We start from the raw sequence: 72,089 nt of genomic DNA on the forward strand, positions 1-72,089 counted from the left end.
TGGTAACTATTTATGTCATTATTTCAAATCAGAATGATAGCACATCAGGGAAGCATGGCACTTTAATATACGTATCTTGTTAGCCCAATAGTGTTTTAAGTAAGAGCAACATGTATATCGAGAGTAAAGGTTTGGTGCGTGACTTATCACACATTACTGTCAGAAAGTGTGCATATTCTGTTTATCGGCAATAAATGACATAAGGCGATTCATGCGGGTAAATACGATTTACTTCAGAACTAGTATAGAATACTTTAGGTGAAACTTTGTATGTAATTAACAGAACTTTGGATTCCGGCAAGCTTCGTGCTCAGGGGGTTGTTTGGGCGGGTTCAAAGGATTCAGGTCCTGGCTTAGGCTTTGTGTTGGACGTGTAGACGGCATTTCCAGGTTTGACGTATCAATGACCAAAATGATGTCTGATGCAATTCTCTATTTTGACTTGTACCGTGTGTTTCCGTGCCTTTTCGGGTGATCAATTGGCTTGCATTTGCATGTGTTTGTGGCGCGTGCCACCAGTGGATCGGGATGAGCTCGCCTTTTTGCGAGCACCAAGTGTCATCATTTTTTATGGTGAATAATGAAACATGCTCCTGGTGTTGTCGGAATCGTGCAGTTGGCGCTACTTTTGGCAAGGGTTTCTTGTGATGATGGAATGGCTTATGTCGTTTTTGTCAACTGATAAACATGTGATATAATGTCAGTGTATATGGTCATGTAATTAAGAAACAAACCGCGAACGGGAGTTGTTTATTGTACGATAAACAACGACCACGACTCGTTTATTTCTTATATGAGATATCAACATTACGTACAGCCTCTTTAAGGGTGTTAAATTAGGAACAAGTACACGCTTTAAAAATATTTACTTATGATGACTCCCTGAACAGAATGCGACCGCGTCATTGCCAGATAAATCCATTTTATGAACAGGAGGGGTTGAATTTGGTCTTTTTCGCATATTCTCACAATTTTCTCGTCGATTATATGTACCTTTTCTCCCAATACCGATTGTCATTTCGCTCTCACTTTCGGATGCGATTGTTCCGGCAATTATCTACCTTCCCCAGCTACACTTCCCTCTCACAAATAACGTCAAATTTACAACGTCCTCGAGCTGCGAGTGCATGTTCGAATCTCAATAATTGCGTCATGATAGAACAATGTTTTATCGTGAAATATATATATCGGTTCCTTCTTCTTTGCGATTTATCGCGTAGCTGTCTTTGTTTATGGACAAGCATAGTAGCCTATAACGTGTGTGTGTGTGTGTGTGTGTGTGTGTGTGTGTGTGTGTGTGTGTCTGTGTCTGTGTGTGTGTGTGTGTGTGTGTGTGTGTGTGTGTGTGTGTGTGTGTGTGTGTGTGTGGAAGTATTGTACAGCATAAAAATGACTACGTAGTTCGGGTAGATATGTAGAATGCCCGGCCAGTATGACCTTTGAGACACCATATTTTCAGTCATTAAAATGCGCAAAAGAAAACATTATAAGTGAATGAAACAAAGGATATCAGTACAGGCACATCAAGACCCCCAACACCAAGTCTGCATGTATCAATACTCATACCTGCCACATCCCCAACCACTTAACTTACTTACACAACCATCTCACTTCATGTTCGCCAACCCTCGTATCACAACGCACGCACGCGCACACACATCGCATTCATCTTTCCATTTATCCCTACAACCATCTCATTATGTCTACGTCAGCCATCATGGATACATGCGCATGCTTACACCCTCCTACCATTAAAATGCGTAAAACAGTATTTGATTGAAAGAAAACACTATAAGTGAGTGAAACAAAAGACCTCAGTACAGGCACACCAGTCCCCCAACCCAAAGTCTGCATGTATCAATACTCATACCTGCCACATCCTCAACCACTTAACTTACTCACACAATCATCTGACAACATGTTCGCCAACCCTCGTATCACAACGCATGCACGCATGCACGCATGCACGCACGCACACACACACACACACACACACACACACACACACACACACACACACACACACACACACACATTCTTCTTCCCCCACCATTATGTCTACGTCAGCCATCATGGATCCATGCGCATGCTTTCATACATAATCCATCCTCCCACCGTTCCCCAACATCCATCGAACTATAACTATATCCGCCCTCATGTATCGGTATTCGTGCTTTCATACATACATACACCCCCCTACCATTCCCCTACATCCATCGCACTATAAATATAACTATAACCGCCTTCTTGCATCCGCACTCATGTTCACATTGCATTGCATGCATCGAATTACACGTTTAAAATATCGTAAATATTTTACAATATGTACATAACTCTTCAAAACTTAGAAACATTACGACTGTGGAAGAAAATAATATCTCTTGAATCTGATCGAAAGATTACTGTGATAGTGAACTGGTCTAAACGCTCCGGAAATCATGGGTAAATTCTGCTGTGTCTTTGTTGAAAAGGTTTGATTCAAGTAATCTGGACATGTATAATATTGCTGAAAATGATTTCAAAGTTCTTAAGGACCGTATCATTGCCGCCGACGCTGACTCTTGGTGGGTGGATCTATGGAATGACAGGGGATTAACCAATGGGAACAAACTGCGGACCTACAGGCTATTCAAGGCATCCGCACACGTCGAGTCTTATGTCCGGAATATTCTGAACAGACAACAGCGTAGTGTTCTTGCAAAATTGAGATGTGCGACTTTACCTTTAGAAATTGAGCTCGGCAGATTCCGGCGACCGATTACCCCACTTAATGACCGTATATGTCAGTTCTGTGATGAACATCAAGTTGAAGACGAGACCCATTTCCTGATCAACTGTACCCTTTTCTCTGATATCCGCTACGACCTATGGAGGAAAGCCTGCATTGCCAATTCACAGTTTCTGAGTTTCCACCCTTGTGATCAACTTCGCTTCCTTATGCAGTGTGTCAGCTTGTGTAAACCTCTGGCCGCAACAGTGACGTCAATGTTTCTCCGGCGACAACGTGCCGGGCAGTGATGTATATAATGTGTGTTTTTGTGAGTGATAGATGAGTATGTGGGTAATGTTTGTATGTGATGTATGCGCACGTGATATTGAGTGGATATGGTGAACTGCATGTGTGATTGAAAATGAAATGCGTGTAATATTTATGTGTGTGTGTGTGTGCGTGCGTGGGTGCGTGCGTGCGTGCGTGTGTGTGTACTTTCGATTATGTTTGTGTATTATTCTTGCCAATTTATATAATGGATAATTTAATGATGTTAAGTGCCTCATAGATCCTTCATGGGTCGGCTGATGTTTTTATAAATCATACGTATGTATACGTGTAATGTTTTTTACTGTTTTTAAACACCAGGTGGCACTATAATAAAATAATTTTTTTCTTCTTCTTCTTCATATTAAATATCAGCAAACAGAGAGTATTATAACGCAATAGATTTCATCCGTCAAAACATCACAGAAAGAAGGGCAGCCTGGAAATTTACAATGGCATCAGAATGCACTAAGACGTTCAGCTGGTCAGGAGGTGAGAAAATTATGATAAACTTCAGATCTCCATTACGAATATCTAAAGTGTGAATAAAGATCACAGCTTGCTATAAAGTGTACTTCATCCCTGCAGATTTAGCAATTTCCTTAGCTATAAAAGTTATGTCTAAATGCTCATGTAGACTAAGAGCCAAATGTTGATAGGCATGACCATATTATATTCCTCGCAAATATCTCCACATTTAAAAACAAAGCTAGATTGAGGCTTTGGAGGCATTAAGAAGTGATACACACAAGGAAGAAAAAATGTATGGATGTCAACGCCTTTATTATGAGGAACCCAACGTTTCGGAATAAAAACTTACTCCTTCACCAGTTGAATTAACGCTATGAGGCAGAGAACATATATATGTACCTGTAAGAACAACAAAAGTAAAAAGATAGCAAAGGAGGAAACGTAACAAGGGAAGCCAACAAGTAATTGGCGCTAATTACCCCGGCCTCCCGTTTGCCCATTGTCCATTGCCCATTACCAATCATTCATAAGATAAGTTTTGGCTTTAATTTGTCCATTGATAATCAACTATCAACGTCTATTATCTCAACCCTAAAAAGTACGAGAATCTGTACTTTACTGAGAAAGTGTTATCCAAATATAACATTTGCTACATTTGACCACGTTCTTAATGGCATTGTGTGTTCGAAGCTTTCGGCTATGGGAGCCGTGCCATTTTTCACTTGTCAGAGCAGTACACAATGTGCGTGGTCTGGAGTACAATGTGTCTGACTTTTATTTTTGGTGGAAGCATCGGTGGCTGGGTTAGATCGTTGACTTTGTGTGCTGGTGATTGGGTGCCTCACTCACAGTGTAGGTTCAAATCCCGGACGGGACTCAACCCAAAAACGTACGAGCATCTGTACTTTACTAAGAAGGTGTTATCCCAATTATAACATTTGTTGTCAAGAAAGCACAATAAATGTATATTCGGCTTTGGATGGGTAATAATATCACAGACATTTATGGATATTGATAACGACTTGAAGGAGCTTCGTAACGGAAGTCTTCTCAATTCAGGGATTGGTAACTGCGGTCTGTAAATATCGTGTCTGGACAGACAATCTTGTGATTGATGTCATGAGCATCGATCCACGCAATTGGGATACGATGACATTCATCAACCAAGTCAGCGAGCCTGATCACCCGATCCCGTTAGTCGCCTTTTACGACAAGCATTGTCGCCTTCTATGGCAAGCATGGGTTCCTGAAAACCTATTATGCAATGCCATATTTCTTATCGCCAGGGATCACAGGTGTGATACCAGTCTCCCTCAAGGAGAAGTCTGATTAAACTCTTTGCTTCGTCTTGCCCAAACTGGTAACTGGTACCACTAGCAACGATACAATGGCGTACAAAGACTTACAATGAGTCTAGCATCCGTCACAAGTTCTCGCTACCGCTAAACAAAGATCTGAGGACATCCCATTAGTCGCTTACGAGATTATGAAAGTGACAGTCGGAATGTGATTTCTAATCATGCAATCTCTAAAACTTTAACACGGGGTATTCCGAACGATAGTAACGGGTTTAACGACTGAATCCTTACAATCTAGACCATATATTAGCCAGTCAAGAATGTTTTTTTTGTGCAGGTTTCAAATTTGTAGTCGAGAATTTGTCAAAATATGTTTCGAAGCGTAGTCGCCAATTTGAAATTTGTGCTAAAAGCTGCCTTCTGATTGGTAATTCCTTTTGTCGGTCAAAGGCTGGGTCCGGTTTGGCCCGGGCAGTATCCAATTTTAAACACACAAATGTTTCATCAAATGTGTTACATCTATGGACTAGCATTATACCTACCTGTAAACCACTTTATAGTGTCTCAGTTCGCTGTATTTAAAGAAAACAAGGTGCTCAAAGTGAAGCCCTTTTCCTTCTACATTCTCAACATAGTCTCTATCAGAAGTGTTTTGTCTGTGTTGGGTCCGACTTGGCCCGGGCTGTCAAAATCAACTTTAAACACACAAATCTTTATCAAATGTGTTTACATCTATAGATTAGTATTATATCTACCAGGTATACCACGTTATAATGTCTCAGTACATCGTATTTAAAGAAAACAAGGTGCTCAAAGTGAAGCCCCTTTCCCTCTACATTCTCAACATAGTCTCTATCAAAAGTGTTTGTCTTGTGTTGGAATTCGACATGGCCCGGGATGTCACAATCAACTTTAAACAGACAGATGCATCATCAAATGTGTTAACATCTTTAGATTAGTATTATATCTACCTATATACCGCTTTATAATGTTTCAGTACATCGTATTTAAAGGAAACTGGTCCGTTAAAGTCAAACACTTTTCCTGTATTTTCTTAAGAAAATCTCTGTCAGAAGTGCTGGGTCCGACTTCGCCCGGGCTGTCAAATTAACTTAAACCTCACAGATGTATATTCAAATGTATTCACGTCTATAAACGAGTATAATATCAACCTATATACCACTTTAAAGTGTCTCGGTTCGCTGTATTTAAAGAAAAGAAGGTGCTCAAACTGAAGCCCTTTTCCCACTACATTCTCAACATAGTCTCTATCAAAAGTGTTTGGCTTGTGTTGGGTCCGACTTGGTCCGGGCTGTCAAAATAAACTTTAAACACATAGATGTATCATCAAATGTGTTTACATCTATAGATTTGTATTTTATCTACCTATATACCACTTTATAATGTCACAGTACATCGTATGTAAAGAAAACTGGTCCGTTAAAGTCAAACACTTTTACTGTATTTTCTTAAGAAAATCTCTGTCAGAAGTGTTGGGTCCGGTTTGGCCCGGGCTGTCAAAATCAACTTAAACCTCACAGGTGTATATTCAAATGTATTCACATCTATAAACGAGTTTAATATCTACCTATATACCACTTTATAGTGTCTCAGTACATCTTATGTAAAAAAACTGGTCCGTTAAAGTCAAACACTTTTACTGTATTTTCTTAAGAAAATCTCTGTCAGAAGTGTTGGGTCCGGTTTGGCCCGGGCTGTCAAAATCAACTTTAAACTCACGGATGTATCATCAAATGAGTTTATATCTATACCTTGTTTTCTTTAAATACAATAAAATTCTTTAAATATGTACTGTGACGGGAACCTTGCCTAGATGGTAGAGAACTCTGTCAGCAACTGTGAAAGAGGCTGCCTTCTCACGTAGTCGTCTCTTTTGATCTTTGGTGAAGTCTTCTGGGTACGTAGTAGAGGCGATGTAGTCTACAAGGCGAGATACTTCGCTGGCATCCATCACGAGAAGATTTGGTAACACTGAAGAACTGTATGGCAATGTGTTGACGAACGATACAAGCAAATGATAGCAATTGTTCTAACCCTTTAGGTATTTGTACACGTATTATGTGTGATGGGCAGCAACTTGACATGCCCGTTGCCCACAACCGCCCTCCCTACATGAAAACACCTCGGCGTGACACGCCAGCCCCATTTTCTCAGGATGACACCAGCAGTGACACCCACATGAACTGACGGCTAGTCATCTACGGACACGTTGGAATAGTTCGTTTGAAAATGATTTTGTTGGTTTGTACTACATTCATAAATTAATATTACGTTTATAAGCTTACTTTTCAATAATGCAAGCAACAATAGCTTTATTAAAAATCATAAAATTCAGTATTCAATTAAGAATATATCTTTCTGGCGTGTTTCTTTTGAATGAAAAACACTTTCATTCAGTCAGTTCGCCACGCGGTTTGGGGCCCGTTTTGGGAGGCGGTTGAAATGTAATACAAAACTCTGTATATATTCAAACGGCGCACCTCAAGTCAAACCGCTATGCAAGGTTTTTTTCCAAGATATTAGGCCTTATTCTGTAAAATTACCCTTGGCTCGGGTAGAACCTCTGGGCTAACCACGCGGTTCAAGATAATCGAGCACTGTTCGATTTTTTTTTTAGCCGAACGGTCCTAACCGCGCCAATGGATACTACATCGTCATCATAAATGAACTGTTTCGATTTGTCGCGGTTTTACCAAACGCTAGCCCCTAGCGGTTTGCAGTTGGTGAAACCGCGCCAAACCGCGCACTATGGAAACAAAGTCGCCGAACTTTTGAGCATACTTTTTGTATAGCATTTCAAAAGCCTGGGTTGTTTGCATTAAAATCAAAACAAAGGAATCTGTAATTAAAATGTGTAAGGTGAAAAAGCTTTTACATAAAAGAGCAAAATACATGGGGGAGAGTAAATATATAATTCTATATAACTTTTCTTGAATGGAGCACATTTGAAAAAAAAAAAAATCCAAGAATATTCGATATTACCGTGTATAAAGAATTTATATCAGTCATATATTTCTAACTTAGATCACCCGTATGTAGCCCAGGTAAAGCATGCACATCGGGGAACATTGTAATGTTGGTACAGTTTATCGTGTCTTCTTGCTTTAGTATTACACATTGGCTTTTCATATTCCTCAAGGTTTGAATGTTTATTTGTTTAATAAAAAAATGTATTTTTTATTTATTTTTTTCTCTCCTTTATTTGTTCTGGGTTATATATTTATCTAAATAAACATTTAGTTACTTGTGTGTGTGTGGTTGATTCCTTTTATTTGTTGATTTTGATTTTGATTGATTTTGCGGGGTATTTTTCTTTCTTTTCTTTTCTTTTTTTTTTTTTTGGGGGGGGGGGGGGCACTTTTCCTTTCGTTTTTCATAATATTATTTTTTTAAGTTGTATATAACGTATGAATCCCTTCTCAGATTACTTTATCTCATTTCTATATGACGTGCTATTTTACTTCTCTGTGTTTTTCTTGTTTTCTCTTCAGTGTGAGGTTATACTGTATCATTTTTACTATTTTGATGGTTGTGGTCAATCAGTTTCGGTGTGTCTTTTTAACAAGTTGTTCTTCATTAAGATTCACGGCCAGCCCGATTGTAACAATTACATGTACACTTTGCTTTGACGATGCCGGTTGATGTTATTCAATACAGGCTGGGGTGGGTTTTTTTAAAAATCTATTCTACATGCTTATCATTTCGGGAAGATGATACACATTTCTCTATATTTTGGGTTACTTTGCTTATCTAATTTCCGATTATCATTCTTAGTTTTACTTTTTCTCTTCGGCTGCGGTGATATCCATCCGAATCCAGGACCTTTGCATAGTCCAGATTTAAAGATTATATATCTAAACGTACGCAGTCTTAAAGACAAAGTAGATTTTATCAGTGCTGAATTAGATAGTTATGATGTTGTATGTTTAACAGAAACCTGCTTGCACCATGATATTCTAGCCACTGATATTACACTGATACCATTTTCAAATCGTAGCCTGTATTAAGGAATATATTTTAGATCTTAAATCAGAGTATAACGGACAGCCTGAGCTGGAGGCGCGCGTGGATATGTTGACAGTTTTTACGTAGTTAGTGGTAAAACCGAATGTTTGCGAGGATTAATAAGATTTCTGAATTCTGTTACAACAGTAACCGTACATGTATTTGTTACATTAAGTCATTTCATTCAAATTTGTTTGGTATGATTATGTCTTATAATTATTTGAGGATGGAAGGTACAGTTACCAAATAAAATATGCTGAAATATCAATTCATTATGACCATATTTCATAATCTATTTTTTAAAGTAACCCTCCTTACATTAAAGATAACTATTTAAAGAATATAGTACTGAAAGACATTGCAACAAACCGAATAATCAGGGGGGAGACTTTATACTGAGGGGGGCGCGAAACATATCCGCCCGGGGGAGATTTTATTTCAGAACAGATTCTCCGGGGGAGAATCTGTACCGGTATAAACTCTCCGGGGGGGGAATTTGTACGGGGGAGAGTTTATACCGGGACACCGGCCATGTTACACAAGGGAACTTGCAGAATCCTTTGACCAAACTGGATAGTTTTGCTATGTCTAATTGTTAAGAGCACTTCATCACTACCCCATGTGACGTCACGAATACACAACTGCTTGTCAGGGCTTTGGTTTTTCAAATTGGAGGGCAGCCGAGTCGATTTCCTTAAAAATGTGAAGAAGCCCACCACACAGGCTGCCCAGAAAGCTATGTTGAACGGTGAGGTCAGGTCTAATTGTTGACGTATCTTCAAGAGAATAGCAGGCGTGATCGGTAACTTCTGTGCTGGTGGTTTACCTTTTAAATCTGTGAATACCTTTCTTGATCATCCCCAGGGACCAATCTGTGACAGGGTTCTCTAGTCCTGCATCGACGTGCACCAGGCGAATGATATTCAGATAATTAGGAATACTGGCAGCGTTGAGGGATCTCGCCAGAAACGCAGTATATCTCAACACAGTCAGTGTAGATGCAGGCATGGGAGATAATCCGTAATACAAACAAAATCGCATGTAGGATTTTAACATTGATGTATACGTCTTCTTGGTGCCCGCTGCGTAGGTGGATTGTTTGTAAAGTTTAATCTCAGAATCTAAATATTTGAGGTCTGCTGCCACTGGTCCTGTAAGAACAACAATGATTTAACTGTCATGTGGCGTAATAGCGAATCACTGGTATAGTTGTCAAGCCACACTCCGTTATGTCGATCATGTAATCTAGATAACCTGTCACACACGACATTTCTAACAACTGCAGCTTTTTAACTTTCTTCACTTTTACAAATTGATATAAACAGTCTTTCAGAGCTACAAGTTTTTCTTCGGGGAGACTTAAAGTTCCTGCAACACTATTTGTATAACCCAAAATATCATTTTTTGGGTTGGTGCTACGAATTTATTATAGTTAATCGTAAAACCTAGCTCTTCAATAAGCCGGCGCAAGCATTCCAATACCTCATCGCAGTGGCCTTTATTGGCAGTAATGATAGCAAAGTCGTCCAGGTAAACGATAGTCACATCATACCCCTTACGTTTCATCATACGGGTAATACTAGACGAAATGCGTTGGAAGATCTCGGGGCTCCGAGAAGAGCCGAACGATAGTTTGGTGTCGAACATATCGCTTACATGATCATCCCCGGAGAATTGCCACTGAAGCCCTAGCGCGGGATAGCAAATCTGGATGGACGGGTACGCTTCTGGTGGTAACATGGCTGTCGCCTTATCTATGGTGTCGTACACAACAGAGTTCTTAGTGACGTAATCGTTCACTGATGACCCGTCCGGCCTACTACAGTCATGTATAACGCGCACATCGGAGTTGCCTTTTGGGATAGCTGCCAGACTGCTGACGATCGTTGGCTTTTTATGAGTAATGATATAGTTTCCTTGTGAGATTTCGCACTTCAATCGACTTTCAACTTTATCGCGAGTTTCAGGAGTCAGCGCCGATTTCGAATTTTTACAATACACGTCTTTAAGCTGAACGTTTCTATCTATAACCCTAAAGCCATGTTTAATCCCATCTAAAATGAATTTTCTATCTAAGTCTCCCTGAAGTTCCCTGTCCCACACATGAATACGCTCACTAAGGGGGTTGGGCTGTAGACCTAGGGGACTCTGTTCTGGAGATGGCTCTGATAGTTTCCCGATCGCTGATGGGAATCGTTATGCTGAAACTGGGGGTGAGGGCCGTGGCACTGAATACATACGTGCATATATTTGCAGTTCTGAAATTTACACCCTCCTGGATTTTGGAAATTTAAACAAACTGTATCCTTTCCCTGTGAGCTCTGTTTGCCTGATTATATATTTTTCCGTCCCATGTCCCGCTTTTCCAAGTAGTAGAATACTCTATGGAAATCTATATCACACCAACGTTTTCCTTGTTCTGCCTGTGTTTTCCTGTGAATATGATCAAATGTCATTACAGATGATACGGTGTGGGACTGTAAATAGTCGCCCATACAAGCGAAGTGCCATATCAAATCGACCCAGAACCAGTCACTTGCTACTCGAAAACGTCAATGTGTGATTTTGTGTCAAAGTTGATGTCCAGCTTGACACAAACACAGTATCTTTGGCATGGTTCGATCCTATAAAATTCTTTGGAATACGCCCACATACAGAGTCTAAACGCCCTTCTCCAAGTAGTCGAGATAATATTCTTGCGTTCGCAGAGATCCACTGTGACATTGAAATTTCTTCTGGCTTTAGTTTACTATTTCCTCTCTTTATGACAAGTTGGCTACTACCATCTGATAAACCAAAAGTCTCTTCGTTATCTTGGACTACACATTTAGGCCGGGTAATAAAGTCATGTATAAAGTATGGTTTCTCACCTAATTTAACCGTAGTTGTGGTGGTAACACCATTGCTCGCTTTATCGTCTGTATGTAAAATGTCGTTCAATGACGCCGACCTGATAGATTCTAGTAGTTGGTTCAGTTCGGAATTTGCCGGTAGGTCTTAAGTGGTAGCATGGTTATCTTGCTGCTGTTGTTGCTGGCCATGACAAGGGGATTTCATGTCTTCAACCACTTTCTCAAGACGTTTTCGCTGTGCCATCTTGAGTGAGTGAGTGAGTGAGTTGGGTTTAACGCCGCTTTTAACAGTATTCCAGTTATATCGCGGCGTGTCAGCTCAATGTGGGAGGAAAGCCCGAAGTGATGCAGGTCTCAGACGTTTACCACTTCGGTGAAACCCACGAGCACGGGTATGGTGCTGACAAACCTAGAAACATAATCGGGGCGAACCGGGATTCGAACCCACGATCATAGGTTTCTGGCGTGCTCAAGGGACGCAACTCTGCACAGCGTCTTACTTTCTCGCCTGCATGGAGAAGACTGAGTGTCATGGGTGAGGCGCGGTGCCCTCGCGGTAGCAGAAGCACGTGCGGATCGTGACCTGAGCAGAGGATCGGCTGCGTTATGCTTACCGAGTTATTTACCACGGAATACGCCCACATACAGAGTCAGACGTATCCAAGCGAACAAACCTGATATGGTCCTTTTTGATAAATCCAATGAAAGCATTGTATGGCCGATTTATCTGTTTCTTTTGAAACTAATGAGATTCAGGAGAAACAAGGCAAAGACAGTGTGAGGACCGTACACGTGAGATTATACTCAGGTTAGGGAGATGTTAAACGTTTAATCTATATAACGTGTTATTATTCTACCTAACAATGTATTTAATGAAATGAATACAAAACAAACTCAACGGTTAAAAGGTTTCATTGAAAATACTACCCCTGGTCTTGCCTAATAAAACACCCCCCACCTCGACACAGATTAAACGCAACTTGCAAATACAATCATAATCTGGGTAATCTGTATCACTCAACTAATTGGAATAGCTTACTCTGCCCACAGTATGACAGTATTGGGCAGCTCAGTAATTAGTAGGTAAGACCAGGCAGGTAAACTGGACACACTTGACTGGTCTGTCTGATGATTAGGTCGTCTGACAATTGGGAGTAAACCATAGCAGGTACAGCGGGATATCTGAGAAACAAGTTGATCCTTTTATTGGACCGATTAGTTTTATGACCACGGGCCTCGGCACAAGCGTGGTGTTGGAAGACAAGTCATACATGTACATCCTATATGGTGACTGTTTTTCGTTATTCATATTCTAAATCCATTCACAATACCACAACATTTTAGTACTCCTTGACTTCAAAATGTACAATAGATTGAACGAGACCAAATGAAATATTGCAGATTAGTCAATCGTTGCCTCTATTATCAGCCGCTACGTTTGTATCGTTTGCATTGTACAAAGAAATATTTTGTCTGTCCTATTGCAGATTTAGCCTCAGAATGGGCTCATTCGAATTAGGAACGAAAATAATTGCTTATCATGAATATATATGATACAGTTAAAATTACTTGTACACTGTAGATGTATTCACTTTAAAGTCTTATACGACTTTCGACCTTCGCAAGCGAGTTGAATGATCCAGGTTAATTGGAACGAAGTCTAGAACGGGTTATAAAGTTTTGTATTTGGTAATGTGTAGGTTTGTTAAATACGATTTTTTTAATTCCTTTTATTCAAAATGTAAAAACATTAATTATGCGCTGAAAAATAGAGCTGACTTGATGCCTTAGCCACCTGAGATTGTCTGGTGGACACGGTTTAACCTTACCGTGCCCTCACCCTGGTTGTTGTTGTCGTTGTTATAAGGGATTAAGAGCTACCGCTCATTGCATTTTTTGGTTACAGTCTGTCTGACTAAAGTGGACATGTGCAGGTGAACTCAGGTGTTCACAGTTTCATACCGGATGTATATCTGAATTTGTATATGGAACCATGCGTACAGCATGACCATTACTTGCTAGTCGTCAGTCTACAACACACATAACACGGTCAAACAATTTTGGGCACCGCTTTTGCAAGTTGTTTAGTACAATAATGTTTTATTAAAATCTCTTTCAATTTGTTTTCACAATTTTCCCTATTCCACCCCATGCCTGTTAATGTAGCTACATCCTATTGATCATGTTCCCAAGTATTATATAACACCTTAATGTTTCTCCTTCCTAATCTAACGTTATAACATTTCAGGTCATCACCATCGTCTAATACACAAGCGATGATACATATTTTATTCGGTTTTATGGTCTGTGCGGTCATACAATTGATTTTATTGGTCTCTAAATCTTATGTCTAGTACATATTTTCACAAACAGGGCTGTTAGCTGATATAAGGAATGTAACATCCAGTTGAATTCCCAGTTGACGTACTTACTTTTTTTATCAAATAAGAGGACTCTATTCGACATATGTTAGTCTCTTAACGAACTTTCTACAATTAATATTTTGAAAAAGCCGTTAATACGCCAGGTGTGACAGGGATGATGGTATGGTAGCTGTAGCAGACAGATCGACAGTCGTTGTTAGGTGGGTCACTAGGTTATTAGTACGGCATTGACCTTGACATGTGTCCTTTGGCAAACATCGTCCTCACCAGAAGTGCTGAATTCTAAAGATGCACCTGGGTGTAAATTGACTGGGGGAAAAAAATAGGAACCACATTATTGATATATTGATGACACGAAGTTCGCAGATGTCACTGCATACAGCAGCTGTTCAATTTGTTCATTTGTTCATGTTCACAATTCATGTCAAGGCTTTTAGATGACGTTTCAGAATCAGTGAGGTGAATTGGGGTGTAACGTTGCACTTCTATAACGACTTTCCTTCCTTCCCTTGCTTTCCTGATGTGCTATCATTTTAATTTGAAATAATGACATAAATAGTTATCACACATCTTTCAATATTTTTCAAGGTTGGCTTAATCACAAACATATTTGAATAAACACAACAGCTATACTTACTTATCTTTATACTTAAAGGCATCAGGTTTGTCTGTCATGCAGCGATTCGCTGTTCAGACTCACACGAACAGATTAAAATAATTTGTTCTTACTATCATATTTTAGTTTTATATTCATAATACGAAAATAATCATTCATTTATCACAGTATAGATCATATTCGTTTATATCACTTCCTGATGTAAAGGTTTTATTGCAGAAATTATAATGAATTCAAAATAAAGTAAGATACACAATTTGCCATATTTAACTTTTAAACTATACAAAGTATAATATAATGATTAGAATGCCTGTAACGGACAGTATTTAGTCGATTAGTCCCATTTTTCAGATATGCCCTTCAGTAGTATTATTGAATATCTCCAGAGAGAGGTTTACATTGTAGTTCTCATTATTTGTGGATAATTAAAAAAGGCAACATAGAAAATACATATTCTACCACGACGAAAGAATACAGAGTATACAATAACTCGCAAGAGATTTCAAATCACAATAACATATCTGATATAAACAGAGGCGGTAATGATTTAATCTCTACATTGTGCCCTTATTCGTTAGCCCTTGTTCTATTCAGCAAACAGCCCAAACCCGAAACTCAACAACATATCCGATTACACTGACCCAGTTCTCCATGCGATAATGACGCCCTTGTACGCCCCCCGGACCATAGAGAATAAATTTAAAAGGAATCCCGCTCAAGTCTAGAACGATTTGTCAAGCCTAGATTGCCTATTAATAAATTCATGGAAGTAAGCATTAATAAAAAGTATTGTTCTTGGCTGCTTCAGATCATGCCCTCATAATCAAATACCGTAATATCAAATACTAATATATTATTGTGTGATGAATTTAACTGGATCAGTGGTAACATGTGATATTAATTAAGAATTGACCTTCACTTTGTGTGAGTTCATTGGAGTATGAACCTGCATAGAGTGAGGGCCAAACTGTATGAACGTCAGAGCTTGGTGATTAAAGATGCGTCAAACAGACACCAACGTAAATTCGTAGATTGCTGGAGACGGTCACTGTCAGCCTAGACACAGATCGAGTCGATACTGACGATAGTTTGGATGTGCATTTTTTCGTTTGTTCATTAGGATGGGCCGTAGCGAGGAAATTCGTGAACAATCATGCAGTCAAGCTCTCTAACGTTTCTCAATGTACACTGAAATGCTGAGACCAAGGTAAAAGGTTCTAAATGATCAGAAATAAAATGTATGTTTTCGTGGTAGGGAATTCCCAGGGTTTCCCCAGGAATGTGGAAGTAGTCCGTCAGTGTTTACGTCATTTCAAGAACACGGTCTCGTGAAAAACGTATGAACGTCAAATTATGTCGTTCATACACTTATGAACGTCAACTTCGCGGTCGTGTGACCGACCTCTCGTCCAATGGAAAAGCCGTATATCGTGTAAACGTCAAATTAAAAAATTATTATTCCATCAACTTCTTTCCTGATTGGTCTATCCATGTCTACAAAATGAAAATAATACAATTAAGAACGAGCACAGAACAATTCTTAATTTCAAGCAAGAGCTGTGGAAATCTAGACTTTCCCAATCATTATAGACTTGAGCTGAGTTGAGTTTTTGCATTATTCTCTTGGGTCTACGTCACAGCTCATGCCACACAATAACATGACCAGTTTGCCCCCCACCGGAGCTCCTGGATTTTGGTTATATCATCTAACATGGCCAACTCTGCTCTTAAGTAAAAAAGAACCTAATCAGTGAGGGGTCTGATCTGCTATCTCTCCCATGGACCTGGTTAATAATATATTTCCTGCTGAATATTCGAAACAGAGTGAGTGAGTTGGTACTACATATGTATACGGTTCTATTTTAAATGACTGCAGCGTTCCATTATGAAAACAAATTGTTTTAACGCCGCTCTCAGCAGTATTCCAGTGATATATGACGGCGGTCTGTTGTATAAGAAATAAATGCAAATTGAATCTTGAATCTTGAAAGTTGTAACTTTTCCGCAAATAAGTATCACATGCAGTATGCAGTATATCAATTGCAATATACTGTATACAACATGCAGTATACAGTGTGTCGCGAGCTCTGCCCTAGGCTTGAGCACACATTTCCTACCCCTCTCCCTTCGGCAAACACCTCATGGGGGTTGTAACGAGGTCACAGGTCAGGCGTGCACCCGTCAGTTGTCTGATACGGTCAAGAGTAAGATCTTCCGGACGATCACTGCACTAGAGGTACGTGGATTGTTGATGAGGCACTACGTGTTTGGAACTGGGAGTTGAACACTAAGCACTTGTAGAGAAGAGCTCACAATAAAACGTTATTGACTCGCGGACGGACTTGTGTTTTCATTTCAAGACTTACATGTATCAGGTTGAACTTCTACGACAGATATAACTTGGTTACCGCTTCCTAACTGTAACATTAACTGAACTTTTCGCCTTTTATACGCATTTGTGATGGGGCGACAATACGACGAGACATATTTTGACCTTGAAAATGTCGCGTTACGGCATCGTCGCCCTTTTGTAAAATAAAGAAAACGATTATTCAAAGAGCGACATTGCGACCACGTGACAATGCGACAAATGGCCAAAATGTCGCGTTGTCGAATTGTCGCGCTTTTGTTAATTTTGACACGTTTTGCTTGTTTTTGTAAGGGCGTCAATGCGACAATACGACAACTGAAATAAATAAAACTGAGTCTAAGTCTGAAGTCTAACATGCCAATTAAAAGATAAAGTGTAAAAACGCGCTATTGCAGCTTCTGATTTCATAGATCTTCAAGAAGGATTATCAATAATGGGATGGGTGATGAGTTCAACTGCATGCCGAGTCTATACGCTGTGATTAACAATTATGCTCTGAGTTAATACATTTTGTCAAATGTATGACATGTATTACCTCGTCCATGTTTTTGACGGACAATATAATTTACATGGTCGGTAAAAGTGAGGACGGGCATCATTTACGTGTTTCCGTGCTTTGTTCAGGTGAACAATCGACTTGTGCTTGCATGTGTTTGTGACGGGTGCCACTTACGTGGCAGGATACGCTCACCTTTTACCGAACACCCATTGGATGGCCTGAACGACTTCGGATTTTTATCCCACATCAGTTTGATACACCGTGATATAACTGAAATACTGTTCAAAGTGGTGTTTAATGCGATCACCTTAGTGTGTTACTGCACCTTTGTGTAGTGATGTTATGTAATATGTAAAAGAAAGCATATTCAATAAACCAATTGATTTGATTAGAATATACTTGCGTCAGTGTATTTTATTAACGCCCCAAACCGTAATTTAAACACATATAACAACAGATCATATACATGCATGGTGCCTTGACTTACTACCAGCTTTAATAGGTCATCCCGGATAAAATAGTTCCCCCAAAAGCGAGGAACATCTGTATCAAATGTATCATCTGAACAAATGTATTCCAAACAATATCCTCATTAGATGAGAAGATCTGTTAAAGAATTACCTCAGTTAGTCAATTTCAATGACAGAGCGTCGTAATACATTTACATCAAGTACAAAACGTCAAAATGGCCGACACGATAAACGTGACGGGAGATGGTTCCGAAGTTGTTAATTAACCTGTGGCTGTTTCAAGCCTTTGTCATCACTGATCAATTGGCCGACCATTGAAAGGTGATTGTAAAAATGTGTCAAATAGATTCTAAGGTAAATTAATAGATTGCTGTAGATTGTCACTACGATAGTTTGGATTTTTTTCCGTTTTTTTTCGTGTTATTTTCATCTAAGATGGGTTGCAGCGAGGGTATCCTTGAACGGGCATGCAACCGAACTCTCTGACTTATCCCAGAGTAAGCTAAGACGCTAAGTTCAAAATTAAAGGGTCTTATTGATGAGTAACAACGCTTCTGTATGAATTCGTACCAGGGAATTCCCAGGGTTTTCCCCAGGAATGTGGGAGTAGTCAGACTGAGTGTTTACGTCATTTCAAGAATACAGTCACGTGAAAAACGTCATGTGACCGACCTCTCGTCCAATGGAAAAGCCGTATATCTTGTAAACTTCACATTAAAAAATTAGTTACTGTTGTGAAACACAACCCATAGAGGTAACTTTGCACAGCGGAGGGCTATGTTATCCCAATAAACTTGGTAACATGGTTTGGTTTGACTTCTTGGCACGTGTCTGAAATTCCATTAACATGCTAAATATCCTAAAACTGACTAATCAGCAAATATCGCTGCACTGCGCGCAACAGATACTAGAGCAAGGCATGCCAGAAATATGAAACCTAATGCTTCCGAAAGGAAGCCTTAGGCATCACGTGCGTCGGGGGACCAGCGCCATCTCATTGGCCGTTAACAGTTGTACAAGGCGGAGCAAAAAGCATCGTTTTTCCGTCCATTTTACGCTTGAAAAACTCGACCCTTTTCCGGACACTTTCTAGACCCTCACAAATTAATCAATTTTAATGAATTTTTAGTCGTTTTTCCGTCCAATGACCATATACGGAAAAAAACGACGTTTTCGTGTTTCCAGTGCTACTTTCCTTAAAAGGCTTGTGAAAGTTATGAGATATATTAGCTACTTTGGAAATGGACCCCTCTTCAAACCAATTCTAGAGAAAGTGAGGACTCAGCTGGATCCTGACACAGGAACGGGTGACGTCACGACTCTCTGCGTTGATATAGTTCGCTTTAAATAATTAAAGTTTGATGTTTAATGGATTGCTTTGTTGTGATTTATGTATCTGTCAATACCATGACTGAAGCTGTATTTGGTGACGTTCATCAGCTGATGAAGACAGTGCCTCACTTAAGCAAATTCCATGATGCGTGAGGCACTGTCTTCATCAGCTGATGAACGTCAACAAATACAACTTCAATCCTTAATTAAATACGGGTAAATGATTTTAAAGCCTCAACATGTTATTGACATCCTTAAAAAGGCTGCACAAAATTTTGATATTTTATATAAGAAATAAACGACGAGTGGGAATTGTTCATCGTTCAATCAAACACAGCAGGAAGAATAAACCATGTGGGGCGAAGCAGACGCAGATGTGTTGGTTTAGCTGGATATAGATGTGTCAAAAAATATGTCGATCACATCAGCTTTGCACGGGATCGTACAGGACAACTCGCCTGTCGTCAGTATATAGGGAGGTATATATAGTCGTGTATTTAACTTTGTTAAAGGATCTACAAAATGGCATTTCAACATTACAAGGTGAGTGTTGGTGTGGACGTAGATGCAAGTGCGTGTACATGTCAACCCCTCTATTTATACTGATGGTAATGAAAAAGGGGAATACTCAGTTTCAGACACAGTTAAATGAGATGCGATCATGGCTTCCCATCCAAATGGAAACAATGCACACAAACACTTCTCAACATTTAGTTCTGACATGTTGAATTTGCATGCGCGTTATTTCAAATGTACTGACAGTAGTTAGTGAGTATGGTTTTACACCGCTTTTAGCATTATTCGGGCAATATCACACGGCGGGGGTGGAGGGGGGGGGGGGGGGGGGGGGACACAAGAAATGGGCTTCACACATTGTACCCACGTGGGGAATCGAACCCGTGTCTTCGGCGTGACGAGCGAACGCCTTAACCACCATGCTACCCCGCCGCCCCCGTTAGTCAGAAAACGCTTTTAGTCTGGACCCGCCAGCCCGGGAAACCCCTTAGTCTGGACGTGTTTGTCCGGAACCCACTTTGCCTGGACGTGTTATTCCGACATCCCCCTTTCTCTGGACCTGTTTGTCCGGTACCCCCTTTAGTTCGGAACTGTTGTTTCCTGAAAAACTCTTAGTCTATACCTGTTAAACTGGAAATCCCTCTAGCTTGGACCTGCTAGTCCTGAAAAACCCTCAGTGGGCCTGTTGGTCCGAAACCCATTAGTCTGGGCCTGTTAGTCCTGAAACCCCCTCAGTTTTGGACCTCTTAGTCCGGAACTCCCTTTGGGGTTAGAATTGGACCCAGCATACCTATCCTAATCGTAAGTGGCGACTACGTTGATTGTAACTTCGTTTAGTGGCATTTAGAAGTTGGTGTGATGAAGTAAGACAAGTTCTGTGGTTTTGCTGTTTGCTTTGCATGCGGGTGTTGATGTTGTAGAAGTGTGTGGTATGGGGGAGTTAGTAGGTAGCTGTGTGAGGTGATGTGTGGATGTGGTGGGTGCGGTTTCTATGTGGTTGCCCCAGACAGAATCCGGGAGTTTGTGTGTGGTGTTTGAGTGTGGTGTGGGAGGAGAGGTTTGGATGTAGGTGGTGCATATTTTCTTGTTTGGATTTTGGCCGAATCTATGTTTATGTGTTTGTTGGCCTGTTGTGTTAGGGCATGTCTGTGCGGGCACTGGTTTGAGAGTGATGTATGTTTTATGCATTTGCAATGGGTGCACCAGGGAGAGTATGTGCCTGGGCAATCGGTTTGGGCGCATTTTTTACATTTAGTTTTTTTTAACCGTGTGGTTATATCTAAGGCAGTTAGAACATTGTTTGACCTGTTTGATGTATGGTTTAACTTCTAGTTTAGTGTGGGCACCGAAAGAGATGTGTTTAGGGGCTTCAGGAAATTTAGGACGTTTTTTTTAAGTTTACAATAACAATTGAGGTAGGGACCTCACTGGCCACCTTCATGCAGCTTCAATACTGCTGAGTGTAGAGTTAAACATCACACACACTCACACATTCTCACACTCACATATACATACACAAACACTCAAACATACACTCACTTACACACACACACACACACACACACACACATACACGCACACACACACACACACACACACACACACACACAAACACATTCTCACTCACATACTCAAATATACACTGACACACATATACATACACATTCTCATACACATACACTCAAACATACACACATACACTCATATTGCCAATTTCTCTGCATACTGTTCGTGTAAATATGCTGTGTTAACATGATTCCAAATGTATATCACTCTCCGAAATTAATGGAGGAAATAAAGATCATTCATTTATTCATTCATACTCATTTACACACACACACACTCACACACACACACATTCTCACACTCACATACACTCACACACGCAAATATACACTCACACACATACACACATTCTCACACTCACGCACTCAAATATACACTGACTCACACATACATACACATTCTCACACTCAGACACATACACAATCACTCAAACATACACTCACACTTACACACACATTCCCACACTCACATACACACTCAAACATACACTGACACTCACATACATACACACACACATTCAAACATGCACTCAAACATACACACACCCACATACACTTTTTCAAAGCATTGAACTCATCTTACTTTTCCATAACCTTTCATGTTACAGCTTCATGCACAGCCGCGATACTTGATGTATTGCATGGCCGTTCTCATCTTCGCAGTGATCTTTGGTATTGGTGTGTTCTACATCTATGAGGATCAACAAACGTCTTTGTGGTCTGCCCTGCCAAGGGCGGATGTCTTCAACTTCACAGGAATTAATCCTAAGCATCCACAAATGTTTTACCCTCGTAATGTATCAACACGAAATCCTGAAGCAGATGTGCAAACGACTTTCAAACTTGTTTTTCCCGCCTCAAAGACCATTCCATACTTCCATAGACCAGTTTCGTCCACACCGAACGGTAGATTCAGAAAACGCTTCACGTATGACAATTATTCCCTCGATGATATCGACACGAGCGGTAACGAATCAAAACTAATTTTGTTTTACAATCGTCCATTTTGGTTCGGTGTGAATCAGTGTATACAGGGTATCCAAGACTGTCCACAGAAAGCCTGCACATGTTCGAATGATCCTGAAGACATTGCTAAAGCAGATGCTGTCATCATCGACGCTGTTGACCTCAAGGATGCTACACCACCAACAAGTATACGGCGAGCTGATCAAATGTGGATTATGTTTGGCCTAGAGTCTCCTGTTCACTATCACAATGAGAACTACCTACGACCCCAATGGCGTCAGGCATTTAACTGGACCATGACGTACCGTCTGGACTCTGACATCGTGCTGCCGTGTAACATACTACAGCGGAGGAAGAAGGCATCACAAACTAATTTCACAAAGGTTGCGTTGAATAAAACTAAATCGGTTCTTTGGTTTGTGAGCAACTGTAAAACCCCTTCAAAACGTGAATCTTACGTACGGGAACTTGCCAAGTACATCACGGTTGACATTTATGGACAATGTGGGCCCTTCAACTGTTCTAGAAATTGTGGCGATTTATATGACAATCAATATAAGTTTTATTTGTCTTTTGAAAATTCTCTTTGTATCGACTATATTACAGAAAAACTTTTCAAAACATATAACTACAATATCGTTCCTGTTGTTCGAGGGGGGGCTGACTATGGTTCTCTTGTACCGAACGGAACATACATCAATGCTGCAGACTTTTCAAGTCCAGGAAAACTTGCAAACTATCTGAAATATCTGGAACAGAATATCACGGCTTATACCGAGATATTGAGGGAAAAGGCCAGATATTCACCGAACGGAGAAAATGTTCACTCTTCATTTTGCGATATGTGTACAAAACTTCATAATTTGGATAAATATTCAAATTATTACCATGATCATGTGAAATGGCTAAAGAAAGATATTTGTGGGACGGGTGGCCCAGTCCTCTAAGCGGGGCGATTCGCTGTGCAGAGTTGCGTCCCTTGGGCATGCCAGAAACCTATGATTGCCGGTTCGAATCCAGGTTCGCCCCGATTGTTTCTAGGTTTGTCAGCACCATACCCGTGTTCGTGGGTTTCACCGAAGTGAAAACGTGTGAGACCTGCATCACTTTCCTCCCACATTAAGCTGACACGCCGTGATATAACTGGAATAATGTTAAAAGCGGCGTTAAACCCAACTCACTCACTCACTCAGATGTTAGGAATGATTATTTACAATTAACACTTTATGAAACCAGGAGAACCAGCTGTATTAAAAACACCTAGCTGATCTATTATCATAATGTATAAAAAGAAAACAAAATATGAATCTCATATCTTAATTACGTCTGTGTAATTGACTTTTAGAATCTTTCGGTTTTTAGCTGCCATATGTTATAGTCCGTCAACCATCATTTTGCAGGCGGTTGTTCACAACTATTTTACATTAAACACAAACTCAATCGACGAAAGGTGGTTATTATAATAATAATCATTGACCTAACTAGAAATACCAGTTTTGTAATATTTCATGTCCGTATAAAAACATTTTCTTCACTCTTATTTTGGACTGAAAAACTGTTCAAGGATTGTCTGGTGCGTGGTTCAAATACAAGAACATTGTGATCTACTTGGCGGATTGAACTTCATGGTTCCAGACTTGATTATTTACAGACCGCCGTCATTTTTGCTGGAATATTGCTGAGTGCGGCGTTAAACAACCAACCAACCAACCAATCATAGTTTGTCCTGTTTACAGGCAATCAAAAAGCGAAAATCGGATCATCCATTTTTAAAAGAAATTTTATGGTGTTGTCTCAATTTGTCTTTAGCTGAAAAAGATTTTGTTGGTTACCCAGTCATGTTGGCACCGGGATTCGAACACGCAATCATAGGTTTCTGGTACACTTATTCAAAACCTTGGTCACTGTGCAGAGTTGCTGCCCTTGGGCATGCCAGAAACCTATGATTGCCGGTTCGAATCCCGGTTCGCCCCGATTATGTTTCTAGGTTTGTCAGCACCATACCCGTGCTCGTGGGTTTCACCGAAGTGGTAAACGTCTGATACATGCATCACTTCGGGTTTCCTGCTATATTCAGCTGACATGAGACAGCCTTGAACCAACTCACTCAAAAATGTAACTACAATATATCAACATACCAAGATACATGTAATATATTTATTACCACAATGAGAATATATCATATACAACTAAAGGTGTGCAGTATTACCGGTATATCGGTAAAATGAGGTTTTTTTCTCCATGATACGTATCACAATATCAAATTTTAATGTTTGGTATATTGGGTGATTCCAAATAGCGATTTTTATAATGTGTTTCATGTTAAACAGTTGCCAAATACATGTACCTTTGAAATGTTTACATAATTCCAAAATGCAAGTTCGGATTCTGGAGTTCTTCTGTGGCAGTGGTGTACACAAAGTCATCACTGTCCCGGAGCATCCATCCTTGATTATTTATTGAATGAGTAAACATTAGGTTGTTCCAGCATTTTGTTTTGTTCCATTTATGAACTTCAATTCCTACATTGATGTTACAAATTGTTTCGGAATTCAAAACTTTGAATTATGCATTATATGGTTATACGTATAGCAATACAGCCTTGTGCATTGTAAAATATTGTGATACTCTTTAAACATTCAATACTGATTCCTATATAAAGTCAAGTAGGTTTTTTAAGTATATAAACAGTGTTTATGATCAAGGTATCATCACCAGCCCTTCTGTTAAAACATGTAAATCCATTTGTTGTAATACACATAAGGGCTGGAACGAGTCCAAATATATTAACCGGTACCCAACCCCCTATTACCTGACCCAACCCAGGTACCCACTGCAAGTCTCAAGAGTTGGGAACAAAATGTCTGATTGGTAATTGTTTTATCGCAGCCTGGGCTAAAACTATTTAGATACATTGTACATGTATCAAACAATCAGATCATGTGTTCACTGAAGTTGACTGAAGCTTGGGCTGAAACTATTTAGATACATTGTACATGTATCAAACAATCAGATCATGTGTTCACTGAAGTTGTCTGAAGCTTTATCTTTACTTTAACATATACAAGTAAAATAGAATGTGTGCATCGTCAGAAAGAAATACCCGGGTCCTACTCAGTACCCACCCGACCCGAGTACCTGAGTCACCCGTCCCTGCCCTAATACACATGTTATTACAGAACACACACCATACCCAAATGTGACCAAAACTAAATGCATACAGATTTTAGCCAACAGTTGTTGTGTTTAGTGTTGTTTTTTTAATATCTATCAACACAAGTGGATACTGAAATCATCTGGCAATATCCATCTTCATTATGCAACTCGGAGTTGCATCCCTTGGGCACGCCAGAAACCTATGATTGTGGGTTCCCCATTTGCCCAAACTATATTTCTAGGTTCACAAACACCATACCCATGATGCTCTGGGGTTTTACCGAAGTTAGTTGTTTCACCGAAGTTTCTCAGACCTGCCTCACTTCGGGTTTTCCTCTCACATAAAGCTGTGAGATTACTGTTCAAAACGGCGCTAAACCCAATTCACTCACCGAAATTTTGCAGCCTTTCTATTGTATGGATCAGCAGGACATAAAATGGGAAATCTCCAGCTAAATATTTTACATAATTATGTTCATTTACGTGTTACGCCTATGTCAATCAACCAATGTGTGATCTGCAAATTAATATCTCCTCAACTATATTGTTTGATATCAGACAAGCTAATTCTCCTGCCAGTAATGAATAATTTTGATACATGTGAACATTATTTCAGTACTGGAGGACAGATGTATTTAGATTAATTGAAAAAATTCGAAGATGATCAAAAGGTCCAAATGACCAAGCAACCACAGTTTTTCTAAATCATATTTTGTCTTTATGAAATGCAGTACCAGGGGGTACATCCAAATTTCCACATTCCATTACTTTGCACTCTGATGGGAGCTTGTGAAGGCTGGTCAAAATCAGCAGCAGACTTTAGTTGCATGTTATGAAGGTGTAAATCGTAGCTTATATCAGCTTTATATTCATAGCTATGTTTGTACAAGTCCAGACTTAAGCCAGTTTTATTGTGTTACCCTACTGAGATACAATGCTGCAGTTCAACATGGATACCCTACTCAGACACAGTATACCAACTCCTTGTTTTATCCCCTTAATGCAGTGTGCCATAGAGTTTGCTAACCCCACACAAAGATCTGGGGACATCCCATTACAGGTCTCGCCAGAACAGCCTGTCATGAGCTTTGACGACCAATGAAATGACTAAACATGCTAAGATGAAGTCGACAGTAGCCAAATCAGAAAGTACCTTGTTTAACGTTAAGGCACTAGTTTCAAAATGGCGACTTCCATTCCATACTAATATATTTTCATAGAGTTCTAGATTCCATATTTGAAAACTGAATATCTAAGAAAATTCTGAAATGTCTAATAGATGGTTTAGATGGTATGACTTTACTTCCAACGGGCAATGAAAAGTCTCTTTGATTGTCCTACTGTCGTTCGGAATGACCAAAACCCTTTCGAGGTTGCATGATTAGAAAACACATTAGGACTTTCGTTGTCCTGATCTCAAAAGCGACGCTCTTGGCCAGATGAAAGGTTGCTCTGTCATCACCTGTAATGGGATGTACTCAGATCTTTGGGTTGCAGTAGTGAGCACTAATTAATATCTGATTCTAATGAGATTCTTTTCTATTTGGAAGATTTTAAAAAAAGAAAATAAAAACACTCAACCTTCCCCCAAAGGATATGAATTAGTTTGTCCCAATGGTTCCTGAGTGCCCAATCACTGCTGGGTGAACAACAGGTACACCAAATCTTGTACAAGCTGTGATTCAGTGATTTTTACACACTCAGAGGAATCTGTGTGTATAGTCCCTGATTAATACAACAATAGAAAAGGACCTTCAGCCTGAGGATAAAAACATATCCTTCACAGCAGTTTGATTTTTACCCAATTCCTAAAATGTTCCATCTGGATTTATGGTCACAATACAGTTTTCTTTACGAGCTTTCTCTGCAGCGAAGACAAGAAGATGACTGTTAAGTGTATCGTCCGCTCCCGTCTCTATCAAGTCAAGGCGATTCTCCTGTAACCGAGAACATGTTGTAAGATGTTTGCCCACAATGAATTCTGCTGCCTAAGTGTCTTAAGTCAAGGTCAATTAAAAAGTTACATACCATGACGTGATGGACAAAAGAATTGAGATAGTGGATGGACAGATGCACAGTTGATGGAGAGAGTATGACAGATGGATGGATGGATAATAGATGATAGAGAGGGTATGACAGACAGACAGATGGATGGATGGATGACAGATGGAGAGAGTTTGACAGACGGATGACAGATGATGGAGAGAGTATGACAGATGGCATCTTCCCGAGGCAAGAGAGTTAACTGACTTTAAAAGTCCAGTTTCCACCCTTGCCGAACTAGGCTGGAATTCCTGGGCTCGATCGTAGCACCACCAGTGGCTATTACGAGTTATGTCCTTTCTATGCCTCTCCTATTGACCAATCAGATTCAACCTCTCGTATCACATGCATTTGTTTCAAACAAAACGGTGGCGCCCAGTCAAGACGATCTGATCGATAATCAAGATCTATATTGTGATAAAACGAGTCTTACATCGCGAAGTGCATCAAATCACGTGAGCACCTTGATTAAAAACATGAAAAGATTTAGAAAATATATGTTGACAACGAGTTAGCGGTGCACATGCTTTACAAATCCTGCAGTCGACCAAAATCTGCATGACACTCTACGAACCGGATTTCGATTTTGGTGCACGATTTTGATTGGACTATGCATAGACTCGTTAGCCCAGCCAAAATCTAACTCCATAATGCCAGCCTCGTTCGGCAAGGGTGGAACCTGCTCTTTTATAGTCAGTTAACTCACTTGCCTCGGGAAGATGGACAGATGGATGGATGACATGATAGAGAGAGTATGACAGACTGATGGATGACAGATGGAGAGAGTATGACAGATGGATGAATGACAGATGATTGAGAGAGTAAGACAGACAGACAGATGGATGGATGACAGATGATAGTATGACAGACGGATGGATGGATGACAGATGGAGAGAGTATGACAGACGGACGGATGACAGATGGAGAGATTATGACAGATGGATGGATGACAGATGATGGAGAGAGTATGACAGACGGATGAGAGATGGAGAGAGTATGACAGATGGATGACAGATGATGGAGAGAGTATGACAGATGGATGGATGACAGATGGAGAGAGTATGACAGACGGATGACATGATGGAGAGAGTATGACAGATGGATGGATGACATGATAGAGAGGGTATGACAGACGGATGACAGATGATGGAGAGAGTATGACAGACGGATGACAGATGATGGAGAGAGTATGACAGACTGATGGATGACAGATGGAGAGAGGATGACAGATGATGGAGAGAGTATGACAGATGGATGACAGATGATGGAGAGAGTATGACAGACTGATGGATGACAGATGGAGAGAGTATGACAGATGGATGATAGATGGAGAGAGTATGACAGACAAATGGATGGATGACAGATGATGGAGAGAGTATGACAGACGGATGACAGATGGAGAGTATGACAGACGAATGGACGGATGACAGATGGAGAGAGTATGACAGATGGATGGATGGATGACAGATGATGGAGAGTATGACAGACAGATGACAGATGGAGAGAGTATGACAGATGGATGGATGGATGACAGATGGAGAGAGTATGATTGACGGATGACAGATGGAGAGAGTATGACAGACGGATGACAGATGGAGAGAGTATGACACACGGACGACAGATGGAGAGAGTATGATGGACGGATGACAGATGGAGAGAGTATGACAGATGGAGAGAGTATGACAGACGGATGACAGATGGAGAGAGTAGGACACACGGATGACAGATGGAGAGAGTATGACAGATGGAGAGAGTATGACAGACAGATGGAGAGAGTATGACACACGGATGACAGATGGAGAGAGTATGACAGATGGATGGACGGATGACAGATGGAGAGAGTATGACACACGGATGACAGATGGAGAGAGTATGACAGATGGAGAGAGTATGACAGACAGATGGAGAGAGTATGACACACGGATGACAGATGGAGAGAGTATGACAGATGGATGGACGAATGACAGATGGAGAGAGTATGACAGACGGATGACAGATGGAGAGAGTATGACAGACGGATGACAGATGGAGAGTGTATGATGGCCGGATGACATTGAGAGAGTATGACAGATGGATGTATGGATGAGCGATGGACAGACAAATGAGATGATGAACGACAGAAGGATGGATAGATGATAATAATAATAATAATAATAATATAACTGCAAGAATAAACAAAATTATTCTCATGCATGTATATCATCAATGATTCAGTGTTGTCATAGTTGTCCTTTGAATCATCCCAAATGAAGGCTTGAATCAACTGTAAATCATGTATGGTGGGACTGATATCGGGCCTATTCAAAACATTAAAACTGCCCCCTCACTCCAGCTTGATAACGGTGTAAGAATCTACATCAAAACATCGCTATAGGAAGTAAACCAGAAGTTGTTATCCATAAAGCTGTACATTTTGTAATATGATATCTCACCTTCCCGCATTTATGTATGATTGATGGTAACATTAGCTTGAACTTGAACCCATGTCCCAGACAAACCCTATAAACATAATACTATGAATGTCAAAATTCATCAAATGGAATTTGTTTTGGTGATAATCTGGACTGGTTATTCTCTTGCATTGACATTTTACCTGCCATTTAAAAATGTCATCAGCTTGAACTTGTCACAGATATACACGGATTCTAACTGGTCATCTTTGACATAGAAGCCATGAACTTGTTAAGCGACTTCCCACAGAGAAAGAAAGGAAAAAAATCCTACAGACATCCTACCTGAATGGTGTTCACAAGTATTTACTGCCAATTTTCTCTGATAAAAAACTGTTACCTTTGGTATCCCCAAGCACCAATACTCAGTATGGTTAGTAGGCAACTGTCAAACTCACAAACCCTAGTGAGATCCTGTCCACTTAGTCCCACCCGTCCTTGACAGACAGAAGGGCAGTCTATATTCATTTAATATCCTTTAATAATTAGTGGTATATGTAAAAAAAACACACCTGAGCGACCCCCTCTCTCCCCCCCCCCCCCCCCTCCCCCCCCGAATTTTTATATTTTTTTTTAAATTACTCCAATTAATTACTCCAAAATCAAAGCAAAAAAGTAAAAGTGGGGTGTGGGTAAACTACCCATCCTGGGATGTCACACCCATTTGTACCTCAACATGAGACCCTGTGAAGATCCGGGGTAGAATAGGTCTTCAGTAACCCATGCTTGCCGTAAAAGGCCACTAACGGGATCGGGTGGTCAAGCTTGCTGACTTGGTTGATGCATGTCATCGATCGAAACTTGCATGGATGGATGTTCATGATATCAATCACTGGATTGTCTGGTCCAGACTTTATTATTTACAGACCACTGTCATTTAGCTGGAATATTGCTGAGTGCAGCTTTACCAAACCAACCAACCAACCCTCAACATGATAATAATTTCTTCATCTTGGTTATGATTGAAACATATTTATTTTAACAAAAATGTGAAAATGGATTGTTAAACAAGTGAAGCGCTTACGTTAATACCGCTCCATTACACAAAACATGATACATCAATGAAGATTAGATGTAACAAATGAATTGCACATGCCAAGCTAGATGTGTATATAATAAATATATTTGCAGTTCATATCAAACAATTCATTTACTTAATTGAAAATATGCCAGTTTTTAATATGAAGTTTTGAATAGAGTCTAATGTTTGGATTTTCTCTTCCTTTCTCAAATGTGAATTTTGGTTATTATTGGTAAGCCAGGATAAGTTGAGTTGTGGCCTGGCGATTAACCCCAAGTCATGATGTTTGAGGTCCGCCCACTGGCATGTACCATTGTAATGAAAATACTGGTGAAAAGATCCAAGTTGGAAGGTCTTCAACAATCCATGCATGCCGTGGTGAAAGGCAACTACGACTGGCGTAAAAGGTGACTTATGGGTCAGATTCGTTGACTTAGTTGATGCATGTCATCGTATCCCAATTGCGTGGATCGATGCTCATGACATCAATCACTGGATTGTCTGGTCCAGACTCAATTATTTACAGTTCGCCGTTATTAAGCTGGAATATTGCTGAGTGCGGCGTTAAACAACAAAGAAATGATCAAGCAAGCACTGCAATGAAGGAAGGGTTCTTGTCCCATTGTGAAGAGAAGAGTAGCAGGTGGTCAGCTACAAGTGGTATGATGGATATGTGTGTTTCCTGTCTAGACTAACAACAATTTCGAGTGGCGATTTCAATTGCACATAATAGTACATGATGATGTGAGGTACCCAATGACAGTGACAACGGTGACAGCAAATTTGCATTGGTAACAACAATTGAGAAGTAACATGATAATGAAGGGAATTCAGTTGCTGTAAAAATGGAATACTTTGTTCCCCAGAGAGCAGTCATGAATAGTGCCATGTCATTCATCCAATGATTGTGAGTGAGTGAGTTGGGTTTAACGCCGCTATTAACAGTATTCCAGTTATATCACGGCGTGTCAGCTTAATGTGGGAGGAAAGCCCGAAGTGATGCTGGTCTCAGACGTTTACCACTTCGGTGAAACCCACGAAAGGTATGGTGTTGACAAACCTAGAAACATAATCGGGGCGAACCGGGATTCGAACCGACAATCATAGGTTTCTTGTGTGCCCAAGGGACGCAACTCTGCACAGCGAATCGCAGCGCCTTAGATGACTGGGCCACCCATGCCCCCCCAATGATTGTGAAGGTTGAGACCTTAACGTAGTGATAGTTGACTCAATGACATACTCCTTAATTAATTCCAAGTGATTGTTGATGTGGCTTCTGCATACTGTGAACGTAATATTGCTAGCTGGATCTGTATTGAGATAACTGGATAATCATGGCACTCCTCTTCACATTCTGATGCGTTTAGTGTACATACAGGCAGACCAGTGGCAATGTTAGTTTTTGACAGTCAGGGCTCGGTTAAAGGAACGTGATTTTAACATGCACCAGGTGCATGTTGCAGCGTTAGAAACTAACAGTTTTCGTCCACTAGTCCTTACAATGATAACATATAGCAAAACCCTTAAAAATGACAATTTTCTACTAGCCCTTATGATACCTTTACCATTGGACAGTTTGGCAAGGACTATAGGACTAGTGCCAATTTCCAACCCTGATGTTGACATTAAAGCCTAGTTGCACCAGACAAAACCGTACCATCATTGATTTTACACAAATTAATCTTGACAAATTACACAGGATTAGGGAACCACGCAGTTGGGATCGATTACATGTATCAACCAAGTCGGTGAGTCTCTCACTCGCTCGCTCGCTCACTCACTCACTCACTCTTTATCACCTCACCTTATAGTGTAACCATAGAGTTCTAAATAATTTTTGCCATTAAACAATATAATCATGTGACTAACCAGTGGTCAGCAGTGTCCTGGGGATACCAGTGTCCTACCCGGTACCCGAGTACCCGAGTACCCAAGATACCTGTCCCAGCCCTAATAAAGATCTTTTGACATTAGAGTGAGTGGGTTTGGTTTAACACCTATTGAACAGCATTGCAGTTAAATCAGGGCGTGTCAGCTTGATGTGGGAGAAAAGCCCAAACCCACCCAGGTCAAAGACGTTTACCATTTGTTGAAACTCGTAAGCCCTGGTTTGGGTGCTTATACATAAAAGATCTTAGTCAGGGTAAATCTTGCACTCAAACCAATGACCAGAGATCCTTGGATAGCTAAGGGCAGTAACTCTTATCCTCAAATTGCAGCTTTTAGACCAATTTACCTTGCTCGTCTCCCAGGTGAGACACTAAGAGAATGATGAGAATTCATGGAGAAGTTACCTTGATGGCCGTGATGAAGGCGTGAATGAGGTGATAGTCACCACCCCCGTGGCCCCACTGCCGGGCAAAGTCATCCTGCTCTAGATCCTCTCTGGCTGGAAAATTGAACAAAAGTATTAGTTAAACCTTAGAGTAATCTCCCCTTGCTAGAGCTCTCTGCAATTATTGACTGGTGAACTTTAATATTGTAAAATTAAATCAATTATATCATAGGACAAAGGAAGCGCATTTGGGAATAGCATCTTGGATGAGGCCACTTTAATATGGGAATAACATCTGGGATGAGACCACTTCAATATGGGAACAGCATGTAGGATGAGGCCGCTTCAATATGGGAACAGCATGTAGGATGAGGCCGCTTCAACATAACAATTTGACAATAAATGTACAAGCCTCACTTGTTTGTCCTGTTATGAAGTCAAACACTTTGATGCCATCATCAACACAGGAGATTTCTCCCTGTCAAACAAAGACAAACATATCTGACACTTCAGTCTGCAATAGAACTGGGAGTTAAGAAGCTTTTTTTCTTATTTTACATTGGTCATTGCTTTTCAGCTTTTCAGTAAGTAGGCTTACATTCTTAAAAGCATTGTGATTTATCAGCGCCTCTGTAGCCTAGTGGTACACTCACTGGGCTACAGAAACAAAGGATGTGTGTTCGATCCACAGGAATTTAACGAAAACATTTCTCAATTGATTTTACATTTCATCACATTAAAATGCTAAATAAATTTCTGGCGAGAAACATTCATATTTTACGGTGTAAGCGGAAGTTGTATTAATAAGATCCCTGGCTTATCATATAATAATTCCAGGGATTATATATATAATCCGGGGATTATATATATAATCCGGGCATTATATATATAATCCGGGCATTATATATATAATCCGGGGATTATATATATAATCCTGGGGATATTATAACATCCCTGTTTGAGATGTGCTACTTGAGGGTGATTGATGATTCTAAACCAAGTGCCTTCGTCAGGCAAACTGGGATAAACACATCATTTTTTCTAAAATTGGGATTTTTGTTAAACTTAAATAATATAATTGAATAATTCAATATTTATTTTCTCAGTGATTGAGGGTACTATGCTTGTGGTGAGAGGGGACTATTGAGACTATTGAGATCGGGTGGTCAGGCTCGCTGACTTGGTTGATGCATGTCACTGTATCCCAATTGCGTGGGTCGATGCTCATGATGTCAGTAACTGGATTGTCTGGTCCAGACTCAGTTATTTATAGACTGCCGTCATATACCTGGAATATTGCTGAGTGTGGTGTTAAACAACAAACAAATATTTGTCGTATTTGACCTTGTCAGAAGTCCGAAATTAGAAAGTGTACAAAAAGATAGTTGTCAGCCATTTGAACATGTCTGTTAATTATCGTACCAATATTTCAAAGTTGTCCGATTTGACGTTACACTCAGTAGTGATGTGAAATGTACTCACCTTTGTTCCATAGACCTTGACCTCACGCTGACACACTTTTTTCGTAAAGGCCATCATTGTCAGGCTTGCTGTTGCACCTCCTTCAAACTGGAAATTTACAACCTGCAAACAAATCCCTGATACAGTCTTTCCAAGTATGATAGGGATCATGTCTGGTCAGCTTGATCTGTATGACTTTAGAAATGAAAACAGATTGTGCATCTTCTCGAAATTATTATGAAAGCTATCAGATGTGTTCCTTTAAAACACAAATGTACATTTTTCTTTTCAACACTTGCATATTTGGTCACAGACTTGGTCAGCATTAGAATTTCCAAAAAAAGGTCAGCTCGTTCACTCATTTTAGCTATACTTATATATTTTTTCATGCCATAAATGCAAGACAAGCAGGTCCAAACTATGGTGAATATGAAGAAAGTACAGTGAAAACAGTCTAGGAAAAATGTTTCATATGTTTCTGAAACTTTACCATTTCACATGTTCCCAAATGCCATAAAATATGTTCTTTTACATTGATACAATGAACTTATTGTTACATATGGACTAGCATGACAGTTCCACAGATTTTATTGTAGTGACCTTGACCTCATTTTAGGTTGACCTTTACCTCGACCTCATTTTAAGTTGACCTTGACCCACCTGGTGTGACATAACATCATTATCACACTCGTATACACATCTGCCATACGGTCCTGTCTTGAGGGCCTCGGTGACACTTTCAATGTCAGGGACATCTGTGATGACAGACACCGGCCAGCCTCTGTTCCCCTGGCAACCAAATAATACAGAATATCACCCAGGCTACAAGAACATGAATGTTATATTTGTCTCATGAAATGAATATCCTAATCTTAATATTTCTAAGGAAATGAGCCTGGTCTGGTGCAAGTCGGAAATGGAGCTTGTCTTCTGGTATTCCCCACTTTTGGTTCCTTGCCTTTTGATACCCTCAGTTCAGTGAAGAAAAAATAATGCTGTCCAGTATACAGACAAGTCTCGTTAATCCGACAATCGGCTTTATCCAACACTAATGATGGGAACTGATTAAGTCAGTGCTATTTAGACCCGTTAATCTGACAGTCTTGCACTCCGACACCGACACATCCAATTTGCAACGAATTACAGAAATCACTCATTAATCAGTCTCGTTAATCTGACACAGTGATCAGCGTACTCTGTGGTCATCTGCCTGCGAGTACAGAGCCAGTGTTTTGATGCGAGAAGAATCGGCTGGTAGCTACATATTACAAAGATGCAGAGATAAACTTTGCTTAACAATGAACAATTAATGCTTTAAATAAAGAAAACAGGATTAATCACATGCTTAGATTACCTCAAACTCATAAAAATCAGATACAAGTTCTCTATCGCCGAGGACATCCCATTACAGGTCACGTCGGAAGAACCTTTCGTGAACCGTGACCAACGAACGTTGGTACTACTTAATTTCATTTATCTGACATACTCGTCAATATGACATAATTATATGCAACCAGCCATGTCGGATTAACGGGACTTGACTGTATTTCAGTATCCCAAATCATCAAAAGGCACCAGTTCAACACAAGACTGATCTGTACAGCATGTTTCATGAAGAAATATTCAATGTTTTATTAGTTCTGCTCCCGAAATAAGCACCACCCTCATTTCCAGTGAAGTCCAACTGTCGTCATGAAAACATAAAAAAATATTGATCACAAATCATCAAAAGGCACCAGTTCACCATTAGACTGATCTGTATAGCAAGTTTCAACAAAAACTATACTACAGTTTCGGAGCTCTGCTCTGGAAACAGAAACAGACGGACGGACATACTGATCGGTATATATACCACCATTATACTGGAGGACAAAACTGTTCAATCATAATTTCTTAATTTTTTTAGTTGAAGTGAAAAAGTAATATTTCAGTTATGTCACAATGTTGGCTTAATGTAGGATAAAAGTGGGGCAGGTCTGGGTCTGGGTCTCCAAGTAAGGGACATAACTCTGCACACTGCCTTGCAGTGCCTCAGACTGCGCCACCCATGCTACTTCTAGCAACCAATATTCAAGTTTCTCGTTGCCAATTGGAAAGATTAAGTGATATGTCACATTGTTCATAGTTGAGGAAAGTATGGTATGACATCATCTATTCTTCACATATCATGAACAATAGGCTGACTCCAGGGAAGTTTCTCTGTAGAGTTGACATTTCATATGATTTCTTGATTTAATATGATGATTGATATAAAGAATAACAGATATACAATTTGAAAATAATGGAGCAACGATAAACAAACATAATCAAGCCCATATGTTACTAAAAACAAAAATAACAAAGGATTCGCATTGGAGGAAAAATCATAATGTGTCATTTTCCTGTAGGTTATATTAAAATGTCCAACGAATACAGTTTGTTATATTTATTTATTTTCCGGAAAAAAATAATTGAGCACCGTTTTGGTTGGAAAAGTAATTGATCTCCTACATGTCGCAGCCATAAAAGTTCCGAGTCCTGTGATGGGATTCAAACCACGGACGTTCTGATCAGAGGTCGGACAAATTGTCCACATTACCAAAGAGGTTGACACTGTCAGCAAGCTGAAAAGGTAAGGATGTCATCTGTGGGATGACTCCACGCCATGCTTCATACACATTAAAAAGAAACTGATCTTAAACCAAAATACTGCCCCCTCCTCAACCTGAAGATCAAATGGTCTCTCCCTTAGGATTACCAGCCCATCATTAGTGCCACTCCTTCTGCAAAGGCTTACACCATGCATTCATTCAGGGCAGATAATCCATAATTCCATGGTATCTCATTTGGCCGTCATATAGCTGGAATGTTGCTGTGTGCAGCGTTAAACAACAAACAAAACAAACAATCGTATCTCATTGGTTATTATCCAAATGTTCATACAAATAGCCTCAGAAAACTCACAGATTTGACCTGATCAAGGTAGTATCTTTTGGCCGAGTACGGACAGGAGGTCTCGATCTCCTGGGGACAGTCAGTGCAACGAGACGCTGCCCCCACAGGCTGAAAACATGGATGTTTGATTGATATTATCCGTTAAAGATTGATTCATGAACCACTGCATGATTGGAAGAAAGAATATCCTAAATACAGTTTTCTAGGGCTGGGACGGATAACTCGGGTACTCGGGTACTCGGGTCGGGTGGGTACTGAGTAGGACCCGGGTACCCACAGGACTACCCGGACACGTGGTTAGTCACATGACATACTGTTTGATGATAAAAAGTATCTAAAACTCTGTTTAAACTACAAGTCAGTCATGTTCACAGTTCTTCCTGGCTATGACGCCCATTCCTTCTGACTTTTATATGTTTGGACAAAAATAAAACTTCAGTCAACTTCAGTGTATACACCAGATTGTTTCATTCATGTATCGAAACACATTTTACCAGAGCTACGGTACCTCCTGAGACCAACAGCGAGTACCCGGGTTGTGTCGGGTAATAGTGGGGTGGGTACCCGGGTAGTAAATTTGGACTCGTCCCAGCCCTACAGCTCTCCATGTCTCACTTCAAATGTATACATATGTTGTTTGTTTCTTGTTTTGTGCCACACTCAGCAATATTACAGCTATATGACGGCGGTCTGTAAATAATTTAGTCTGGACCAGACATACCAGTGATTGACATCATGAGCATCGATCCACGCAATTGGGATACGATGACATGCATCAACCAAGTCAGTGAGCCTGACCACCCGATCACGTTAGTCGCCTCTTACGACAAGCAAAGTCACCTTTTACGGCCAGCATGGATTGCTGAAGACCTACTCTAGCCCGATAAATTATTGTTCTATAATGTCATTCCTGGAGATTCAAACATGAGTGAGTGAGTGAGTTGGGTTTTACGCCGCTTTAAACAGTATTCCAGTTATATCACTGCGTGTCAGCTTAATGTGGGAGGAAAGCCCGAAGTGATGCAGGTCTCAGACGTTAACCAGTTCGGTGAAACCCAAGAGCACGGGTATGGTGCTGACAAACCTAGAAACATCGGGGCGAACCGGGTTTAAACATGAGCGCGCCACTTAATGACATTGTAAAGTGGATGTTATTTTTGAGCGGGGAGTGTCTGGTGAGTTATTTCCAATAGATGTAGCTCCATAAGCGGGAGAGATATGACAATCGGTATTGGGAGAAAAGGTACAGATAGTCGACGTGAGGATTGTGAGAATATGCGAGAAATACCCACCTGTGCATAAAAAGGACTTGTCCAGCAATGTCAAGGTTGGATTGAGTTGGGGGACTATGGGTAAATGTTTTTAAAGCTTGTATATTTTATTATCATCCTAAAAGGGGCCGAACATCATGTTGATATCTCATAAAAAATAAACAACTCGTGGTCGTTGTTTGTCATACAAAAAAAAACTGCAGGGAGAATAAACCTCATGTTTTATTCTCCCCGCAGTGTTTAATTGAATTTCATAAAAATAAAAGGCATTGAAAGTGTGTAGAACAGCTACTTCATCAGCCAACATGACACGGGCAAATAAAAGTAAAAGATAGGTTTTTAATAAACTTGTGTCAAACAAGCAAGCGACACGTGAAGATTCGGGGTAGAATAGCTCTTCAGCAACCCATGCTTGCCATAAAAGGCAACTATGCTTGTCGTAAGTGGTTGATGTATGTCATCGTATCCCAATTAAGTAGATCAATGCTCAATCACTGGATTGTCTGGTCCAGACTTGATTATTTACAGACCGCCATCATATAGCTGGAATATTGATGAGTGTGGCGAAAAACAACAAACCAACCAACCAACCTTTTACGACACTAACACTAACACAACAAACAAACAACAAACAAATCATCAAGCAAGCACTGCAATGAAGGGAAGGGTTCTAGTCCAAGCAGCCTGTCTTAACAAAGCATGGGTAAGGTTGCACGTGAAGATAATACCTTATCTGTAAGTAGGGACAATACCTTATCTGCTCTTCTGAAGTGTGTCAGATTCCCGAAGGATGACACTTTCTGACATCTTGTATCCCCAAACCAGTATTTGATGAGGTCGACGTCATGGCAACACTTCGCAAGCAGCGAATTAGAACTCTGGCTGGCATTGCGCCAGTTTCCGCGAACAAAGGAATGAGCAAAATGCTGGAAACCGACCTGTTAAATGTTAATATTTATACTCATTAAATATGTAGAAACAGCAACATTCAGACACCATGACTTCTTTGTGTGGCAACTAAGCACCATTTATCATAAAACCTCCACCATTAAATCTGACAGTAACTCAGCCATCTCGGACCATATCAGCAACATTCAGACACCATGACTTCTTTGTGTGGCAACTAAGCACCATTTATCATAAAACCTCCACCATTAAATCTGACAGTAACTCAGCCATCTCGGACCATATCAGCAACTGTCCTAATCACTACATCAACTGGGACAATGTCCAAATCCTCTCCAACAACCTCCATGATTTCACTTAAAGAAAACTACCAGAAGCAGTCCACATTCGCCGCCACAAGCCATCAATCAACAGAGATCAAGGCTATTTCATCCCATCCGTCTACTATGAACTCATCAAGCAACAATCACTTATCCTGTGTATTGGCTTCATGTCCCATTGGCTTCCACCTATGTGTTCTCTGTCCATCGTGTTGTGACAGTATTATCCCTTTGTTGTCTACACTTACCAATGCTATCCCACTCATGTAAGCAATTGTTATTACTGTTAATCCTCTACTGTTAATCCTCCACATACTGTATATATTCTGTACTATGTCCCTCATTCAGCCCGTGTGCGAAATACACTGCAGTCGGAAAGCGCACGTTAAATCTTCTATATCAGTCAGTCACTCATTCAGTCTTGCTTGACAACGGTATAAGGATCTATAAAATTGTGTCTACCTTACCATTTAAACAGTAAAAACTGTAAGAAAAGGTATTACTCATAGTAAAATAAGTTCCAAAGTATAACAAATATACAGTATATAATTATGGAGACATTTTGACACAATATGTATCAATTTGTGTCTTTCTCCAACACAAGAATAACATGAAGTCAACATGGATATTGAGAGTTGGCCAATTATGTTTACAAATAAAGTGATGAAATCAGGACGCCGAATACTGTTCCCCCATCTAATTATTTTCTCTGTCAATTTGAATTTATATTTCATTTCTATTTCATGTTATGGTTAGAACAACGGGGAAGTTGGGTGCTTTTGCTGTTAGTCTGCAACCTCAAACCAATCTAACTTAACAAACAAAACGTCTGGGAAATTGTAAGTCAGTCTTAAACCTTTTAAAAATTAACTATAATGGCATTCCAAAAGAAATACACAAAACTATGAATGTCAAAACATTTGTTGTTAGAGGGCCAATTTCGAGATCCCGGAGTGTAACGAAGGTGTCACACGCTGGGAAGGAGCTTGGTTGGTCACATGGAAAGGGAGGTAACTCATTGATTTCTCACTTCAAATTTCACTTCATTTAAAGGGATAGAACGTCGTCAGTTCTGAGTGTTTTTAAATCATGTACACATTCGTTCCATGCATGTGCTTTGCATCTCTTTCATATTTGAAGAGTCTACACATTTAGATAAACATTGCTTTCATTGAGAAAATATCCTAAAACATGAAAAACTATTGTCATTTGTGCATGTTTCCTCCACTTGCCATCATTCAGGCCCTACGGAGAGCTAGCAATACAGTCACCTTGATGGGTGAAGCTATATTGTCATGCACCTCACTGACGGAGTTGTTGGAGTATATCTATATAATCCTGCAAAACAATATGTAAAGACCGAAAGGCTTGCATTAGGCCAGTCTGTTCTAGTTTCAGAATAAGTGCATTTGTTTACAAACAAGAGAAAAATCCTGTCACATGATAAGCCTACACCTGCGGTGTGGTCACTGAGCAGAAAAATTGTCTCGTGAAATAAGGCAAGCAGAGCCGAGTACCTGTTCAGCTATTGTTTACAAACAAAGCTTCAGAACGGTTGATTTCCTGTCCCTATAAACAATACCCGTAAATGTTTTGGGGTAAAAAAGCAAAAAACAAATAATAATAAGAAAATAATTGTTTGCATAATAATTAAGTTTATTATGAAGGGTAAGTATTTACCGGCTCCGTGTGCTGTATATTGACAACCTCCCCTATCCTGCCGCTGGCGATGACCTCCTTGATTTTCTTGGCCCAGGGAACATAGCGCAGCACATGACAGACGGCCAGACACACGTTGTGGTGCTTGCACGTCGTCACGATTTCCCGACAATCTGCCTCCGTAACCTGACATCGGAGATTGCAAGCACATAAAATTGCATTAAGCCTTGTAAGTGTAGTGGCCAAAAAATTTCCGAGTCCTGTGATGGGATTTGAACCATGGACCTTCTGCTCCGAGGTCGGACGCCTTGTCCACATGACCAAAGAGGTTAACTGTCAAGGAAGCAAGCTGACAGGGAAAATGTGTCATCTGTGGGATGACTCCATGCCCTGCTACATACTTCCCCGTCAACAGAAGACATGTCCCAGGCTGTACAGTAGGGTACTGAGGCTTATTTAACTCAAATTTATTATGAACGCGCTCAGCCCCACGTTGGGCGCCAATGTAGCGGCCATAAAATTTCCAAGTCCCGTGATGGGATTCTGATCAGAGGTCGGATGCCTTGTCCACATGACCAAAGAGGTTAACCCAGTCAGCAAGCTGACATGGTAAGGATGTCATCTGTGGGTGCCCTGTTACATAAGATTATTTCTTTTTAAATCAAATGTAAATTATTCACATTTGTCTTTTTTCTTCAACAGGAGTGTCTCTCATTTGTTTAATGGTGCACCAGCCTAAAATATTTAGAATTAAAAAACGGAATACATTGTTTTGTTGTCGGATTCAAAGTTATAGTATGCTTATTTCAAAATGAGGAAAAGGCTACAATGCTTAATTAAATGTAAATATTTAAACTCAATGTTAAAAAAAACTTTGAATGTTGGAAAATTAAAACTTTACAAAAGTTTGAACAAAATAAAGATTTTTGACATTTACCTGCCAAGGGCACTTAGTTTGGATTTCCATGTCCACATGTGAAACGTTTAGCCTTCAAAATACTTACAGCCATGGGCTTCTCCAGCAGAATGTGATAACCCTTCTTGGCAAATGCAATGGCAGGATCCTGAAAGTGGCACGTAGTGAGTGAATGGCATTTACTCCACAAACATTTGCAGGCAAACCAGTGGCCGATGGCATGAGCAATAATCAATGCCAGGACACAAATGTAGCCAGGTCACAAAAACAACATTGTAACAATGTGATTGTCATTAGACAACTCTGTTGACAAGAACATTTCTACATACCATGCTAACATGAGAATCATGAAGGATGTAGAGGACAACCATTCCACACACAGGTGATATCCCTTAACACAAGTGGGGGGCATTGGTGGCCCAGTTTGTGTAAGGTGCTGCAATTAGCTGTGCAGAGTTACGTCCCTTGGACACAGCAGAAAGTTATGATCGTGGGTTCGAATCCCGGTTCTCGCCGATTATTTTTCTAGGATTGTCAGCACTATACCCTTCTAGTGGGTTTCACCAAAGTGGTATAGACTTGCGTCACTTTGGTCTTTCCTTCCACATTGAACAGACATACTATGGAACTGGAATACTGTTCAAAGCAAAATTAAACCTAACTCACTCACTCAATCACTCTTACAAGCATAGGTTGATGGAGATTTCTGCCCCCAATCCCCATGAAAGGAATAAAAATTCAACAAACCGATGCACATATCCCTCTTTGATGATGTTGTGGACATGCGGACAACATACCTTGTGGTCTTGGTCCACTGTTGTGATGATCACGCAGTCAGCAAACTTGTCTCTCTCGACCGCTTCACGCCAGTCTGTGGGGATACATTCATGTAGAGGTACAGCAGCAACATGACTTTCATAACTATGATTGTTTGTTTTGTTTGTTTGTTGTTTAACGCCGCACTCAGCAATATTCCAGCTATATGACAGTGGTCTGTAAATAATCATGTCTTGACCAGATAATCCAGTGATTGACATCATAAGCATCAATCAAAGCAATTGGTATACCATGACATGCATCAACCAAATCAGCGAGTCTGACCACCCGATCCCATTAGTCGCCTCTTACAACAAGCATAGTCACCTTTTACGGCAAACATGGGTTGCTGAAGACCTATTCTACCCCGGATCTTCATGGAACTGCCTGGAACCCGATTGGTATGGGGGTGGGAGCGTTGGGGTGTGGAGAGGAATCTCATGTGACAGGTGGACAGACATTATACACAGCCGTGGTAACATGACATGGTCAATGTCATGAGGGCGAGTTTTTGAGATCCATTCTTGCTTCTATGGCAAAAACAGTGGGTCAGAACTTTGCTTCCCAAGATGATACTGCAAAGCCACACAGAGTCACTGTGAACGTTGTTAGCAACAAGGTGTTGCCATCCTTCCCTGTCCACCTAAATCAACAGATTTATCTCCAATTGAACATCTTTGGGATGCTTTGGGTCAGGTCTTTGCATGACAGCTGGTGCAGCCTATCTCAGTGAAGTCATTGTCTCACTGCAGGAAGAGCAACAGCGCCTTCCAAGGACTACAATCCATCATTTGTAAGCAAGATGGCCGCCAGGTGTCATGCTTGTAATGCCACACAGTGGCCAGATAAGACATTGACTAAAGCAGAGACCATATACCGATATATTGTCTCTGACTAAAGTCTTCACAACTCGTGTCATATTGTAACAGCTTCTCAGAATAAAACAGGTTCCATTATTTGTTGTGCTTAGAAAAGTGAAAAAAGTAATGCTGAAAAAGTGAGAAAAAGTATTCTTCAACCAAATGCAGTATTCATCAGTGCTACACTGTTGTGATCACTGTCCTACCTGTGAAGACATTGCTTGATGGGACTTTGTTTCTGTCCTTGACCTTATTTCTTTGATACTCTCTGGGCTCAGCCACACCGACCACCTGGACAAGCACACAGGAATCCTTCATTCAATCTTCGTATAGTATTCAAAGAGAAAACATGGCTTCAAACTCTTTGTTCATCAGATTAAATTTACAACAATATAAACAATTTTGTTTTCTGTAAAACATCTTTAACCATGTTTTGACTACAAAATGATTACCAAATGTTACGAATAAAGAATGAATGTTACAAGAAGAGGTCATTATTTACACACAAATAATGAACTCAAAATACAAAACAATACCAATGAACAACTCACAAACAAACGATTTCTAATGTGAAGAAAGAGCAATGAACAATGTACTTAAGAACTTCAGTGCACAAAAAAGAGCTCCCTCTCTCACCATACTCTCTCCCTCTGTCTGTCAGGGTAATAGATGCATCCCTCCCTCCCTCCCTCCCTCCTTTACCTTACCTTACTCTCCCTCTGTCTGTCAGGGTAGTAGATGCATCCCTCTCTCCCTCCCTCCCTCCCTTACCTTACCTTACTCTCCCTCTGTCTGTCAGGGTAATAGATGCATCCCTCCCTCCCTCCCTCCCTCCCTTACCTTACCTTACTCTCCCTCTGTCTGTCAGGGTAGTAGATGAACCCCTACCTCCCTCACTATACTCTCCCTCTGTCTGCCAGGGTAGTAGATGAACCCCTCCCTCCCTCCCTCACTATTCTCTTCCTCTGTCTGTGAGGGTAGTAGATGCATCCCTCCCTCCCTTACTATACTCTCCCCCTCTGTCTGTCAGGGTAGTAGATGCATCCATCCCTCCCTCCCTCACTATACTCTCCCTCTGTCTGTCAGGGTAGTAGATGACTCCTCCCTCCCTCCCTCCCTCCCTCACTATACTCTCCCCCTCTGTCTGTCAGGGTAGTAGATGCATCCCTCCTTCCCTCCCCCCCCTCACTATACTCTCCCTATGTCTGTCAGGGTAGTAGATGCATCCCTCTCTCCCTCCCTTACCTTACCTTACTCTCCCTCTGTCTGTCAGGGTAATAGATGCATCCCTCCCTCCCTCCCTCCCTCCCTTACCTTACCTTACTCTCCCTCTGTCTGTCGGGGTAGTAGATGAACCCCTCCCTCCCTCCCTCACTATACTCTCCCTCTGTCTGTCAGGGTAGTAGATGAACCCCTACCTCCCTCACTATACTCTCCCTCTGTCTGTCAGGGTAGTAGATGAACCCCTCCCTCCCTCCCTCACTATTCTCTTCCTCTGTCTGTGAGGGTAGTAGATGCATCCCTCCCTCCCTTACTATACTCTCCCCCTCTGTCTGTCAGGGTAGTAGATGCATCCCTCCTTCCCTCCCCCCCTCACTATACTCTCCCTCTGTCTGTCAGGGTAGTAGATGACTCCTCCCTCCCTCCCTCACTATACTCTCCCTCTGTCTGTCAGGGTAGTAGATGAACCCCTCCCTCCCTCCCTCACTATTCTCTTCCTCTGTCTGTGAGGGTAGTAGATGCATCCCTCCCTCCCTTACTATACTCTCCCCCTCTGTCTGTCAGGGTAGTAGATGCATCCCTCCTCTCCTCCCCCCCCTCACTATACTCTCCCTCTGTCTGTCAGGGTAATAGATGCATCCCTCCCTCCCTCCCTCCCTCCCTTACCTTACCTTACTCTCCCTCTGTCTGTCAGGGTAGTAGATGAACCCCTACCTCCCTCACTATACTCTCCCTCTGTCTGTCAGGGTAGTAGATGACTCCTCCCTCCCTCCCTCACTATTCTCTTCCTCTGTCTGTGAGGGTAGTAGATGCATCCCTCCCTCCCTTACTATACTCTCCCCCTCTGTCTGTCAGGGTAGTAGATGCATCCCTCCTTCCCTCCCCCCCTCACTATACTCTCCCTCTGTCTGTCAGGGTAGTAGATGACTCCTCCCTCCCTCCCTCACTATACTCTCCCTCTGCCTGTCAGGGTAGTAGATGCACCCCTCCCTCCCTCCCTCACTATACTCTCCCTCTGTCTGTCAGGGTAGTAGATGCACCCCTCCCCCCTCTGTCTGTCAGGGTAGTAGATGCACCCCTCCCTCCCTCCCTCACTATACTCTCCCTCTGTCTGTCAGGGTAGTAGATGCACCCCTCCCTCCCTCCCTCACTATACTCTCCCTCTGTCTGTCAGGGTAGTAGATGCACCCCTCCCTCCCTCTGCCTGTCAGGGTAGTAGATGCATCCCTCCCTCCCTCACTATACTCTCCCTCTGTCTGTCAGGGTAGTAGATGCACCCCTCTGCCTGTCAGGGCAGTAGATGAACCCCTCCCTCCCTCTCTCACTATACTCTCCCTCTGTCTGTCAGGGTAGTAGATGCACCCTTCCCCCCCTCTGTCTGTCAGGGTAGTAGATGCACCCCTCCCTCCCTCTGTCTGTCAGGGTAGTAGATGCATCCCTCCCTCCCTCACTATACTCTCCCTCTGTCTGTCAGGGTAGTAGATGAACCCCTCCCTCCCTCCCTCACTATACTCTCCCTCTGTCTGTCAGGGTAGTAGATGAACCCCTCCCTCCCTCCCTCACTATACTCTCCCTCTGTCTGTCAAGGTAGTAGATGCACCCCCCCCTTACTATACTCTCCCTCTGTCTGTCAGGGTAGTAGATGCATCCCTGTCTGTCAGGGTAGTAGATGAACCCCTCCCTCCCTCCTTCACTATACTCTCCCTCTGTCTGTCAGGGTAGTAGATGCATCCCTCTGCCTGTCAGGGTAATAGATGACTCCTCCCTCCCTCCCTCCCTCACTATACTCTCCCTCTGTCTGTCAGGGTAGTAGATGAACCCCTCCCTCCCTCCCTCACTATACTCTCCTTCTGTCTGTCAGGGTAGTAGATGAACCCCTCCCTCCCTCCCTCACTATACTCTCCCTCTGTTTGTCAGGGTAGTAGATGAACCCCTCCCTCCCTCACTATACTCTCCCTCTGTCTGTCAGGGTAGTAGATGCATCCCTCCCTCCCTCACTATACTCTCCGTCTGTCTGTCAGGGTAGTAGATGCATCCCTCCCTCCCTCACTATACTCTCCCTCTGTTTGTCAGGGTAGTAGATGCATAGCTCTGCAGCACACGTTAACCACCAGTCATTAAGGGTTGTTTTGTATCTATGTCTGACACTGAAGATGGGTATTAATTTTAATGTGCATATTGGGGTTTAAGGAAAGATAATATTCCGGAAACATTCATACAAAAGACAGACACTAGTTAAACTCCTGACAATGAATGGCTGTGTCTGCCACCACCTTCCTCCTCACCCTCATTTTGTCTGGGCAGAACTGTGCATAAGCTGCGTATGTACATCCCCGCATGCCTGCCCCAACCACCACACAGGTGACAGCGGCGGTCTGTTGATCGGGGCCCTTTCTCTTCAGCATGTTGATGATTTTAGACATTGCTGCAATTTTTTAAAAAAAGGTTTCTAAAAATCAACAAAAAACACTTTGGAATTGATATATTACTTATTCTATATATCAATCCTTAAAGGGACAGTACATTGACGATTATGTGAAATCATGCATGAATTAATTTGTGAAAAAGTGTGACGTCAGATGCCCAAGTCAGTTCTCAAACCAAAACATCAGAGCTCCGCACAGTGAAGCCGGCAATGTAAACGCTGTGCAGAGTAAACTGGCTTCAGTCTTGTTTTTCTACAGAGGCAAACTTAAGAAAACACTCACATTTTTTTCTTATGGCTGAGTTACAAAATACTAATCGCCAACTTGATTAGATTACAAGACAGTGTTTATCAAATCCTAGAATACAATATAAATATGCTTTCATTTTTTACTAGTCCACACATTTAGATAAACATATATGTCATGACATGTTCCCATTCCTATTCCCATCTGTGTATTTATCCTCTACATCCGATCACTGGCACCCTACAGTTGGTTGGTTGGTTCATTTGTTGTTTAACGCAGCACTCGGCAATATTCCAGCTATATGACGGCGGTCTGTAAATAATTGAGTCTGGACCAGACAATCGAGGGATTGACATCATGAGCATCGATCAAAGCACTTGGGATACCATGACATGCATCAACCAAGTCAGCGAGCCTGACCACCCAATCCCATTAGTCGCCTCTTACAAGCATGGCACCCTACAGAGAGCTGGCGATATAGACACTTTGATGAGTAAAGCTATATTGTCATGCATCTCACCTATTCTACCCCCAATTTCGGCCGCACGTTACGGAAGCCTAAAATTCTCCGTGTCACTGCATGTTGTTTTATATTTAAGCATGGGGATCGTGTCAAGGCTACATTAGCCGTGGTCTCCAAGCGATATTTAAAAAAAAAAAAAAAAACAATTCCCTGACGATATTTTGTAGGCCCAGAGACCATATACCAATACATCGGTAACCTGATTTGTGATGTGGAGATAATTATTTAGCACCGATCATTCATAAAACAATAAATCGCGAAAATACAACAAATGAAGTCTTTGAATGGCATTTAGAAGTGATACGAGGACGAGAGTTTATGGATTGCAACTTCATTGTTATGAGGAACACAACGTTTCTGAGTATATGCTAACTCCTTCATCAGGTGAATACTCCGAAACGTTGTGTTCCATGTAATGTATAAGTTCACATCCAAAAACTCTCTTCCTTACAGTAAGTGAGCAAAACATTCTCAAATATCGTTTTTACTCTTACTTTTACACTGCCAACACTGTATACGTCCAACGCCTGTCGATTCCTGTTGACAATTGACGTATATTTAGCCATACACTCATAATATACCTTACTTACTTACTTATATTGGAGATTTAACGTGCGCTTTCCGACTGCAAGCGTATGTCGCACACAGGCCCGGCCAGGCCATTTAATGTGTTTCCAAAAAGGGGAAAAGTGAGTTTGTGCAACCCAGGAGGGGGGCTTTAGGGGTTGCTTACATAGTAATTTTGAGATTTGGAAAGAATGCCAAGAGTGGGTGGGGGACGAACTAAAGGAGCTGTGTGTGTTGGGTGGTTGTAAGATAAGGTAGTTTTGGTTTTATTATTTTATTTGGGGTTTCAATGCGACTAATTAGTCCTGTTTAAATTAGGTATATGCTTAAGGCTTTGAATTTTTCTAATTTATTTTGCGGATTTAGGATTGATTCTAGTGTAAGTCCTGTTTTAAGATTTAGGGTGGTCTGTAGTGTTGTTCGGTGTGTTTGGTAGTGTGTGCAGTGAATGAGTACGTGTTCTGGTGTTTCTTGTTGTTTGCAATGTGGGCAGTTTCCTGTTGTGTGTAGATTAGCTATTTTACGGTGATTATTTAGTTTGGTGTGGCCTGTTTGTAGTTTAGTAATTATTCTGTCGATTTTTTTGGACGGGTGTAGTATTTTTGGTTTATTTAGGGGTTTTTTTGAGTACTTTCCTTATTTGGCTATTTGAGTTTTGGTATATATTTTGCCATTTTTTGTTTAGTGACACTTTTGATTTCTGATTTTGAGCTGGGTAAGTTTAAGCTTATTTCTGGGAGTTTAAGGGATAATTTTGCTGCTTTATCTGCCCTTTCATTTTAAAAGATTCCTATGTGGGCGGGGATCCAAATGAACTCTATTTGTTTACCTGCCCTAGTTAACTTGTTTGAGCTATTAAGTATTTGATTTATTAGTTTGGGGTGGTTTTTAATGTTTTTATTTTTGAGGGCTTGTAGTCCACTGAGGGAGTCGGTTAGGATGAGGTATTTTTGGTGTTTTTTAGATTGCTGATTGTGTAGTGCTGAGGCCATGCCCATTAGTTCGGCCGTGAATATGGAATGGTTGTTTGGGAGTCGGTAAGATTGTGTGTTTTTGGTTGGTTGTGCGATGTGGACTCCGAAACCTGTGTGTTTTGAGATCGGATCTGAGGATCCGTCTGTGTATATGTGACACCAATTTGGCCAATTTTCGTGTATGTATGCTAGTGTGGTGGTTTTAGCGATGTTAGGATCGGTCTGTTTATTTAGTGTATCGACTAGTGTTGTGTCTATTTTTGGTATTTTAAGTTTTGGAGTGAAGATATTAGATGATTTATTGTTTTGTTTAAGATTATTTATTTTGTGTTCATTTAGGTAATTGGTTATTCTTTGGGAAATTGGAGTAAGTAGTGGATGTTTCCGGGCTAGGGCTTGGTTTCTAGGGCTAATATTGTTTTTTATCAAGTTTTAGATTAGAGGGTTTGATTGGGATGCGGCCCAGAAGTTTAGGGTAAGTTGTTCCCTACATAGTTAAGTGGCATTTCTCCTGTTAAGGCCTGGAGTGAGGTGGAGGAGGTGCTATGTTGAGTTCGTGTGATTAGTTTTAGGGCCTGATACTGGATTGAGTCTAGTTTTCTAATGAGAGAGTTGTTTAAGGTGTCGTAAATGGCACTGCCATAGTCTAGTTTGGATCTAATTAGTGATATAGAAGAAGAAGAAGAAGAAGAAAATTATTTTATTATAGTGCCACCTGGTGTTTAAAAACAGTAAAAAACATTACACGTATACATACGTATGATTGATAAAAACATCAGCCGACCCATGAAGGATCTATGAGGCACTTAAAATCATTAAATTATCCATTATATAAATTGGCAAGAATAATACACGAACATAATCGAAAGTACACAATACACGATATATAGAGTGAGAGGAGTGAGAGGAGGGTGTTTTTAGAGGCCCCCCAGTTGGAGCCGGTTAGGCATGATAACGTGTTTAGGTCTTTGCTGCATCTGGTTACTAGGTTTTTAATGTGAGCATCCCAGGTGAGATGTTCATCGAAGATTAATCCTAAGAATTTGGTTTGTTTTTGGAATTTGATTTGTTTGTTGTTTAGTTGGAGGTTTAGGGAGGCGGGTTGCATATTTTTGTGTTTAAATACTATTCCTGTGGTTTTTTCTGAGTTTAGGGAGAAGCCCCATTTGTCAGCCCATTTTTGTATTTTATTTAGAGATTTTTGTAGTAAGTTTTGGGCCATTTTAATGCTTTTAGTGCGGATCCAGAGGGCTCCATCATCCGCGAATTTTGATGTGTTTACTTTGGGGGATAGTCCCTCGAATAGATTGTTAAACATAATATTGAAGAGTGTTGGGCTTAGGATGCTGCCCTGGGGATTGCCATTTTCTAGGGGACATTGGTCCGATAGCGTTTGGTCTATGCCCACAGTGATTTTGCGGTTTGTTAGGAAACTTTGGATGTAGTTAATTATTTGACCTTTAAGACCTATTTTTTTTTTTTTTTGTATTAGCCCGTGATGCCAAACCATGTCGAATGCTTTGGAGAAGTCTAGAAAGATGCCTGTAGTATATTGTTTGTTAAGTTGCCCTGTTTTAACGTCCTGCTCTAGTCGGGCGAGGTTATCTAAGGTTGAGCGGCCAGGAGTGAAACCGCTTTGGTCTGGATTTATTATGTTGTTTTGTTCTAAGTAGTGTTGTAACCTGTTTTTTTACATTGATTCCATTACTTTGCAGAAGTTAGAAGTTAGGGAGATTGGTCTGTATGAATTAGCCTGGTCAGCTGGTTTATTGGGTTTTGGGATTGGTATGACCAGGGCTTGTTTACAAGGTGATGGGACCTGTCCATTTAGATATATGAGGTTATAGAGTTTTAGAACAGTTTGGAGTAGTTTGGGTGGTAGTTGTTTAATTATCTGGTATGAAGTAAGGTCTAAGCCTGGGGCTGTGCCCTTTTTGCCCATTGTGAAATGGAGATTAATTTCTAGGTTATTATCTTTTGGCTCTTTGGTAAATTTGGTTTCTGATTTTAGTTGTTCCTGGAATTTTTGGTTGAAGTTGCTATTGCTACTGACGGCCGAGAAGTGATTTGCTAGGTTATTAGCTTTTTGAGTGGGGTTTGTTGAATTGTTTAGGTTTAGGTTCCTGGTTTTGGGTTGGTGGTGGGATGTTTACGTCTCCCATAGTTATATTTATGGGGAAGTGGTCACTACCTAGTGGTACTCCGTGTACTTCCCATTGAATACTTTGGGCTAAATCTGGGGTGCATATGGTTAAGTCGATAGCCAACATTTTGTGGTGTATTTTGTCGTATCTAGTAGGTTGGTTGTTATTTAGTAGTATTAGGTCATTTTGTTCTATCCATTCTGAGATGAGTTTTCCGTGTTTGTCTATTTTATCTTCTATACCCCAGGTAGGAAGATTGTAGATTTATTGCCTATTTGGAGGAGGTTGTTTAAATCCTCAGGTTTGACCTGTTTTTCTACCCAGTGGTATATATTTATGATATTAATTTTTTGGTTGTTATTTGTTATTTGGATACTGTTTGCTTCTAGGTTTGGTGTGTTTATTTTTAGTTCTTTGTAGCCTAAGTCTTCCCTGACGTATATGATTAGGCCGCCTCCGGCTCTACCTGGGTTGGTTTTGGCTCGGTCAGTTCTTATTGAGTTATAGTTTGGTAGGGTGAATTTAGATCTAGTAGAGAATTTAGTTTCCTGTATACAGACTATGTGTGGACCTTTGTCTCGTTTGAATTTAGCTTTTAATTCCTGGCCGTGGGAGGCTAATCTGTTGGCGTTCCACTGAAATATATTTAGTCCTTCCATTTTGGGGGATGAGAGGTTATTAGTTTGTTTTGAGTTTTAGGTTGTGTTTAATTGGTAGCTTTCCTTAGTTGGGAGAGAAAGAACTCAAAGGAGAGAGTTGAGTTTTAGTTTTTGCGCTACTGAGTGAAAAGCTTTAGTGCTAGCATTCGGTGAGCTTTGCTTATGCATGTAGGCTAGGAGTAGTGTGAGATTATTAAGAGTTTTAGTGCTAGTTAATTGAGGATATTTGTGCCTGAAGTTTTTGTTTGTTTAAGGGGCTGAGAAAGTGATTTCATTTATTTCCTCGGTGGAAGAATACTTGTCTTTGTCGTTTAGGTTGGTTTTTATTGTTGGAGTTTCCATTGGGGAGGCTTGTGGAGGTGTTTGTGGTGTGATGGGGTTGAGTTTGTGCTTGCATGTTGGGTGTAGCTGTGTTTTCCTCAGTGTTTGTGTTTTGTTGTTGTGCTTGCTTGTGGGGAAGTGTAGAGTGTCTGGCTGAGGGTCGTTGTGTGTCTGTGGTTTTGCTGTTTGCTTTGCATGCGGGTGTTGATGTTGTAGAAGTGTGTGGTATGGGGGAGTTAGTAGGTAGCTGTGTGAGGTGATGTGTGGATGTTGTGGGTGCGGTTTCTATGTGGTTGCCCCAGACAGAATCCGGGAGTTTGTGTGTGGTGTTTGAGTGTGGTGTGGGAGGAGAGGTTTGGATGTAGGTGGTGCATATTTTCTTGTTTGGGTTTTGGCCGAATCTATGTTTATGTGTTTGTTGGCCTGTTGTGTTAGGGCATGTCTGTGCAGACACTGGTTTGAGAGTGATGTATGTTTTTCGCATTTGCAATGGATGCACCAGGGATGTGCCTGGGCAATCGGTTTGGACGCATTTTTTACATTTTTTTTTTTTTAATGTACATTGGGTGGCTGTGTGGTTATATCTAAGGCAGTTAGAACATTGTTTGACCTGTTTGATGTATGGTTTAACTTCTAGTTTAGTGCGGGCACCGAAAGAGATGTGTTTAGGGGCTTCAGGAAATTTAGCAGGTTTTTTTAAGTTTACAATAACGATTGAGGTAGGGACTGTTTTGCCGTTTCTGCTTGAGGTTATCCTGCGGGTGTTGGTTATTTGGGGTTGAGGGTATTGATTTGTGTTTGCTTCTTGGGTGTAGAGTTCTAGGTCCTGGCTGTTTCTCTAGGGTTTACTCTCATTACACCTTGGGTGAATTGCTGTTAATGTGGAATTTGTTTTGTTACGGTTACGTGAAATATTCGTACTATTTTTTTAGCTGCATTGAAGGAATCTTGATTTGGGAATATTATTTGGTAACCTTTATTTGCTTTTTTGATGTTGCTGTAATGGATTTTTTCGCGTTTTAACCATAAACCTATCCTGTCTGCTGAGAGTTGTTTAGTTAGGATTGATGCTGAGCCTGCGGCGAAGAAGTATAGTGCGAAGTTGGTGATGAAGGAAGCCGGGGTGGGTTTGGGAGAAAGTGGTGGAGTGGATGAGTCGAGCTTGCATTTTTGGGGGTTTGTGTATTGTGAAGGCGAGTTGGCTGGTTTGGTGGGGGTGGTATGTTCCATGTCTGAGCCATACTCGTCTGTGACTTCGTTTTCGACTGTCCTCCCGTGATATTCTTGTGGAATATTTAATACATGCCTATTCCCACGGCTCCTATTATTTTCTTGTTAACATATGCTCCATGTACACAATTTATACTGTTTAATTTCAGCTTGAATTCATATGCAGGAGTATTAGAGACCCAAGTTTGAATTTTGGAGGATTGCAGATTGTGTGTGTTGGGGATTTCTTTCAAATTCCCCCTTATGCCAATGACTTGTACCAAGATCCTGGCCAACATCCATTCACAAGTGATGTATGGATTGAAACAATAACTGGACAGAAGGACTGTGCGCAAAAACGCAGCATTAAAAACAGTGCGCCAAAACGCACCCAAACGAACATTCATTGGACACGAAAATGTTGTGTTTCACGTGCAAGAGGAACTTAACATGTTACGCTACTGTGGTTTTGTGTTCAGTAGTGCAAAAGTTGTCAGGTGGCAACATGTGCGTATAGTTTAGTCCCAAGACGGGAATTTAGGATAGAAATGTTGTTGTAAAACAATATAGTAAATTAGTTCAAATATAAAAAGTGAACTTATCCACAATAAGTGGCGAAACATTGTAAATTATAGAAAATAGTGTAACTGAATTAGATACATTAAAAGTATGAACTTGTTTCAATAGTTTGTTTTGAATTCAGGGGTTATCTTCACTCCAATAACACACAAGGTTAGACTGACAAAAGTTACAGTGGGATACACCAAAGCAAATACCTACAGTTCTGACATGTTACTGTTGACTTTAAACAATTCAAAGATAATACTTTCAAACAGTTAGCAGAGTATGCAATGGGTTCCTTCTCAAAATTTTGCTGAAGAACAATATTTTCTTTTTCATCTGATATTCTGTTAGGTGATATGCCCTGACAGTATCTTGTCACATTCAGTGTTGAAAAGAATGAGTTAAGGGATGTTGAGTCGGTATGTATAGACTGAATCCCAAAAGTGTCATTTATTACTGTACCACTGACGGAAAGATGTACATGCCAATCAGTAGAAAATCTCACTTGTAAATATATCATGTTCCCATTACAGGATAATCCTGTCTTCCTTCCAACAGTTAAAGAGTCTTTAGTTTGCTGCAGTACAAAATAGTCTTTTGGAATGTTATCAGATATTGCAGCAAATTCAATGTTTTGAGTCTGTTCAGATCTCACATTGATGCCACGGTAAACCGTGATGCTTTTGTCCAATCACCAGGTTATCGGTGCCTGGTTGTGGTGATATTTGGAAAATCCTTTTTCATATATTTTCCGACAAACACTTTTGACTTTTGCTATCTTCAACATACTTTTCATGTAACCTATAAGAATGTTTCAAGAACTTTACATAACTGAAAATTGAATTATTGTAACATTGCAATTTAGCTGCCATTGGTAAAAATTCAGAATTTCATATTGTTATTATAATGGCAACATCATGAGATTTGGGTGTGTTTGATATTCATATGATCATGTAATGTTTTAATTAACTTATTATTCTCAAATAGATTTATTACTTTTGCATTTATGATAAATATTAACTTGAAATGTTCACTTTATTCATTTTCAATCAGCATGACCAGCATTCATAATGTGATCAGGCACAAGCAACATACATGAAAATGTGCCTATTATATTAATATAGTGATGTATTGTTTAAAATTCACCAGCTAATAATAGATTAGCTTTAGATGACAAGTATATTATAAAATGAAAAGCATATTCATAATAAATATTTACCCTTTGAAGAAATTATCTGATGTCATTTTTTAGATGCTGCTGTCACTCAAGATAACTGTCTTCAAATTTCGCCAATCACGTGGCTCGCTCGATTCTGCCCGCGTTTGAAATCTACTTCCGCTCGGGGTTGGTAACATTTTCCCAGCTCGCGAAATAAACTGTCGATATTTCGGTAAGTAAGGGACATTAATCGAATGTAGATGACTTGTACATGTGTAGAAATGTGTTATCGATCAATCTACGGCCAGAAATGCGCTTGTCAATAAGCATATAATAAAAATATCGCCTTGGATATCGAATGTAAACAAACCGGCAAGATGGTGAGTGACGCTCCTTTTCTCTACTTATAGGGGGTATATATTTTTATTTACTGACCAATAACGAGTTCCTGTGTTTTGTGATTAATTCGGTGAGAGTGATTTTAAGAGTATGTGAATAAGGATGAAAGGATAACGTGATAATTACCGATGGTGGAGTTCTCCTTGGCTGGCTATCAGGCAATGCTCTGTGCTGGCTTGGGAGGTGTTGCTCGCTTGGGATACAAACTGCAACTGATAATATACCGGTAGGTAGGTAGGTAGGATTTGGGATTTTACGTGCGCTTTCCGACTCTAGCGTATTTCGCACACGGGCCCGACCGGGCCATTTAGTGTGTTCCGAAAAGGGAATAAGGAAGAATTGGCAACCCAGGGGGGGGGGGGGGGGGTATGTGGTTTGTTTTGGTAGTTTGTTGGATATTAGATGCGCTTAATTAGGCCTGTTTTAATTAAGTATACGACTAGGGCTTTATATTTTTCTATTTTATTTTGTGGGTTTAGGATTGCTTCTAGAGTAAGAGCCTTATTTAGATTGAGGGTTGTTGGTAGTGTAGCTCGGTGTGTTTGGTAGTGGATGCAGTGTATGAGTGCGTGTTCCGGGGTTTCTAGGTGTTTGCAGTGTGGGCACTTTCCTGTTGCGTGTTTTTTTTATTTTTTTGAGGTGGCTATTTAGGTTGGTGTGTCCTGTTTGGAGTTTAGTGATTATTCTATCGATTTTTTTGGATGGATGAAGGGTTTTTGGTTTGGTTAAGGGTTTTTTGAGAACTTTTTTAATTTGGCTATTTGATTTTAAATAGAGGTGCCATTTTTTAGTGATTTTTCGTTTGTTAATACTATTGACCTCTGATTTAGATATTGGTAGCTTTAAGCTTATTTCAGGGATTTTGAGGGGATGTTTAGCAGCTTTATCGGCGTTTTCGTTGCCGTATATTCCTACGTGGGCAGGGATCCAGATGAATACTATTTGTTTGCCTGCCTCTGTTATGTGTGTGCGCTTTTAAGTATTTGGTTTATAAGTTTGGGGCGGTTTTTGGTGTTTTTATTTTTGAGGGCCTGCAGTCCACTTAGGGGGTCTGTGAGTATTAGTGTTTTTGTAATTTATTTTAGATTGCTGGTTATGGAGGGCTGAGGCCATGCCCATTAGCTCTGCTGTAAAGATAGAATGGTTGTTTGGGAGTCGAAAGGATTGTGTATTTCTGGTTGGTTGTGCAATGTGGACTCCGAAACCTGTGTGGTTGGAGATCGGATCAGAGGATCCGTCTGTGTAGATGTGACACCAATTTGGCCAATTTTCGTGTATGTATGCTAGTGTAGTGGTTTTAGCTATGTTTGGGTCGGTTTGTTTATTGAGTTGGCTAGAGATATGTCTATTTTGGGGATTTTGACTTTTGGGGTAAATATATTTGATTGTTTGCAGTTTTGTTTTAGGTTGTTTATTTGGCGTTCGTTTAGATAGTTGGTTATTCGTTGGGATATTGGTGTAAGTAGAGGGTGTTTCCTGCTAAGAGTTTGGTTTTGAGGTCGGATATTTTGGTTTATTAGGTTTTGGATGAGGGGGTTTGATTGGGACGCGGCCCAGAAGTTTAAGGTTAAGTGTTGTCTGCGTAGATTTAGTGGCATTTCTCCTGTAAGGGCCTGGAGGGAAGTGAGAGAGGTGCCATGTTGGGTACGTGTGACTAATCTAAGAGCCTGATATTGTATTGAGTCTAGTTTTGGGGTTAGAGTTTGGTTTAGAGTATCGTAGATGGCACAGCCCTGGTCTAGTTTAGATGTAATTAGTGAAATGTATAGTGAGAAGAGGGTATCTTAAGAGGCCCCCCAGTTGGAACCAATGAGACATCTTAGTGTGTTTAAGTCTTTGCTGCATTTTGTAGTTAGGTATTTTACGTGAGCATCCTATGAGAGATGTTCATCGAAAATTAGGCCTAGGAATTTAGTTTGTTTTTGGAATCTGATTGGTTTGTTGTTTAGCTGAAGATTAGGGGTGGCCTGTTTCATGTTTTTGTGTTTGAATACTATTCCTGTTGTTTTTTTCTGAGTTTAGGGAGAAGCCCCATTTGTCAGCACATTGCTGTATTTTATTAGGGATGTTTGGAGTAGATTTTGGGAGGTTTTTATACTTTTAGAGCGGATCCAGAGGGTTCCGTCATCTGCGAATTTGGATGTGTTTATTTTAGGGGATAGGCCCTCGAAAAGATCATTTATCATTATATTAAAGAGTGTGGGGCTGAGGATACTGCCCTGGGGAGTGCCATTTTCTAGGGGACACTGGTCCGTTAGTGTATGGTCTATACCCACTGTTATTTTACGATCGTTTAGAAAGTCCTGGATGTAGTTTATGATTTGTCCTTTTAGTCCTATTTTTTTTAAGTTTTTGTATTAGCCCGTTGTGCCAAACCATGTCGAATGCTTTGGAAAAGTAATATACCGGTGCTGTGTTGTTATTTATATTTACATGTCACGCTTCCTGTTTCTTCCCCCGCCAATCAGTTAACGACGCCAACTCACGTGGTGGAGCGGGTCAAAACGGCCCCATATCAGAACGGCCTCGAAATGCAAAGTCAAAACGGCCACAAAAAATGTCATAAGGGCCACAACAAAAAATAAAGAAGACAAACTCAAGTATTGTGTTACATTAATTGTATTATGCCTTTATTGTGTTATATATATTGTGTATGCATACACACAGATCTTTAGCACTAATTGCACATCTAATTGTATTATATACCTTGTAGATACCTCTCAGATCATATCACATTAATTGCACACACACAGATATTTAGCACTAACTACACAACACTCATTTAAACCCTCGGTCCATGGTTTGAAGCGCATGTATTTAGAAGCTAATTAATCATAACCTAGTCTTCTATCCTCACCCTCCACGTTAAATGTTGTTTGTCGTGATGGACTGTTTGAAGACTGACCAACTTGATACTGAAAAGACAAGACTTGAAAGTCACTGGCGTCATGCAGTTTGGCCCTCACCCTATGAAGGTTCATACTCCAATGAACTCACACAAAGTGAAAGTCAATTTTTAAATAAACTGAAATGCTGTTAAAAGTGGCATTGAACCCAGCTCACTCACTCAAATCAATAAGTTACTGCTAAAATACAAACAATCACAAACATACAAACATAACATATGTATTACCACATTGAGCATAGATCATATAAATCATAGTCAAATATGATTTTCAAATATAAAAAATAGGATGTGATATATCAAAAGACACTGGTGGAATTACATTCATTATTCAATATTATTCTCAATCACTGAGTACAACCAAAATATATTAAATTGATGACCACTTAAACTATTACAATTAACCATTTGGGGACATTATCTGCCACTAACAAATCCAATGGCGCTACTTTAATTGAAGTGAAACTCTGCAGCCTGACTATTCTGAGGATCAATGAGACATCACAACCAAAATATTGTACATAAGGGTTCATTTAAATGTTACGCTAACGTCAAACGACCAATGGGCGATTTGCAAATGAATATATCGTGATATTGTTTGATCACATACAATGTATATCTCCCGCTGAAGCCAGGGTATATATAATGTGATCTTCCTTTCACAACCTGAGGACATTGACATAATAGGACGATCGAAAGGTCGAAATGACCAAGCAGTGTCACGTAATCTTTCATAATCGAACATAAACAATTTTGCCCCCCTCTCTGACTTGACCTAAGATAGCTAATTATTTCCTGAGGCTTATTGACTACTCACTACTTTGTATAAGGCTGGGACGAGTCCAAATTTTCCCCCGGGTACACGACCCCCTATTACCTGACCCTACCCGTACCCACTGAAGGTCTCAAGAGTTGGGAACAAAATGTCTGATTGGGAATTGCTTTACCGCCGCCCTGGCCCAAATTATTCAGATACATTTATCAAACGATCAGATCATGCGTTCACTGTGGTTACTGAAGTTGACTGGACTTGTGGTGTAACCACTGAGCTGAGTTTTTGTCATTAAACAATATATCACGTGCTTACCACGGGTCCGGGTAGTCCTGTGGGTACCCGGGTCCTACTCAGTACCCACCCGACCCGAGTACCCGAGTTACCCGTCCCAACCCCAACTTAGTACTAACGAAAAAAGAGATGGGTCAGTGTCTTTTGGGATAACCGAGGTGCTGAAGTTACTATTTGTGTTTGTTTTTGTTTCGTTTGTTAAAGTTTTTCTTCTGCTGAACTCAACATTGTAAAACAGCAAAATGACACAAACCAATAATCTTGTTGGGATTATCCAATCATCAATCATACTTTTTCCTCAAAAAGACGAGTAACTTGTCTTATAAGATGTGTTTGTTGTTTAACGCCGCACTCAGCAATTTTAATCGGGAGCACGGGTGGCCCAGTCGTCTGAGGCGCCGTGATTCGCTGTGCAGAGTTGCGTCCCTTGAGCATGCCAGAAACCTATGATTGTGGGTTCGAATCCCGGTTCACCCCGATTATGTTTCTAGGTTTGTCAGCACCATACCAGTGCTCGTGGGTTTCACCGAAGTGGTAAATTGCATCACTTCAGGCTTTCCTCCCACATTAAGCTGCCACGCCGTGATATAACTGGAATACTGTTAAACCCAACTCACTCACCCACTCACTGTAGATAAATGTGTTTGGACCAGACAAACCAGTTATTGATATTGTGAACATTGATCCCTGCAAATGGGATATGGAGACATGCAATCAACCAAGTCACCGAGTCTGACCGTCCGATCCACTTAGTCGCCTCTTACAACTTTCATTGGTTGGTGGAGATCTCTCTTCTTATCCGGATTCACCACGGGCGTATCATAAGACCATTAAAGCTCGTTTAATATTATTGCACTAAACATCAATGCGCATACGTGTGTGGGAGTGAGATACAACGAGTCCGTTTATCACAGATACCCCACTCAGACACAGTGCCGTTCTTGTTTTACCCCTTAATGCCGAGTGCCAGGCAGGGTAACAACAAGTACCATCTTTTAACATTTTTTCTATGATGCAGCCGAGGATCGAACCACCGTCCTTCCGCTCTCCGAGCAGACGCTCCATCCACTAGACCACAAAGGCAGTCCTGTGTATAAGGGACAATTAGATGTTGAATAGTATAAGTGAAGATATATATAGCCATAAAAGGTTAAGGCACTACAGGACGTAGCGGTCATACTTTTGTCATTCAAATTGCCAATCTGTTCGATTTCCCATTAACTGAAGGGGAGGTGGGGTAGCCTAGTGGTTTAAGTATTCGCTCGTCACGCCGAAGACCCGGGTTCGAAGACTCCGCCGTGATATTGCTCGAATATTGCTAAAAGCGGCGTAAATCCGTACTCTGGTACAAAACAATCTGACATAAGAATCATAAGATCAACCATTCCACACACAGGTGACGTCTCTTAGAACAAGCATAGGTTGGTGGAGATTTCTGCCCCCAATCAGGTGAGCCAGAAAAGTGTCAAAATTCAACAAAAAGATGCTCATATCTAACTTTGATGATGTTGTGGACATGTTTGTTTGTTTGTTTAACTCACATCTAGTCTGACTCATATATTTATGTGACTTGAATATCCGCATGAACATGAAAAATAAAGATAATAAATAATTAATTGTTACAGTTCAGAATTACGTCTGTGTCATTTATACCCGAGAATATGCATGGGTGTGTAGCTATGTTTTGAATTCTTCCGCCTTGAAAAACCACCGGGTAAAATGTAACAGACACGTGCGATGATTTGTCTTTTCAGTAGAAGAAGCAAGTGTCTGAGAACGTATAGTGTTCTCAATCTCGGTCTAGAACACTTTACAGGCGTTATAAAAGTGTTACATCGTCAGAACACGTAGAAGCGTTCTAAATATGTATGCAGAACGCTACTGTTCTGGGTCGAGAACATCTGGGCCCCGTTCCACAAAGTGATCTTAGCGCTAAGTCATTCGTAACTCCCATTCTTTAACACTGACTTACGACAATCGTAGCGCTAAGATCGCTTTGTGGAACGGGGCCCAGGGTCCTGTTCCTCAAAGCGATCTTAGCTATACGATGATCGTAAGCCTATGTTAAAATATGGGACTTGCGATCAGCTTAGCGCTAAGATCGCTTTGAGGAACGGGACCCTGGACACAAAGACGCGTTCTAAAGGTTTTACATCCATGTATCCTGCCTCGTGTTCAGAAGTGGAACACTTAGGTTTAAAGTGTAGGCCTTAATACTTTTGTCTCTTATTATCAGTGTGACCCCTCACTAAATACGCTAAGTATACCATATTCTTTTCTAGATAGCATTACTTCTATATTTGAAGGAGCCATATATGCTATAGGAGTTAACGTTCACTCGCTGAATTAACAAGGCAACCCCTTCTCTTATCAGAACAGATGCCGGAGTTCGCTCTAGTGAGACTTGGTGCGTTGTTTTAAAAAATCGAAAGGTTACTTTCATGAGATGCCCCCTTTATCTGCTACCTGTTGCTGTTAATGTTATCTGCTTCTTATCACAACATATGTATATACCTCTTGTCACTTGGTTTTAGTCACTCCAGCTTGATAACGGTGTAAGAATCTACATCGAAACATTGTTAAATGCCAGTTGTATGTTTTCTCACATGTTCTTTTTGTGATGAAACATAGTAAATAGGAATAATAATAATAATAATAATAGGCCATTTATATTGCGCATATTTCCACATCATTCAGGGGCATACTCAAAGCGCTATGTCCCCGGTCACTGGATCAGCTCCCTGGGGAGTATACAACCCAAGCTGCCTGTTAGGTGCTGGAAGGTTAACAACCGCATTGCCATCTCATCCTAACGGGTACCCATTCACTGCTGGGTGAACAGAGGCACATTTAGAACAAAGTCACTTGCCCATGTGTTTCAGTGTGGGGCTGGACTGAAGCCCTGGAAACTCACAGGAACTCACAGGAACTCACAGGAACCATTAAGCTGCCGAAACGCGGTCACCAATCTACATGATCCGAGGACTCCACCACCGAAAATGATAAACAAAACGGATTCTTGTGAGGAAATATTTTTTTTAAAACGCCATAATCACCTTGCCCAAATACAATTTTAGAAAAAAAAACACGCGGGCGATGTCACCTACGGGAAAACATAAATCAAACAAAACTATATACAGTTTTCCCACTGCTTGCTATCTGTCTGTCATTACTTCCCCAAATTGCAATTCTGAAACCTATTTGAGCTATATTTCCAAAATGCATAACCTGTATATATCGCTTAATAGCAATTCCTCTTCATTTTGATGAATAAAAAGAATTGAGTGCTATTCCTGAGATACTTAAAGAATTAATTTGTATAACTGAAACGGTGCGCGTGACCACGTGACACGTGCTGTTAACACGATGGCGATAACTGACACAGAAAGTCGGCGGGGAAGTTCTGTTTCCACTGTTTTGATTCCCTATCGTAGCGATATAACAAAATTGGTGATCAGCTACATCATATGACAATGATAATGATGTGGGGATAATTACCTAGCATCGACCATTAGAATGCAATAAATCGTGATTGTCAACTACAATAAGTGAGCAAAACATTCTCAACTATCGTTCTGATTCTTACTTTTGCACTACTGACGTGTACGTCGAAACATCTGTCGATTCCCACTGACAAATGCCGTATAGTTAGACCCATAATGATTAATACTGGTGTCGTGTGTTTATTTTTTTTGTATTTACATATCACGCGTCCCTGTTTCTCCTGCAGCCAATCAGCTAACGGCGGCAACTCACGTGATGGACAGTTAAACCAGCAGAGTGTCTTTTATGCGCGTGCTGCTGTCAAGGAACCCGATAATAATGAAAAATGGACGGTTCCCAGTCTATAAAGAGGACATGCACCTGTCTCAAATTCCACTGTAAACTGGTTTCCGCCTTGATCCTATGTCGGGTGTGCGACACCAAGCGGAGCGGTCGGTAACCAGTTTAATGGGTTGTCACTCTGCACATCATTCTCTTAAAATGTGTTATATATTGTCAAACCTACAATTATGAAATAAAAGTGACCCGATGATTCAAATAGTATGAATAAGGCTAGAAATACCGATGCAATACAACATGCACACGACCATGTGTCAATTTTGTGTATGTCTCTGATAACAAGAAAACAACTACCTGTCCATACATATATATTTCTTGCTGTATCTGGGGGCACGGGTGGCCCAGTCGTCTAAGACGCCGCGATTCGCTGTGCAGAGTTGCGTCCCTTGGGCACGCCAGAAACCTATGATTGTGAGTTCAAATCCCGGTTCGTCCCGATTATGTTTCTAGGTTTTTCAGCACCGTGCTTGTGGGTTTCACCGAAGTGGTAAACGTCTGAGACCTGCATCACTTCGGGCTGACACGCCGCGATATAACTGGAATAATGTTAAAAGTGGCGTTAAACCCAACTCACTCACTCACTTGCTCTATCTTGTCTTTGTACAGAACGGAGTAAGATGTCAAATACATGTCTTCAAATGTGCAGACTGTGCACATACACACGGTTTATACCCAAAACATTGGGCGGTTGGGTAGCCTAGTGGTTAAAGCGTTCGCTCGTCATGCCGAACAGCCGGTTTCGATTCCCGATATGGGTACAATGTGTGAAGCCCATTTCTGGTGTCCCCCGCCGTGATATTGCTGGAATAGTGCTATAAGCGGCGTAAAACCACACTCACTCACTCACAATAAAAAAAATAATATAAATCCATTAAAAGTGGCACCTTGAATTTGAAGATACATAATTTAAACCTTAGGTGTTCACTAACAGGTGAAGGCTGGTTTCTTACGCACACGCCACCTGCTGGAGACCATTGCATGTAGACATTAGTAAATTAACATATGTTACAAAATAGGACTTATGAGATCTTCAAACAGTAGTTCGAGGTTTCCTCCACATTGCGTTAGGTGAGGTGAAATGGGAATTAACGTCGCGTCAAAGATTATTGCACTTATACATCGACGTGGTGCACGTGTGTGTGCGTGGCTGCTTGTACTAGTCCAGACTAATTTACAGTGCTAGCCCACTGAGATACCATGCCGCAGTTTAACATGAATACAACAACAATAATTACCATCTTTTAACGTCTCTTGGTATGACGCGACCGGTGCGGGCGGACGCTCTACCACTAGACCATGGAGGCTGTCCCACATTGCATTCTGTTAGTAGATGTGTCAGCACAGTGCCCGTGCTCGTGGGTTTCACCAAAGTGGTAAATGTAGGAGATCTGCATCCCTTCAGACTTTCCTCCGACATTAAGCTCACATGCTGTGACAGCCTTACACAAAACTCACTCACACACTCCATACGTGTAACAGGAGCACTAACTGAAACAGTTGTCAACTTGAATAATGAACTAATTTGCCAATATAACCACCCACCATTTTAGACACAGAACCCAGATGTGACAGCTGTTTACACTAAGTTTCTTCAGACTTTACTCTGCATTAAGTCAGAATATAATTTTCCCTAAAATAAACATTATGTATATGTCCTTATAATTTCCACGTATTTATGTATGTTTTTCTTATTATATTATTCAATCCGCCCGGGTTTCGCCAGTAGAATCTCAGACCCACAAGAGCTACGTAGTATTCTAAACCTTCACGATCTACCAAGAATTCTAAACCCACAAGAGCTACGTAGTATTCTAAACCTACAAGAGCTACGTAGTACTCTAAATCTACAAGAGATACGTAGAATTCTAAACCTACAAGAGCTACGTAGTATTCTAAACCTTCACGATCTACCAAGAATTCTAAACCCACAAGAGCTACGTAGTATTCTAAATCTACAAGAGATACGTAGAATTCTAAACCTACAACAGCTTCGTAGAATTCTTAACCTACATGATCTATGTAGAATTCTAAACTTACAAGAGCTAGGTAGTATTCAAAACCTACGCGATTTACGTAGAGTTCTAAACCTACAACAGCTTCGTAGAATTCTTAACCTACATGATCTATGTAGAATTCTAAACTCACAAGAGCTAGGTAGTATTCAAAACCTACGCGATTTACGTAGAGTTCTAAACCTACAGCAGCTTTGTAGAATTCTTAACCTACATGATCTATGTAGAATTCTAAACTTACAAGAGCTAGGTAGTATTCAAAACCTACGCGATTTACGTAGAGTTCTAAACCTACAACAGCTTTGTAGAAGTCTTAACCTACATGATCTTTTAGAATTCTAAACCTACAAGAGCTAGGTAGTATTCAAAACCTACGCGATTTACGTAGTGTTCTAAACCTACAACAGCTTCGTAGAATTCTTAACCTACATGATTTTAGTCGAATTTCACACCATGAGTATCGACTCAGAATGTCAGACCTGCATGGTCTACCTTGAATCTCAGAGCTGTATGCCCAACTTATGGAACCACGTAGTATATCCAAAACGTAATTGTGGTCTCCTATAATAGCCAGTCCTAAACGTTCCAGGTAGAATAACCAGGTTTATGTGATTCACGTATAATACCCAGGTACATATCTTCCAAGCAGAATACACAGGTTTGTATGTTCCCTTTAGAACATCTAGATCTGTATGTTCCTATTAGAACACCTTGGTCTGTATGTTCCCATTAGAACATCTAGATCTGTATGTTCCTATTAGAACACCTAGGTCTTTTTTTTCCTGTTAGAACACCTTGGTCTGTATGTTCCAATTAGAACACCTAGGTCTGTATGTTCCTATTAGACAACCTAGGTCTGTATCTTCCTATTAGAACACCTAGGTCTGTATCTTCCTATTAGACAACCTAGGTCTGTATGTTCCAACTGGAACACCTAGGTCTGTATGTTCCTATTAGAACACCTTGGTCTGTATGTTCCAATTAGAACACCTTGGTCTGTATGTTCCTATTAGAACACCTTGGTCTGTATCTTCCTATTAGAACACCTTGGTCTGTATGTTCCAATTAGAACACCTATGTGTGTATGTTCCTATTAGAACACCTTGGTCTGTATGTTCCTATTAGAACACCTTGGTCTGTATCTTCCTATTAGAACACCTAGGTCTGTATGTTCCAATTAGAACACCTAGGTCTGTATGTTCCTATTAGAACACCTTTGTCTGTATCTTCCTATTAGAACACCTTGGTCTGTATGTTCCAATTAGAACACCTAGGTCTGTATCTTCCTATTAGAACACCTTGGTCTGTATGTTCCAATTAGAACACCTTGGTCTGTATCTTCCTATTAGAACACCTTGGTCTGTATGTTCCTATTAGAACACCTAGGTCTGTATGTTTCAATCAGAACACCTAGGTCTGTATTTTCCAATTGGAACACCTAGGTTTGTATGTTCCTGTTAGAACACCTAGGTTTGTATGTTCCTATTAGAACACCTAGGTCTGTATGTTCCAATTATAACACCTAGGTCTGTATCTTCCTATTAGAACACCTTGGTCTGTATGTTCCAATTAGAACACCTAGGTCTGTATGTTCCTATTAGAACACCTTGGTCTGTATGTTCCAATCAGAACACCTAGGTCTGTATGTTCCTGTTAGAACACCTTGGTCTGTATGTTCCAAATAGAACACCTAGGTCTGTATGTTCCTATTAGAACACCTTGGTCTGTATGTTCCTATTAGAACACCTTGGTCTGTATGTTCCTATTAGAACACCTAGGTCTGTATGTTCCTATTAGAACACCTAGGTCTGTATGTTCCAACTGGAACACCTAGGTCTGTATTTTCCAATTGGAACACCTAGGTTTGAATCTTCCTATTAGAACACCTTGGTCTGTATGTTCCAATTGGAACACCAAGGTATGTATGTTCTTATTAGAACACCCAGGTCTTTATGTTTCTATTAGAACACCCAGGTCTGTATGTTTCTATTAGAACACTTAGGTCTGTATGTTCCTATCAGAACACCTAGGTCTGTATGTTCCAATTAGAATATACCTTGGTTTTTATGTTCCACGCAGAATAGCCAGGCCTATATGTTCCAAGTGGAATACCCAGGTCTGTATGTTACTTGTAGAATACCCAGGTTTATGTATTGCACAACGAGATGACAAAAGTATATGCAGTTCCCAGACGTGTTCACTTAAGCTCTTACTTCTGATCTAGAATTATAGGCCCAGAACCCAAAACGTTCCACCAATCTCTGAAGTGAATATACACATTAAATATTAAAATATATGTGTTCCATACATGGCAGTGGGTTCTACTAAGTGTTTTGGTTCTAGACATATGGCCCGGGCGTATATGCTCCATACACAATATTAGGTTCTTGTCCTGGGTTGTAGAGCTGCACGGTCAAGAAATACCAGGGGTTCTAGACATCCATGCCCCATGCAAACCACTGGGTTCAAGAACTATAGTCAACAAATATTAGTGGTTCTAGAATTATATGCCCCATACAAACTAGGTCCTGGAACTATAGTTCACAAGTACTTCCATGCCCCATGCAAACTGCTTGGTAATTCTAGAACTGTAAGACCAATAAATATCAGTGGTTCTGGACTTATATGCCGCATACAAAACTACTTGGTCCTGGAACTATAGTTAACAAATATCAGTGGTTCTAGACTTCTATGCCGCATACAAAACTACTTGGTTCTGGAATTATAGTTAACAATATATTTTCCGACGTGTAGTTTTCCCATTTATCTATGTCTTACTGTTTTAACCCCTCTAATTGTTCAATTACGTATTTACCATATGTGTCTTAATTAGTTGATAATTGCTGTAATGTCATGCCTATTATACGACCCCCGTTCTGACGAAGATGGTGCTAATTCTTGTTATAATATCTGGTATATATCCCTCTTATTTCTATGACATTGATTTAACTTCCCTTTAATTATCTAAATATATTTTACACTTCCATGCCTATAATACTGGCACCAATTTGTTCTAAACATAAAAGTGGCTTCTAGATTTATATATCCCCGGTATATTTGTTTGTGACGGGCAAAAGAAATTAGAATTTTAAACTTTCTTTCAAATGCTGTTAAATATAAAACTGCAGTACCAGGGACAGGCCTAGAAGCGACAGACCAGCCCTTCGGATTTTGCCCCTCAGGAACATATTCTTGACGTTGACGCCATCAGCTGCAACCATCCTTGGTCGTCCAATCAGCTGAAGGACAGTGTCTAGGAAATTGAGACTGCATGATATATGGGCGTATAGACATTGATGGTGGGGGTAGCGTCATGGTGTGGGGAGGAATCCGTGATGACGTCAAAACAACGTCAGTCCAACGCCATATCGACCAGGCACGTGTTGCCGTCGTCTTGCAGAACCCAAACAACCTGTTCCAAAAACAGGCCACATACGGCAAGGATTACTACCATCTGCACGCCAAAAACTTCAAAGCCCAATTCTGGTGTCCCCTGTCGTGATTTTGCTGGAATTTCTAAAGGCGGCGTAAAATCAAACTCACTCACACCCAAACACTTCAACGTCCTGCGCTGGCCGCCAAAATCTCCCGACAAATAAAGAACTAAAAGTAAAGAACCTCTGTGGACTTTTCTGGATCACGGGTTAAGAAATGACGCGGACTTCCAGCCTTCTGTGCCAGTCCAGCGTAAGGTTTTCATGTCAACAGAGGACATACGCATTATGTTATGTGACTTTAAAGTTTATTGTGTTATAGCACATTGACTACCTGTTCGAATACTGAACATTTGACCCCACCTCCATAACTGTGTCGGTCATTATCTGTCAACTTTCACACATACCATGATGACGTGTCTTCAATATGATTTTTTTATTAAAATATTTCATACATTTTATGTGGTTCTAGAGGAGTTTATTTCCAGGTGTCCCCGCGTTCTGAGGAGTTCATCTCCTTGAGCCCCACGTTCTGAGGAGTTCATCTTCTTGAGCCCCACGTTCTGAGGAGTTCATCTCCTTGAGCCCAGCGTTCTGAGAGTTCATCTCCTTGAGCCCCACGTTCTGAGGAGATCATCTCCTTGAGCCCAGCGTTCTGAGGAGATCATCTCCTTGAGCCCCACGATCTGAGGAGTTTATCTCCTTGAGCCCCACGTTCTGAGGAGTTCATCTCCTTGAGCCCCACGTTGTGAGGAGTTCATCTCCTTGAGCCCAGCGTTCTGAGGAGTTCATCTCCTTGAGCCCAACGTTCTGAGGAGTTCATCTCCTTGAGCCCAACGTTCTGAGGAGTTTATCTCCTTGAGCCCAGCGTTCTGAGGAGTTTATCTCCTTGAGCCCCACGTTCTGAGGAGTTCATCTCCTTGAGCCCCACGTTCTGAGGAGTTTATCTCCTTGAGCCCCACGTTCTGAGGAGTTCATCTTCTTGAGCCCCACGTTCTGAGGAGTTCATCTCCTTGAGCCCCACGTTCTGAGGAGTTCATCTCCTTGAGTCCCACGTTCTGAGGAGTTTATCTCCTTGAGCCCAGCGTTCTGAGGAGTTTATCTCCTTGAGCCCAGCGTTCTGAGGAGTTCATCTCCCGGTGTCCCAAGCTCTAAGGAATTCTGACAATTGGACTGTTGTGTTCATCCACTATGAGACCATCAGAGGTACGGGTGGGTCAGTACCGATAGTTTAGTTGCGTCCCTTTCCATGCCAGGATCAATTCATGGGTTCGAAGATGAATTCGCGCTCGAGGTTTCAGCCAGATTGTTTAACGTGTCTGACCTAAGTTCATGACACCCAGACTGACATGACATGCATGATCGAACTGAAACAAGTAGTGTGAAACCAAACTAACTCTCTCACTCTGGCTACAACGTACGGACCAACGACTGTCAACAACGTTGATAGAATCTAAGAACTAGCTCTCTCACTCTTGCTCAAACGCATCGATTAACGACTACCAACAACGTTGAGAGAATTCAGACACCATCTCACTCACTATTGTTTAATCATACTGACTAACGACTAACGGTTGGAAAGGAATCACTGGACTTGCTGGATATTCTGAAACATTATGTGTCTCGGGTCCCCAAACATTGTTTGTCTTCCTTCAGAGAATAATCCGTCTCACACAAACAAACCATGAAGGGCGGGGCATGATATGAAGGGCCCTCATTGTCCCACTGGAAGTGAAAAGGTTACGGAAAATGTCGAACATGTACAGACTACTTTTTCTCTTCCTAAATCTTGCACATTTCACTTTTATCAAATACAGAAGTATAGTGTATAGTGTATAGAAGGGACGTATAGAAGGGACGTTGTCGTTGTGTCGCGTTGTCGTGCATTCTAACGCCTTTTTTTACACATTTCTGATGGGGCGCCGG

The 72,089-nt window shown here is 40.8% G+C and overlaps 2 protein-coding genes across 3 annotated transcripts; one reads left to right on the top strand and one right to left on the bottom strand.

Annotated features, from left to right (window-relative positions):
• Positions 1-19,731: 19,731 nt before the first annotated feature.
• On the top strand, positions 19,732-23,402 carry LOC124119753 (glycoprotein 3-alpha-L-fucosyltransferase A-like). The gene is made up of 2 exons (XM_046482387.2): positions 19,732-19,899; positions 22,046-23,402. The coding sequence occupies exons 1-2, from the start codon at positions 19,879-19,881 to the stop codon at positions 23,348-23,350; spliced, it is 1,326 nt and encodes a 441-aa protein (XP_046338343.1). The 5' UTR covers positions 19,732-19,878; the 3' UTR covers positions 23,351-23,402.
• A 1,930-nt stretch (positions 23,403-25,332) lies between these two features.
• LOC124119748 lies at positions 25,333-57,264 on the bottom strand. 2 transcript variants are annotated; one of them, XM_046482380.2, is made up of 14 exons: positions 57,030-57,264; positions 49,402-49,444; positions 47,998-48,137; positions 44,698-44,782; positions 43,613-43,686; positions 42,904-42,963; positions 41,921-42,085; positions 39,767-39,952; positions 37,753-37,851; positions 35,470-35,598; positions 34,831-34,932; positions 33,766-33,826; positions 33,368-33,462; positions 25,333-27,496 (listed from the first exon to the last, which is right to left on the bottom strand). In XM_046482380.2, the coding sequence occupies exons 3-14, from the start codon at positions 48,133-48,135 to the stop codon at positions 27,368-27,370; spliced, it is 1,323 nt and encodes a 440-aa protein (XP_046338336.2). In that variant the 5' UTR covers positions 48,136-48,137; positions 49,402-49,444; positions 57,030-57,264; the 3' UTR covers positions 25,333-27,367. The 2 variants fall into 2 exon arrangements, with proteins under 2 accessions (XP_046338336.2, XP_046338337.2); XM_046482381.2 differs by lacking the exon at positions 49,402-49,444 and having other exon boundaries at positions 57,030-57,240.
• Positions 57,265-72,089: the final 14,825 nt, after the last annotated feature.

The sequence above is a fragment of the Haliotis rufescens genome, unplaced genomic scaffold (genome assembly GCF_023055435.1).
Source record: "Haliotis rufescens isolate VD_foot unplaced genomic scaffold, xgHalRufe1.0.p SCAF_13, whole genome shotgun sequence".
NCBI lineage: Eukaryota > Metazoa > Mollusca > Gastropoda > Lepetellida > Haliotidae > Haliotis > Haliotis rufescens.

Coding starts and splice junctions, on each gene's coding strand:
- LOC124119753 (XM_046482387.2), top strand. CDS start 19,879: ATGGCATTTCAACATTACAAG. Junction 19,900..22,045: donor TGGCATTTCAACATTACAAG/GTGAGTGTTGGT, acceptor TTCATGTTACAG/CTTCATGCACAGCCGCGATA.
- LOC124119748 (XM_046482380.2), bottom strand. CDS start 48,135: ATGTCTAAAATCATCAACATGCTGAAGAGAAAGGGCCCCGATCAACAG. Junction 34,933..35,469: donor ATGATGTTATGTCACACCAG/GTGGGTCAAGGT, acceptor ATTTGTTTGCAG/GTTGTAAATTTCCAGTTTGA. Junction 27,497..33,367: donor CCTTCATCACGGCCATCAAG/GTAACTTCTCCA, acceptor TCTCGGTTACAG/GAGAATCGCCTTGACTTGAT.